Source organism: Triticum aestivum, chromosome 4B (assembly GCF_018294505.1).
Source record: "Triticum aestivum cultivar Chinese Spring chromosome 4B, IWGSC CS RefSeq v2.1, whole genome shotgun sequence".
NCBI classification, from domain to species: domain Eukaryota; kingdom Viridiplantae; phylum Streptophyta; class Magnoliopsida; order Poales; family Poaceae; genus Triticum; species Triticum aestivum.
In genome coordinates this window covers 439,912,930-439,985,018 of record NC_057804.1, presented here as the reverse complement: position 1 = coordinate 439,985,018, position 72,089 = coordinate 439,912,930, and positions in this window count along the sequence as shown.

Below are 72,089 nucleotides of genomic sequence, written 5' to 3'. Positions count from 1 at the left end.
CTTCCAAATCCACTTTCATGTTCATCACAATAAGATTCAACATCCTCCAAAATAGTGGGATCACTACTTTCTAAAGTTGACACTCTTCCAAACCCACTTTCATCAATATAATCATCATATGTAGGAGGCATGCTATCATCATAACAACTTTCCATATCAAAACTTGGGGGACAAAAAATATCATCTTCATCAAACATAGCTTCCCCAAGCTTGTGGCTTTGCATATCATTAGCATCATGGATATTCAAGGTATTCATACTAACAACATTGCAATCATGCTCAACATTCAAAGATTTAGTACCAAGCAATTTAATGCATTCTTCTTCTAGCACTTGAGCACAATTTTCATTTCCATCATACTCACAAAAGATATTGAAAAGATGAAGCGTAAGAGACAAACTTAACTCCATTTTTTGTAGTTTTCTTTTATAAACTAAACTAGTGATAAAACAAGAAACAAAAAGATTCGATTGCAAGATCTAAAGATATACCTTCAAGCACTCACTTCCGAAAAGAGCTTAGTTGATGGGGTGTGAGTGAGTGCCCTTTACCTAGCCTCCCCGGCAACGGCGCTAGAAAAGAGCTTGATGTCTACTACACAACCTTCTTCTTGTAGACGTTGTTGGGCCTGCAAGTGCACAGTTTTGTAGGACAGTAGCAAATTTCCCTCAAGTGGATGACCTAAGGTTTATCAATCCGTAGGAGGCGCGGGATGAAGATGGTCTCTCTCAAACAACCCTGCAACCAAATAATGAAGAGTCTCTTGTGTCCCCAACACACCCAATACAATGGTAGATTGTATAGGTGCACTAGTTCGGTGAAGAGAGGGTGATACAAGTGCAATATGGATGGTAGGTATGGATATTTGTAATCTGAAAATATAAAAACAGCAAGGTAACTAATGATAAAAGTGAGCGTAAACAGTATTGCAAAGATAGGAAACAAGGCCTAGGGTTCATACTTTCACTAGTGCAAGTTCTCTCAACAATAATAACATAGATAGATCATATAACAATCCCTCAACATGCAACAAAGAGTCACTCCAAAGCCACTAATAGCGGAGAACAAACATAGAGATTATGGTAGGGTACGAAACCACCTCAAAGTTATTCTTTCGGATCGATCTATTCAAGAGTTCGTACTAGAATAACACCTTAAGACACAAATCAACCAAAACTCTAATGTCACCTAGATACTCCATTGTCACCTCAAGTATCCGTGGGCATGATTATACGATATGCATTACACAATCTCAGATTCATCCAACCAACACAAAGTACTTCAAAGAGTGCCCCAAAGTTTCTACCAGAGAGTCAAGAACGTGTGCCAACCCCTATGCATAGGTTCATGGGCGAAACCCGCAAGTTGGTTACCAAAACATACATCAAGAGGCACGTGATATCCCATTGTCACCACAGATAAACACGGTAAGACATACATCAAGTGTTCTCAAATAAAGACTCAATCCAATAAAATAACTTCAAGAGGGAAAGTCAATTCATCACAAGAGAGTAGGGGGGAGAAACATCATAAGATCCAACCATAATAGCAAAGCTCGCGATACATCAAGATCGTGTGAAGTCGAGAACACGAGATAGAGAGAGATCAAACACATAGCTACTGCTACATACCCTCAGCCCCGAGGGTGAACTACTCCCTCCTCGTCATGGAGAGCGTCGGGATGATGAAGATGGCCACCAGTGATGGATTCCCCCTCTGGCAGGGTGCTGGAACGGGCTCCCGAGAGGTTTTTGGTGGCTACAGAGGCTTGCAGCGGCGGAACTCCCGATCTATCTTGATTTTTGATGGTTTTAGGGTACGTAAGTATATATAGGCAAAAGAAGTCGGTGGGAAGGTGCTCGAGGGGTCCACGAGACAGGGGGGCACCATCCTGTAAGGGGGGCACGGCCTCCTATCTCGTGGCCTCCTCGAGAATCTTCTAACGTGGACTCCAAGTCTCCAGGATCATATTCTTCCAAAAAATCACGCTGCCGAAGGTTTCATTCCGTTTGGACTCCATTTGATATTTCTTTTCTTTGAAATACTGAAACAGGCAATAAAACAACAATATGGGCTGGTCCTCCAGTTAGTAGGTTAGTCCCAAAAATGATATAAATGTGTAAAATAAAGCCCATAAACGTCCAAAAGGGGTAATATAATAGCATGGAACAATCAAAAATTATAGATACGTTGGAGACGTATCATGTGTCGTGCTGTAGAGCTCTTGAAGCGTCTGGTGTTCGGCCGGAACAAACTCCCACAGAGTAAATGCCCGTCTTTGGCACAGAAGAATTCGGCGGACGAGCATGACCTGGACCACGTTGACAAGCTTGATTTTCTTGTTCATCATATTGTTGATGCAGTTCTGAAGTCCTGTCAGCTCTGTAGGTTCACCGCAGGCCAGGCCGTTCTTTTCCTAGGAGGTGAGCCACATGGGAATTCCGGATCGGAATTCGGGGCCGCTGCCCAGTTGGCGCCGCGTGGCTCAGTGATGTAGAACCACCCCGATTGCCACCCTTTCACGGTCTCCACGAAGGATCCGTCAAGCCAGGTAACATTGGGCATCTTGCCCACCATGGCGCCTCTGCACTCTGCTTGCTGGTCGCTCACGATCTTCGGCTTCACACTGAAGATTCGTAGCCACAAGCTGAAGTGAGGCTTGATGCGGAGGAAGGCCTCGCACACGACGATAAACGCCGAGATGTTGAGGACAAAATTTGGGGCTAGGTCATGGAAGTCCAGCCCATAGTAAAACATGAGCCCGCGGACAAAGGGATGAAGTGGAAATCCCAGTACATGGATGAAGTGGGCGAGGAACACGACCCTCTCATGGGGTCCCAGAGTCAGAATGATCTGCCCTGCATCCGGCAGTCGGTGCGCGATATCTGCGGTCAAGTATCCGGCCTCTTGGAGCTTCGTAATATGCTCCTCCTTGACGGTGGAGTCCACCCACTTGCCTCCTGCTCCGGACATGTTTGGCTGTGCAGAGAAGGTGTGAACTAGGGCGCTGGAGCTCGAGGGGGCAAGAATGGATAGCGAAGAAGGAAGAAGGCGTGGGTAAAAATGGGGAATCCTTATCCCTTTATAGAGGTGACGAAAACGGTGCGCCTCCCCACTTGCCCGTTGAAAATTGCTTATTTCCCAAGCGCCACGCTTGATGTCACGGTTGGGTTACCCGTACCCATATTGATGATAATCCCGTGATAAGGGGACATGATCTCTGCTTCGACAGGACGTGCCGAGGAAACCGCCTCGATATGTGCGGTAGCTGGCTGTGGGAAGACAATTCAATAATGACTCGACCATTTTGTCGTGTCACTTCATCTGAAGTTATCAGCAGATTATATTTGTGAAATATTGTTCTCTCTACGGTGCCATGTGAAGATCGTCTTGCAGATCCGGACACGATTTAAGTGTTCAGTAATTACTTTGGAGTATTCGGAGATGGAACCCGCCTTGCAATGCCAAAGATAATCTACGCGCCGGACTCATCGTCATTGAAGCCTGGTTCTGGGGCTATTGAGGGAGTCCTGGATTAGGGGGTATCCGGACAGCCGGACTGTATGCTTTGGCCGGACTATTGGACCGTGAAGATACAAGACTCAAGACTTCGTCCCATGTCCGGATGAGACTCTCCTTTGCGTGGAAGACAAGCTTGGCGATCCGGATATTAGATTTCCTTCTTTGTAACCGACTCTATGTAAACCCTAGCCCCCTCTGGTGTCTATACGAACCGGAGGGTTTGATCCATATAGGGACAATCATAATCATCATAGGCTAGCTTCTACGGTTTAGCCTCTACGATCTCGTGGTAGATCAACTCTTCTAATACTCATATCATCAAGATCAATCAAGCAGGAAGTAGAGTTTTACCTCCATCGAGAGGGCCCGAACCTGGGTAAAACATCGTGTCCCTTGCCTCATGTTACCATTAGCCTTAGACGCACAAATCGGGACCCCCTACCCGAGATCCACTGGTATTGACACCGACAACCTCCCCGGCCATCCCTCTAGGCCCACCATGCCGAGATTTTTCTCCGGCGATCCCCATGCCACCGCCCCACTACCGCCGGCGACCACTGCCCCCACCCTGAACCCTAAGATAGATAGTGGGGTACATTTTTAGCAAGCCCCCCTCCCTGCTGCGGTTGGTTCTTCCTTCACCCAGGCGAGCCCCCCCACCCCCTGAAAATCGACTGACCCAAAAGTCAATTCAGTCGACTGAAGTAGCTAAATCGGAGCAGCATCGCAAGCAAGAGCAAGAGCGAGAGCAGCAGCATGAGCAAGAGCAATAGCAAGAGCACACCAGGCAGGGGACCGAGAGCAAGAGCAGAGCAGCAGCGCGAGCGAGAGCTAAAGCAGCAGCATCTCCTACTAATGTGGACGTCGCCGCCGAGGGAGCGACGCCGTGGAGGAAGTGGCCAGCGACACCGCCATGGATGGAGCCACGCCGTGTCGGCTCGGGACCGAGCGCCGGCAGCACCATGAGATCGAATCAAGAAGAAAATGTGGCGATTAGTGTACAACCTCTTTGGTGGCGCCGATTAGGCCGCAGCTTCATCCGAGGAAACGGTGATGATGATGCTCTTCCAGTGGTGCAGGTGAAGACGGCGGTGTGGGAATGGAGGTGGTGCGAAAGACAAGGGGAACGTCGGGGAAACTCCTTGGAGGTGGAGGACGGGGTGGCTGAACCGGCGGGACGACAAGATCGACGACGGATCCTCATCCGGTATGATGGATGAGGGACGTTGAGGTGTTGTTGTGGATGACGTCATCGAGGAAGAGGCTCCGGCTGGGTGGCAGACGGAGCAGGGTGTGGGGCTTCGTCACAGGTTTTCACGGCCTCGGTGTACGAGTGGGTGGGTGGATGGGATGGCAGTGGGAACCATGGCTTAGGGACGTGCTTGGTCAAAATGTGGGGTAAGTTACGAAAGTACCCCCACCAATTTGAGGCGGTTCTTTCGGTTCAGGGCTACCACAAGCATTTCGCATGTCGGGATTTCACAGGAGGTGGGAGTTTTCGCGCGCGTTGTAATTTCGGAATAGCAAGGCGCAGGTTGAGATGGAGGGAGTTGTCGGAGCACGACGAGACAAAGATATATCTTAAATATTTCAGGCTAACAAGGCGCGGGTTGAAATTTTCGGACAAGCCTAACATGTACTGTACCAAATCAATGCCCTCTACAAATGTCATTCAAAACTTTGAATTCATGTTATGTTCATTTAAAATATTTCACTACATGTATAATGCATGCAACCTACTACTCAAATGAACATTTTAGTGCATTCCAAACGTATATACTACCGCTTCAATATGAACTAAATTTGAATTCGTTTCTCTATTTGAATAAGATCTACAGTAATGATTGTTGTGAAGTCAAAGCATTTGAATTCGTCTCTTTGTTTTAATAAGATCTACAATCATCATTATTGTCAAGTGAAACCATCGTTTGTGTATTATCTTCATAGCACACCACATGATTAGTCTCGAGTAACATATGAACTATGTGTACTATATGAACTTGAACTCGAATTTTTGAATCCACTTTATGTTGATTTCAAATCACATTACATTTCTAGCTCTAGCTAGATCTTCATAATCTAAACCATGTCTCGGATGTATAATGTGTTTATCACATTATGTATGGTGCCCCGCCCCCTATGCTTACAAGTATTTAGATGTGAGTTGCAAACACCACACATTACGACAAATTCAAATAAAATGTGAGAATGTTCGATATATAGTATTGTTTAGATTGTTCGATATTTAGTTGTAAGCTGCAAACGCCACACATTATCACAAATTCAAATAAAATGTGTGATTGTTTGATGTATAGTATGGTTTAGATTGTTCGACATTTAGCTGTGAGTTGCAAACACCATGCGTTATCACATTATGGTATAACATGTGCACAGCACGTGTATCACCGCTATATTCATGCATGCATATGTTTAAAACACTATGATCTCCTATTCAAATATATGAATCCGCTTTCATATCAAATTATGATCTTTGTTAGTCTCTTACACCCACACAATCCCCTAACCTTTGTAGCTACCACTAACTTTCTCTCGTGCATGCACACGCCCTCCTCGCCCTCCCCCTCCCTCGGCATTCTATCCACCTGGCACATTCATTTTTTTCTTCTTTAGGTCGTTCTCCCAGAGTCTCCACAACTCCTTTCCGACACACACCGATCGATAAACCTCTCCAGTGATGCCTGCCTACAACATACACACGCACCTTCAATCTCCTCCTTTATGTGTCCTTGCCTCGTGTCTCTCATATGGTCACACACACGTGTAAACTCTCGCCCCTCTTTTCATCGATCTCACAACCGCACACTCCTCCCCTTATCTAGCTAGTAGCTGGGCCTCTCACACCACTCCTAGCTCCATTCTCTCTGTCTATCCGTCTCGCTGGGCCTTATTTGCCTCTAACAAGTGGACGTACACCGACCGATCTCTCGCTATACATATAGCTAGCTAGGTCCTTATAACTTGTTTTTACCCACGTGTTGATCGATCTAGCTCATTAGTTATGTCTCTCCCTTCCTCCGACAAACAACAATTGATCTACCGATCTAGTTAGATTTGCTTACCAAACACATGGTTCCCCTTCATCATCCATGGATGTGTCCCGATAGATCTATCACACGCAGGCACAGACAGAAACACATCCCCACTCTTATTGATAACATTGCAGTTCCACCCTCAGTTTGTCTAGTAGGCCTCTCCCACCATCTTCGAGAAGCAACTCCATCACCCATCCAGCACTGTACCCCTCTCCCTCCCTCCCTCTCTCCTCTCTCTCTCTCTCTCTCTATCTCTCTCTCTATCCCATCATATTTCCCGTCCTTCAGTTATGTATGGATGTCGACCGATCTCCCTCAAGACATAGCTGGGTCTCTCCTTCTCAACACATATATGAGTCGTTCTACCTCTATAGTTAGGCCTCTGCCTCCCCCTCCCCCCCACACACACCGATACATCGAGTGCTCTAGTCATGTCTCCCTGCCACATACAAACTTTACATGTGCCCTCTGACGTTCCAGTAGGTCCGTCGCCCTATATCTTTGACTTGCACACACACACAATTTCGATGGCTCTCTTCATCGATCTCGCACCCACCCACTTGATACTCTCTTCGACTCTATCGATATCTATGACCCCTCCCTCTCTTTCGTGGATTGCCCTACCCTCTATATATGATATGGATAGGCCCCCATTTCACACACATTGCATGCAAAATTTTGTTTGAGATGTCATCGACACATATTCCCACAAATACATTCACGAAATCAACCCCCCACCACCCCCACCCCACCCCAAAACAAAAAACACTCACGAACACGGTTTGTATCTCTCACACACACCCACGTAGGTGGGGGACATGCACGAAGAGAAGAGGTGCATGCACGGTGCACGTACTCCCGTCTCTTTCCCAACCACACCCGCGCGAGTACACGGTGGAGCTCATTTCTGTACGAAAAAGGCAGCCCACATGGTAATTTGGCACGTGTACTGGTTGTCCACTTGGTGGAGGGAGGATCGTCTACCACGGGTGAACAAACAAATTGCGACTTGACGCGTTATGTTAAAAAAAAGAGGCAAACCATGTGGGGCCTACCTTAGAGGCAAGGCTCTATGCACTTGAGTACTTTTGATGTGTCCCATCAACTTGCAGAACGAGGAGAAGCTTGCTTAGTACGCTGTCTCCCCCACCCATGGGGCGTGGTGGCTCGCAGGATGAGGTGAAGCTTGCTTAGTACTGTCCGCCTTACGCCCGCTCCCTCGCCCATGCGCGCAGTGGCTCGCAGGACGAGGAGAAAAATTTACTACTCCCGCCGTTTACTCCTTGTCCCTACAAACTTCGTTATAGAGATTATATCATATTGTTTGGAATATATATGTCCTTTAGTAGATTTCAATATGAACTACTAGTACATACTCCAAACACTGATGTATACAGACGTATTTTAGAGTGTAGATTCACTCATTTTGCTCCATATGTAGCACTCTCCCTCGCCCCTTGACCCTCGCCCACGTGGTGGACGTGCAGCAATTCATTCGGTCTCATATAGCTAGAACGATATACACTGCACTACCATTATTGATCGACTTCCCGAAGAGGCGAACAACCAATCGCAAGGTTAATATTTTGGAGATGCCAAGCGTAAGGTTATAGGAGAACGAGTAGTAGGTGCCGCGTAATTTATACATAATGTTTTTTCTTCAGTGGCACGTACGCAATATGATAGGTTCATATGGAGAGAAAAGGAAACCGCTCCACTATATAAATAGTTAGGACGGGCCAGCCTACACGGTTGCTTGCTGGGGTTGCTCTCTTCACACTCTCTCGCACAAAACGACTACGGCCACATCTCTAACATGCCGGCAGATCATGTCCGCCGGGGGAAGGGGTGGATGCTTAGAGTAGATGCGGTCGCCGTCGCCGACGGCGAAAACCCACTGTCGGCACATCCCAATCAGGGGTCCCCGCCGTTCTCTCTCACAAAGCCAGTGAGGTTGCCTTCGTCCCTTACTCACTGCCGCGACATGGGCAGTTACCGCCTCCCGCCGCCCTCCTCAAGGTTGAGCTACGTCCCTTAGGTACAACTCCCTTTACAGTCGGCTTGCACCACGGCTCCAGCTGCCCACATCACTCCATGTGGATATTTCTCTACTTCTTTGCCCCACACATACCTCTACTGGCTTCTACGTACTGTATTTGTGATGAGTTTATGTCTCATCAACTAGTCCCAGTAATCTTATTCTAATCACGCTTCTTCAATTTCTTTGCCACATGGATGCTCATCTCGATTTTGGTGAAACTACACAAAATGATCCAATGGTCAAAAGGTTGCAAACTTCATTTCTTAGGAAGATTGAATGTTGCCAGCAAATTGAAGCCTGGTTAGGGTTCACGGTTCAAGGGCTAGGGACTGCATGGATCTTTTTTTCTTTAGCTGCCTCTGTTCCAAAATAAGTGTGAACTTTAGTAGTAGTACAACTTTGTACTAAAGTTTGCATAAAGTTGAGACACTTATTTCGGAATGGAGGGAGTACATATTTGCTATGATCTGTCAATCATTGAGATGCAATAGCATGCATGTTAGTCTCCTTTGTATTTGATGAAATGTTGCAACGGGCAACCTTGGACGCAAGATACATGTAACAGAAGCTAGAAGCTTCATAGCATTGTACAAATTTATCTCGCTGATAAATTATAGTACGTACTATACTAGTACTTCCTCCATTCCTAAATATAAGTCTTTGTAGAGATTTCACCATGAACCACATGCGGATGTATATAGATGCATTTTAAGTGTAGATTCATTCATTTTGTTCTGTATGTAGTTCACCTAGTGGAATCTCTACAAAGACTTATCTACTAGTAATAGCTAGCCCCCACTACTAGGTATTCACTATCCTCTCCTTGAGCCACATCATCAAAATTAATGTAGCCGTTAGATGAACTAAATCAGTCCATAATAGCCATCTGATCTAGACGTTGAGAGGCTCCGCACTAAGCCACATGCAAGCATGCAGAAATACCGTGGCATGCATGTGAGTGGGTTTTAAATCACATAAACATGTCTGCATGCAAGCATGCACCGGTAGCATGCATGTAAGTGAGCTTTTAAGTCCCATTAACATGTCAATAAGAAAAATATAATCCCGTTATGCACTAGGAGTTGGCTGATCTTTTTTCCTTACGTGGGATGATCTACATGATGATGGGAGTTTTTTTAGTTTGGCTACCACATTTGTCATGCGGTTATAGAGTTTTTTTTAGTTCTATGAAATCGGTAATTTTACGCAGAGAGATATACGGCTGTTTCCCAGCAATGCGCGAGGACTCATCTAGTAGTATTTAGGAACTGAGGGAGTACTATGTAAAGAGTTAGGTGTCGCACGGTGTCCAGAAAATATGGTGATAGTGTGAGGTGGGCCATGTAATCACTGAGCCTGCGTGTTTTCACTAGTCTTGCACTCCTCCGCTGTAACAATGGAGAAAATTGTAATCTAGTAGTACCTCCTTTCGCCGAAAGCATGGGACATCCAGCAGTACTACCACCTTAGTAATAAAGAGCAATGAGCCCTCAAATCACATAGACCCAGTAGTAAGTTGGACGGACGAAGCAACCATCACTCTTGCGCCAGTGTGAGGTCGCATCCACTCTGCCTGGGCGGCGCGGACAATGGATACGGCACCGATTCTTTGGAGCGGCGCGGACCGTTTCGGGCAGGAAGTGCGCGCGGGCGATGGATGGGCTTTGGGTGGGCCAGGCTGGTCAGGAGCGGGCGTGGCAGCTGTTCGCCTGTCCCTACCGGACACGCCCGGAAATGATAGGATGCACCAACTCTCGCGGCTAAAATCATACACTACACACCATCTCTCTGTAGGAGTAGGTCGATCTGTCGCTCTCTCTAACACACACAAGCTGTTAAACAGACACACACACACACACACACACACACACACACACACACACACACACACGCACGCACCTTTGTCCCGCTGCACCTTCTAATGTGACTTATTACACCTAGACGGAGGGAGTAGTAAGTACGAGATACAGTGGCACACTGACTTAGGTCGAATACAAGTGCCCAAAATTGTGTGCATGTTATAATAAGGATTCACTTAAAATAGTACGTGAGTGAACAGACAGATCAATTGGATAGTGTTCCCGAGCAGTAGCGAGATGTGTGAGGTAAGATACACCATTGGCGCTTTTATTTTTTCTTATTAATTTGTTTGTTTCACCCTCTGACTGGTGGGACCCAACGTACTACATGGAGAGAGGTAAGGTGACTAAGGCTGCATTATTTCTGCACCACTGTGGATAGTCTTACCACCAAAGCCACATGACACGATTATGATTTAAATCCCAATGACTCCCACACACACACAAAAAAAACATGACATGCTTTTCACACGAATGCATGAATGTATAAAAGGTTATTTTCCTCTCGTTCAACATAACGGGAGGGTTGTGTAGCTGGTTAGCTTGTTCGCTCATCAAACTTGAGGTCTCGGGTTCCACTCAAAAAAACTTGAGGTCTTGGGTTCGATAACTACACTTGAGCATAATTTGTGCCAGGAGGATTCTTTGACTGGTCAAAATGGATGGATATGGAGCTATATGATGTCGTAGTGACCGTATAATCACCTCATCACGTACTCTATAAGCTGCAACCTCGCCGCTTCTTTTCTAGGGTTTGCACGCTTCACACTCTCTCTCAAGTATATATATATATATACACATGCTAGAGCCTTAGCGCTTGTAGTTGCTCTCTTCACACTCTCTCACCCTCTCCAGATCTAAACAAGACTTTGTTGGCCTCTCTCTCCCCTCACTGCTGCTCAAAGAGCCGGCATGATCCATCCGCCGGGAAGGGAAGGAGGCTTAACGCTGTCGCCGTCGGCGAGGGAGGGAATCCACTACTGGTGCAGCTGTTCACTTTCACCTAGCGGCGACGCGGGAGGGCCTTCGACCCCTTCTTCTTCGCCGGCGTCCCGTCTCCCACCGAACCACGCCCCAAGAACCTTAAGGTATAATTTACTTATTCCACATGCATTGCTCTAGATGCATGTATACCATGAATCTAGGATGTGGTTCAAAGACGAAAGGAGTAGGGGAAAGTAGTGGGGAAAGTTGTATCACATAAATCTAGGACTTGGTTCAAAGAGGAAAGGAAGGGGCGAAAGTACTAGTACAGACTGGCTATCCAGCACCTAGTTGGTCGAAAAGGGAAAACAATGTGAAACACAGTACGCACATCTGTAATGAATTGATCTTTTGTTTTGGGGGACAAGGCTGTAGAGTTTGAGCAGGACTAGATTTGCTGCGCTCACATAGGGAAAGGTGTCTAAAGATAACGAAACTGGGACCAACACAAATATGCTACTTGGTTTTTTGTTCTTTGTTGCAACAGACTGTGCATGACCACAGTACACCGTAGATGCACATGGTGCTGGTGCGTCCACTGTCCCGTGCAACTCTTTAGCTGTAGTTAATCTATGGCCCTGTTTGGTTAAAAACTCCCTAGTCCCTACCTGCTTGGTTCCAGGGACTAAACATGGACTAGAGGTTATTAAATGACATGCTAAAAGACGATGTTACCCCTAGTAATGAACTAATAGAGACAAGGTGCGATGCATGGCAGGGGCAACTGTTGGAAAAAGTCCCAAAAAGACTCCCTCGGGGTCTTCTTTCTTTAGTCCCAAAAATGCCCACTTTTAGTCCCTAAAAGTCCCTCCTGTTTGGTTTAGATGGGACTGACATGGAGTTTTTTTAGCCCCTACACCAAAATGTCCTTGTAAACAAACACCCTCTAATAATGCCGCTGGAAAATTGATGCAATGCCACAGTTAAAAGAAAATTACATGTTTAACGAATTTTATTGTTAATATAATCTCTACGTCAATATTAATCAATGCCACCGTTTGAAAAATGCTACTATCTTGCTTTATTTCCCATCTAGATAAGGTAGATGCTTCTTTTTGTTGGCTTTTGTGTCATCTACCGTTATTCCACTAGTTGTTTCCTTTGCACCTCCGTGTAAATAGGGTTATCTACTTAACCTTGTTGCCACTGTGACCTTTTGTTGCACTGCACAAAACACTTTTGTTTTAAGAGTGTTTTGTGCAGTTCAACCAAAATGTCACACCGACAACGTTGCTTGATTGCTTGATCTTAGTGGAACTGCACAAGAGGAGATCTTACTTCCTACCCGTGTTGGCAAATTTGGTTCAGATCTTCTTCTTGTGAGTTGTTTGAATTCCGCATCATGAGAGGTCAGTACTAGCCTTCTTTCACATGATTCTGCAGTGTGCTTTCATATGTTGTGCTACTTGTATGGTAATGTTGCTTGATTTTAGTGAACTGCACAAATGGAGACAAAACTTCCAATCTGTATGTGCACCATAATATCCCATTGAGGTAAGATAAGGATATTTCACAACAGTTGGCCTGTATGTTGCCACTTTCATCAGAAAATTAATGTCATTGTTTAGTGCTATACTTGTGCTCCCTAATTGACAAGCCAAATGTTACATTGAAGGCGAAGCTTGTCTATTATTGAACCAAGTGATGAAGGGGAAGAACAAGCGGAAAAACAAAAATCAACTCCCGGTGCTGTAATGAAGCACTAGAACTATGATGACACAAGTAATGATATAGTTTTGCATCTTAATTTATTGCTATGGCTGGAACGAGCAATTGTTTTGCCATTGATTTGATGACACTCTTAATGTAATAGGTAATTATCTCTACTTGTGCAAACAGGGATATTCTTTGAAGATACCATATATTTTAGTGGAACTGCACAAGAAGATGTTGGAAACATTAAACTAATTGAGGAGTATACAGTAAGCATGGCCACCATAATAGATAGCAACAGATGGTTCCGGAGAAGTGCTTCATCTGTATGCTCTACACAATAAGCCTCCTGACAAAGGTTGGTACACGACCACTAATTTCATCCATATGATTGAGCTTTGTCATCTCTATTGGTGTTGTGCTACTGTTTAGATATTGTCATGAAAAAGTGGTATTGTCCTTGAGAAGTGCTTCATCTGTGCTGTTTTAAATATTTCCTTTCCTTTTTTCTGAGCAAACAGGGATGCTAGCATTTAGTAGTCCTCTTGTCTTTGCACAACAGGATCATCTTCCTCTGAAGAAGAATATGGAGTACGTGAAGTGACTAGTTCCGATTATGCCAGGATGAAGAAGCCCTGTTTATCTTCTCATCAGAAGGAGCAGTTGAAGGATGGTTACATTACTCCCCACAAGACCAAACTAACTTCAGCTCAGAAGGACTGAAAAAGCTCCATTTTTTTGCTGTGATGCGCAGGTACAATGTTGTTCTAGGATTTTTTTTCTGGTGAGTTCCATTTTTCTAAAAGTGTGCTCTACATGGACCATGTAGGTGCCTGTTTAAACTGTCAATTCATAGTACAGTTTCATTTATACTAATCACCTTTTTTGTATTTGTGCAAATAGGGGTGCTCAGCTTGATTTCAATGGGAACTACACAAAATGTTCATGAATACATTGAATCATTCATTTCCACCACAAGAAAGGAGGTGTCGATAAGTTCAAGGCGTTGCAACGTATAAGGGCGAAATCATACAAGCTACGCGCGAATTTGGTTGATTTTGGTGGAACTGCACAAAAAGAACAGCTGGTTTATTTAGCACAAGGTGCCATGTCAATGTCCGAACTGATTGCAAACCCTGCCTATTCCACATTCATAGGCATTTGATATTTTGGAATGGGACAACCTTGTCAAATTTTGCTCATTGATTTTAGCAAGACATGCGTTTGATATTTTCGAATGGGACGCCCTTTGCTGTCAGCAGTGTCGATCAATTTTTTCTTTATTATTTAGTTGTGAAGCAAATACTGCCTCTGACATGTGAGTCGCTGAGATGCATAATCATCGATTGTTTTGAATGTTCTCTATGAATTGCCAGCACTATGTGTTTGATTGTAATGTACAGAAACGCTAAAAAGCTGCTCAAACTCTTTGTACTCCTTATGTTCCTTTTTACTCCGCACATTGTGAAAGTGCATACTTTTTTGTATAAGATTGGTCAAAGTAGAGATACTTTGACTACATACAAAACTTGTATGCAGACTAGAAAGGACCGGAGGGAGTACATGTGAAACTGCTGCAAACGGGGTGATCACCATGGGCGTAATGCTAGTACGTATTGCTTTGCATGTTCATCCAATGCTAGTGATACAGGAATTCAAACTAATCGAAATAAATTCATTCATACATGGTCGGATTTCATATAAACATGCTGGATTTCATTACATTTCATACATTCTTCAACTAAAAAGGGGTCCGATGGAGGTATAATTAATTAACCGAAGCTACCCACCTGTGTCCCGCTGAGCCGAACAAAAGCTTCAGTGACTTAACTGCAGGTGCAGTTCGGTAACTAACATGTGGCCTGTTGGGCCCACGTGTCAGTCAGCCAACTGCACGAGCGGTTAAGTCACTAAAGCTTCTATTCAGCTCAGCGGGACACAGGTGGGTAGCTTCGGTTAATTAATTAAACCTCCAGGGCCCACGTGTCAGTCAGCCAACTGCACCAGCAGTTAAGTAGAAGTAGCATTCTTCTCCAGCATAGCTCTCCGACTCCACATTGCTGCCAAGAAGCTAACCGGCCGTCAATGGTCAATCCGCCTAGCTTGGCTTCAACCGGAGGGTAGCAGCGATGGCCTTACTTGGACCCGAGCGGCAGCGACCTACCGTGTTCTACTCTTCCTCGTTTTCTATGTGGCGCGGCCTTGTTGGTAGCGGGGCGGGGCCTCGGCGGAGCCGGTGATGTCCTCTGTCTCGTTGCTGGCGGGCGGTGCCTCGATGGAGCGGTGGAAATCCTCCCCCTCGTTATCGGCAAGGTGGGGCCTCGGCTGAGCCGGCGATGTCCTCTGCCTCGTTGTTGGCGGGGCGGCGCCTCGGCGGAGCTGGCGCTGTCCTCTGCCTTGTTGTTGGTGCCGTGGGGCCTCGGCGGAGCAGTGCCTCGTCGACGCTAGTGGAGCGGGAACTCGTCGGAGCTGGCATTGTCCTCTGCCTCATCCTCAGTCTTGCCAAACAGCGCCTCACCCGCTTCATCGCCCTCTTTGTAGGAGGCCGCAGCCTCCGCCACCCGCATGCAGTACCGCCAACGCTCGAGGCGGCCCTCACGGGCGAAGTGGTACGAGTCGAGCAGCGCCTCCTGCTCCGCCCGCTCCGTGGCGATCAGCTCGTCCGCCTGCAGGTGCTCCTGGAGGAGATGGTGGTTGTAGGCGGTGTCGGCCCGCACCTCCCGGAACTGCTCCTCTCGCATCTGCCTCACCGTGTCCATATATTAGGCATGGGCCTAGCTGATGGTCATGGTGCAATGCACCGGCGAGGATGGCGCGGAGGAGGGGGTTGGCGCCGGATCGTCGACTACCATGTTATCCATTGGGACGTCATCATCCTCCGGCTGCGTGTCGGCCAGCCGGTCGGTAGGAATGGCTACCATCTCCTTGTGGCCCGTCGTCCGCCCGTCCCGAAGAGCGCTGGAGCGTGAGGAAGCCATGGTGGGTAGTAGTGCTGTGGACAGGAGAAAGGGAACGGATGCGGATGAATGTAGCTATGGCTGGCGTAGCAGTTTATATAGCAATGGTGGGCGGCGGAGGGATGGACGTGTGGCGCCGGAGTAGCCACCTCGGCAACCGCGTATCATTAATGTGGGCGGCAGATGGACGGACGGATGGCACTAGTGTCGTTTGAAGGCAGAGCAATCGCCTGCACCAGGAAACGGGGCGGGCAGCACTGACTATTTCGGGCGGAAAGCGCGCACGGGCGAGGAGATGACTTTACTTGGAGAGGATGACAATGGGGACCCACCAGGGCCATAGCCTCACGTACGCAACTGCCTCCTTATTATATATATATATATATAACTATAATTTATTTTTCTTCCTCTTGGTTTCCTGACATCATGGTCCCACACCATTGTCAACCTATGTACTCCCTCCTTTCCGGTTTATAGGGCTTATCTCAAAATTTTAGTTTCTCCATTTTATAAGGATCAATTTGTTTGTTTTCCATCACATGTTCAGATTCCAAGGTGCATTAAATCATTGCATGCAAGTATTAAGAGAAAATTGACCAATGCATGTACTTTATGCATGCATGCATTGCAATTAATGCATTGATAAACATAATTTTTTGAGGATAACAAGAGCATTAATTAGGTGCTTTTGCAAAACTACACAAAGTATTCCACCACTCGCCATCTACCTTGATTGGTGAGATTTTTGAATTGAGCACTATAAATCGGAAAGGAGGGAGTAGTCAATAAACGAGAGAATTGCACAAGAAGCGACCGACAGCTAGGACCAAGCAGCTTGAGCAGTATTTGTGTTTTTGAGGTGTGAGCACTGTAGAGTTTTTCTATGTTTAGCCCAGATATTAATTTTTCTCCTCTGAACAATAATGAAAACATCACTGCATGTATTAATTGGGCGGGCTGTGGCCCATCTAGCCCAGGCCAGATATCCAGCCCAGATATTATTTTTTTTCAAGCTGAAAATGGCTAGCCTAGCTATACTTTTTTAGGAATACCCAGGCAAGGTCAAGTTGTTATTCTCAGCCCCGCTGGGCTGCAAATCTTTCCTAGGAGGGATGCATTAGGCTTAACAAGAAAATGGGATTTAAGAAATAATAAATGGGATGTAATTATATAAACTAGTCAGTAACTATAAAAAATGCACCAAACACGTAATTACTTTATAAAATATTATTTTTGGATATTGAAAATTTTAATTTCATTAATTGTTGCGAGTGCAATGTTTCGTTGGATTTTTACATAATATAAATTTATATTGAAATTGTATTTAATCTGACTAGAAATTTCGGGATAAAAATATTTCGGATCCCATCAAAATGTGGAAAAATTTATTGAATTCCGTTTTGAACTGTTAGTTGAAATGGGCTGTACTTTTAACAAACTGTAAATGGGTTGTAGTAAATTCCATTAGAATTCAAGAATGGGCTGCACATTCTTACAAATCTCAAATGGTCTATAAGTTCTCTGCCACACACTTCTGGCCTTACTAAGTTGACGCATCCCCTAAAAAAAGAGTTGACACGTATGCAAGGCTTTGTCAACTTACCACACGGTTCTAGCAGCAGTGGCCGTTGGATGTCCATCCAAAGGATGACGTGTTTCTTCTTCAATCTCGGATATTCTAGCTCCACCCGCCCAAAAAATGATTCCTCCCCCTGACATCTGGGGCGCACCGTTTCAGAAGTTGACCTGTGGGCCTACTAAGTTGACATACCAAGGGCTTTGTCAACTTAGTCAATATAAATGATTCTAATTGAAGTGACCGTACGATGTCCATCCAATGGCCGTCGTGCTTCTTCAACCTCTGGTCTTCTTGCTCCAGCCGCCCAAAGCAGCGCCTGTCATGCCGCCTGCTCCTGCGTCCCATGGCCGGCTGTGCTGCCGTGGAGGCCTCACCGCCCCCTACTACTCCCACCGCTGGCCAGGCCATCCCTCCACTCACCCACACCCCCTGTTATTCTGCGGCGACGGTAGCCTCACACCGCAGCCGAACCAGTGAACCCTCGTACTCCTCTCCGCGCGGGCTTCCACTGCCGCGTCTTCCCCGGCTCCGCGTCGTCCCCTTCCTAGGCCTCACCCTCGTCCACCGCCGTGGTGCTCTCGGCGCGGCGTGGTCAACACGGTCAAGGAACGACTTCCATCGGACATGGACTGTACGTGAAGAGGCTGATAGATGGGTCCACGGCCGCAGCAAGGAAGTGCCTCCTTATTACGCGGAAAATAATGATTCCTCCACCTGATAGCTGGGACCCACCAGACAGGCCACTGTATTTCGCGAAAAAACGTTTCTCCCCTGACTGCTGGGACCCACCAGCTACATCTCCGCACGCAAGGAAGTGCATCAGGAAAAAATGATTCGCCCCCTGACTGCTGGGACCCACCAGCTACATCTTCGCATGCAAGGAAGTGCCTGACAGTCGGGACCCACCTGGTCGAAGCGTACGTAGCGTTGTCATTCTGGTCGCGAACGTGTACGTGCATACTGGTGGATGTAGATGCGTGCTTGTGTCGTTGTAGAGGTGCGCACATGTCGTAGTAGAGGCGTGTACGTGTCGTAGTAGAGGCGCGCACGTAGCATGTACACGTACATACAGCGGCCAAAGTGCAAGAAAGAAAATACGGCCATGTATGTGTACATACGGGCGGGGTCTCGAATGCCTACTCGCCCATACGTACGGCCAGGGCTCGTTTACATGGCTGGGTCGGAATGGAGAAACAGCGTCGTCGTCGTGTTCATGGGGAGCCAACCGGCTGGGTCAAAACGGAATGCATCGTCGTGTTCATCGGGAGGGCTTGGACGGAACAGGCGATGAAAACAAAGCCTGGTGTACCGGAGAACGGAGGAAACGGCCTTGTATTCGACCGGCCACATTCGAAACGGGATCCTGTTCATCGGGAGGGGTCTAGCGTACCGCAAAATGGAGGAAACGGACCTCCTACGGTCGAAATGGGGGTCCTGTTGATCGGGAGGGTGTGGCGTACCGCAAAACAGATGAAATGGACTTGTGTTGGAGCGCTACGGTCGAAACGGGGGTCCTGTTCATCGGGAGGGGTGTGGCATACCACAAAACGGGACTCCACGGGATACTGTTCATTCTCCACCGTCGACCTCCTCTAGCCTCCACGGGCTATGATACGTCTCCAATGTATCTATAATTTTTGATTGTTCCATGCTATTATATTACCCCTTTGGATGTTTATGGGCTTTATTTCACACATTTATACCATTTTTGGGACTAACCTACTAACTGGAGGCCCAACCCGTATTGCTATTTTTTTTTGCCTATTTCAGTATTTCGAAGAAAAGGAATATCAAACGGAGTCCAAATGGAATATAACCTTCGGGAGTGTGATTTTTGGAACGAACGTGATCCAAAGGACTTGGAGTGCAAGTCAAGAAGCAGCCGAGGCGGCCACGAGAGGGTAGCCCCCCCCCCTACAGGGCGTGCCCCTGTCTCGTGGGCCCCTCGGGTGGCCACCGACGTACTTCTTCCTCCTATATAAGCCTACGTACCCCGCAAACATCCAAGGAGTCAACGAAACACAATTTCCACCACCGTAACCTTCTGTATCCGCGAGATCCCATCTTGGAGCCTTCGTCGGTGCTCCGCCCGAGGGGGAATCGATCACGGAGGGCTTCTACATCAACATTTTTGCCCCTCCGATGAGTTGTGAGTAGTTTACCACAGACCTACGGGTCCATAATTCTTAGCTAGATGGCTTCTTCTCTCTTTTTGGATCTCAATACAATGTTCTTCCCCTCTCTTATGGAGATCTATTGATGTGAACTCTTTTTGCGGTGTGTTTGTCGAGATCTGATGAATTGTGGGTTTATCATCAAGTTTATCTATGACAAATATTTGAATCTCCTCTGAATTCTTTTATGTATGATTGAGTTATCTTTGCAAGTCTGTTCGAATTATCGGTTGTTGGCCTACTAGATTGATCTTTCTTGCCATGGGAGAAGTGCTTAGCTTTGGGTTCAATCTTGCGGTGTCCTTACCCAGTGACAGAAAGGGTTGCAAGGCACGTATTGTATTGTTGCCATCGAGGATAAAAAGATGGGATTTATATCATATTGGATGAGTTTATCCCTCTACATCATGTCATCTTGCTTAATGCGTTACTCTGTTCTTATGAACTTAATACTCTAGATGCAGGCAGGAGTTGGTTGTGTGGAGTAATAGTAGTAGATGCAGGCAGGAGTCGGTATAATTGTTGCGGACATGATGCCTATATACATGATCATGCCTCGATAATCTCATAATTATTCGCTTTTCTATTAATTGCTCGACAGTAATTTGTTCACCCACCGTAATACTTATGCTTTCTTGAGAGAAGCCACTAGTGAAACCTATGGCCCCCGGGTCTATTTCTTATCATATTTGCTTCCAATCTACTTTTATTTGCATCTTTACTTTTTGCATCTATATTATAAAATACCAAAAATATATTTATCTTATCATACTATCTCTATTAGATCTCACTTTCGCAAGTGGCCATGAAGGGATTGACAACCCCTTTATTGCATTGGTTGTGAGTTCTTTGTTTGTTTGTGTAGGTGCATGGGACTTTTGAGGAGCCTCCTACTGGATTGATACCTTGGTTCTCAAAAACTGAGGGAAATACTTACGCTACTATTGCTGCATCACCCTTTCCTCTTCAAGGAAAACCAACGCAAGCTCAAGACGTAGCAAGAAGGATTTCTGGCGCCGTTGCCGGGGAGGTCTTTGCTCAAGTCAAGACATACCAAGTACCCATCACAAACTCATCTCCCTCGCATTTACATTATTTGCCATTTGCCTCTCGTTTTACTCTCCCCCACTTCACCCTTGACGTTTTATTCGCCCTCTCTTTCCCAATCTCCTCCTCTCTTTCGCTTGCCTTTTTCTGTTTGCTTCTGTGTTGGATTACTTGTTGCCATGGCGCAAGATAATACCAAATTGTGTGATTTCTCGAATACCAATAATAATGATTTCCTTAGTACTCTGATTGCTCCTCTTAATGATTTTGAGTCTTGTGAAATCAATACTGCTTTGCTGAATCTTGTTATGAAAGATCAATTTGCCGGCCTTCCTAGTGAAGATGCTGCTACTCATCTAAACAACTTTGTTGATTTGTGTGATATGCAATAGAAGAAAGATACGGATAACATTATTGTTAAATTGAAGTTATTCCCGTTTTCACTTAGAGATCGTGCTAAAGTTTGGTTTTCGCCTTTGCCTAAAAATAGTATTGATTCTTGGAACAAGTGCAAAGATGCTTTTATCTCTAAGTATTTTTCTCCCGCTAAGATCATCACTCTTAGGAACAATATTATGAATTTTAAACAACTTGATCAAGAGCATGTTGACCAATCTTGGGAAAGAAAGAAATTGATGATTCGCAATTGCCCTACTCATGGTTTGAATTTATGGATGATCATACAAAAAATTTATGCCGGTTTGAACTTTGCTTCTAGAAATCTCTTAGATTCGGCCGCGGGAGGCACGTTTATTGAAATCACGTTAGGAGATGCTACAAAACTTCCTGATAATATTATGGCTAATTATTCTCAATGGCACACCGAAAGATCTTCTAGTAAAAAAGTGCATTCTATAGAAGAAATCAATGTTCTGAGTGGAACGATGGATGAACTTATGAAATTGTTTTCTACTAAGAATACTCCTCTTGATCCCAATGATATGCCTTTGTCTACTTTGATTGAGAATAATAATGAATCTATGGATGTGAATTGTGTTGGTAGGAATAGTTTTGGAAACAATGCTTATAGAGGAAACTTTAATGCTAGACCATTCCCTAGTAATTCCTCTAATAATTATGGAAATTCCTATAATAATTCTTATGGTAATTTTAATAAGATGCCCTCTGATTTTGTGAATAGTGTGAAAGAATTTATGATTTCTCAAAAGAATTTTAATGCTTTGCTTGAAGAAAAATTGCTCAAAGTTGATGATTTGGCTAGGAACGTTGATAGACTTTCGCTTGATGTTGATTCTCTTAAACATAGTTCTTCTTCTCCTAAGCATGATATCAATGAGTCTCTCAAAGCAATGAGAATTTCCATTAATGAGTGCAAGGAAAGAACAGCTAGATTGCGTGCAAAGAAAGATTGCTTTATAAAAGCGTGTTCTTCTAGTTTCCATGAAAATAATGATGAATATCTTAAAGTTATTGATGTGTCTCCTATTAGATCTTTGTTTTGCAATATGAATCTTGATAATTATGGGACTGATGATGAGTCAACTTTACCTAGAAGGCGTCCCAAGAATTCGGAGTTTTTAGATCTTGATGCCAAATTTGGTAAAAGTGGGATTGGAGAGGTCATCACTTTAAATAGCATTGAACCCACTATCTCGGATTTCAAGGAATTTGATTATGGTAATTGTTCTTTAGAAGGTTGTATTTCCTTGTTGCAATCCGTTGTTAATTCTCCTTATGCTTATAGTCAAAATAAAGCTTTTACCAAACATATGGTTGATGCCTTGATGCAATCTTATGATGAAAAAACTTAATTTGGAAGTTTCTATACCTAGAAAACTTAATTATGAGTGGGAACCTACTATAAAGATTAGAATTAAAAATCATGAGTGTTTTGCTTTGTGTGATTTGGGTGCTAGTGTTTCCATGATTCCGAAAACTTTATGTGATATTCTAGGTTCCCATGATCTTGATGATTGCTCTTTAAATTTGCACCTTGCGGATTCCACCATTAAAAATCCAATGAGAAGGATCAATGATGTTCTAATTGTTTCAAATAGAAAGTTGGTGCCCGTAGATTTTACCGTTCTTGATATAGATTGCAATCTTTCTTGCCCTATTATTCTTGGTAGACCTTTCCTTAGAATGATTGGTGCGATTATTGATATAAAGGAAGGGAATATTAGATTCCAATTTCCATTAGAGAAAGGCATGGAGAACTTTCCAAAAAAGAAAGCCAAATTACCTTATGAATCTATCATGCGAGCTACTTATGAAATTAGTGCCAAAGATGGCGCTACTTAGATCTATCTTCGCTTTCATGCCTAGCTAGGGGCGTTAAACGATAGCGCTAGTTGGGAGGCAACCCAATTTTCTTTGTGTTTTTTGTTTTTGTTCCTGTTTAGTAATAAACCTTGCATCTACCTCCTTTTTAGATGTGTTTTTATGTTTTAATTAGTGTTTGTGCCAAGTAGAACCTATAGGATAACCTATGATGATAGTCGATTTGATTCTGCTGAAAAACAGAAACTTTGCACGCACGAATTTAGTTTTGTTAAATTACAGAAACGTGATTTTGCGTTGATTATTTTTGCTGCTTATCAATATACAAATTTTCCAGGACTTCCTATTTTGGTAGGATTTTAGAGTTCCAGAAGTTTGCGTTAGTTACAGATTTCTACAGACTGTTCTGTTTTTGACAGATTCTGCTTTTCATGTGTTGTTTGCTTATTTTGATGCATCTATGGCTAGTAAAATAGTTTATAAACCATAGAGAAGTTGGAATACAGTAGGTTTAACACCAAAATAAATAAAGAATGAGTTCATTACAGTACCTGGAGCTGGACGCGATGCTCCTGGAGCTGTTCAAGCGCGATCCTCAACATCCATTCATGTTGCCGAGGGGAGTCATTCCGCTGTGCAACAACTCTTCGCTCGACCGCATCCGTGCAATGATGCCGCTGTGCGATTCGCATGGAATTTTCCAACTTGGCAAGAGCCTGCAGACGACGTCGTGCAGGAGTTCTTTGATGGCTTGGTAGAAGTGCCAGTCCGCCCCGATGAACATAGGAGCCTCACTCGCGACACCACTGATGCGGAGATGCAGCGCATCGCCACTAGGCTGGAAGAGGCGGCGGCAGCAGCTGCCGTGGGCGAGTTTGGATTCACCATGGAGGAGGCAGAGGCAGCAGAGGCGGCAAGCCTTGCCGAGCGAGAGGAGCTTGTCGGCGAGGAAGAGCTTGTCGGGCCTGAATCTGAGTCGAGTGAGCCCGCTGAGGGAGAGCTTGTCGGGCCCGAGCCTTCAGACAGCTTGCCGCAAGCGGAGTCCCCAGCTCCACCAAGAAGGCGTCTCCGCAAGGCTGTGGACGTAGCGGGGCGGCAAACGGGTCAACAGCCGCCGCACCGCGCGACGCGCTCGACCGCGGCAAGCACTGTTGCCGCGGGAGCGCCTCACGCCGCTGCGGCAACTGGAGCGGGGTCTTCCCGATCCACCGCTACTGCTCCTGCCAAGCGGACAAGGGAACCTACTCCTCCTAGCACCAAAAGATGTCGGGGAAACTGATCCACGAACACCTATGGGGCGGAGATCGCACGAAGAGCGGATCGAGGCGAAGCACACGAGAAGTTTACCCAGCTTCGGAGCTCTTCGGAGAGATAACACTCCTACTGCTGCATGTCTGAGTGTATTCAGTTCTTGCTCGGTAGCGCGGAGTGCTACAGTACACTCTAGCTGCTAACGAGACCGAGCGTGAGTGTTTTTCTGCCTTCGGACTGAACCGAACCCAACCGAACCCCCTCTACGTTGCGCATGGGCCTCCTTTTATAAGCTAAAGGGGTCACCGACAGGTGGCAACGCAGACAAGGGTAAAAATGGAAAAGGAATTGTGGTTGGTATAGCTACTTGTACAGTGTATCCTACCTAACCCTGACAGCAGGGGACAAAGGCATTATATGCCCGTCTGTGTCGCCCAAACAGTGCAGAAAAGGACCGTCAGGGACGCCACCGTTCGCCACGATGGCAATCTTGTCAGCATCGCTTGCCACCACGCACCGCTGGCTGCGCAGCCTCCTGCCACGCGCGCCTGGGAAGGCCCTAGGGCGACACGTTGGTGGATGTGCTCGAGCGCGGGTACAGGGTGGTTACTTGCCGCGGCAAGCGCCTTGCCGCGGTCGTTGTCTTGTCGCGCCCGGAAGATTGCCGCTCACCAGGCCTTCCCGGGACGCGTGGCGCATCGTGGCAAGTTCCTTGAGATGCCTTGGTTGGCCTTCCCGGCAAGCTCCTCTTTCCGGGGCCTTGTCTCCTTGGCCTGAATACTTCGTTCTTGAATGGCTCCAAAGGAACCACGGAGGACCTTGGCGGTCACCCAGCAAGCCTTGCCGCGGGGTTCTACAACTGCCCGTGCACAAGTTCGGGATACTAGGGTACCCCTACTCTAGTACACCGACAGGAGCCCCCGGGCCTGGGCCAGACACGGTGCCGGGCGCTGTTGGGCCAGGCCCAAAACAGGGCACGGGCACGCGCGGCCTGGTTACGCCGTATCTTACTCCGTATCCACCGCGCCCTCCTCCAACGGCACGCGTCGAATGCGGCGTCGTAGGAGAGATCGTGGGTGGTTTCTTTATTCAGAAAGGTGGAATGTCCGCCCCCTTCCTCTTTATAAGCAGGGGAAACAGGAGCAGTTCGCCCATCTCGCCGGTTGCTACTCCAATCTCGGAAATCTCCGCTGCTTCCCCCCTTCTTCTCAAAGCCGAAATAGAGCAGCGCTCCGCCCCCCATTGCCACCGGCACCACCAACGTCGTCGATCTCCCCCACCACCTCCGCCATGGCTCCAAAAGCCGACAAGGGGAAGGGCGTGAAGTCAGCCGAGGCGTAGCAGCTCGCGGCGCTGCGAAAGGAGCGGGCAATCTTCCCACCTCAGCTTGACGCGAAGGAGCTGAGGGAGTACTACTACCTCTTCTGGTCGACGGAGACGCGAGCGCATCCGCGCACGAAGGTACTCTCAGCTGCCGCTTCGGAACTGGCTCCGAACGGATATCCCTTCTTCGCGCTGTTCTTCTACTGCGGGCTCTGCCCGCCCTTCTCTGAATTTTTCTGTGATATCATGAACACCTACGGGTTCCGTCTCCTTGACTTCACCCCCAACGCCGTTCTGACCATGGCAGTTTTCGCACATCTCTACGAAAACTTTGTCGGAGTCCACCCAAACGTAGCTCTCTTCCGCCACTTCTTTATGCCCCGAGTTGAGAGAGGGGAGCCTCTATCCGGCGGAATCGCCTGGATCTTGAGGACCGGCAAGAAGGACGCTTATCTGGAGGGAGAGCTCCGTAGCAAGTGGGAGGAATGGAGAGCAGAGTGGTGCTGGATTGTCGAGGAGAACCCGCAACCATTTACCGCCCAGCGCCAAGCCCCAATAGTGCGCGGTAACGATTGGAGCAACGTGGCCCCGGAAGACGATAGGCTGAGGATTGCCGTCACCCGGATCTTACGCCTCAGGCTTGCCGGGCTCACTGTAGGCGCTGTTGGCGCAGATTTTCTTCGCCGCCGCATCGCCCTCCTGCAAGAGAGGAGGAGACCCGCCTGGGAGTTCCAGAACGCGGCGGATATCATGAGGCTGCGCCCGGGCCTCAACTTCAACTTCACTGTCCTGGAGCTGGACGCGATGCTCCTGGAGCTGTTCAAGCGCGATCCTCAACATCCATTCATGTTGACGAGGGGAGTCGTTCCGCTGTGCAACAACTCTTCGCTCGACCGCATCCATGCAATGATGCCGCTGTGCGATTCGCATGGAATTGTTCCAACTTGGCAAGAGCCTGCAGACGACGTCGTGCAGGAGTTCTTTGATGGCTTGGTTGAAGTGCCAGTCCGCCCCGATGAATAGAAGAGCCTCACTCGCGACACCACCGATGCGGAGATGCAGCGCATCGCCACTAGGTTGGAAGAGGCGGCGGCAGCAGCTGCCGCGGGCAAGTTTGGATTCACCGTGGAGGAGGCAGAGGCAGCAGAGGCGGCAAGCCTTGCCGAGCGAGAGGACCTTGTCGGCGAGGAAGAGCTTGTCGGGCCTGAATCTGAGTCGAGCGAGCCCGCTGAGGGAGAGCTTGTCGGGCCCGAGCCTTCAGACAGCTTGCCGCAAGCGGAGTCCCCAGCTCCACCAAGACGGCGTCTCCGCAAGGCTGTGGACGTAGCGGGGTGGTAGACGGGTCAACAGCCGCCGCACCGCGCGACGCGCTTGACCGCGGCAAGCACTGTTGCCGCGGGAGCGCCTCACGCCGCTGCGGCAACTGGAGCGGGGTCTTCCCGGTCCACCGCTACTGCTCCTGCCAAGCGGACAAGGGAACCTACTCCTCCGCCTTGTTGCACCGGAGGCGAGCCGGACTTCGATCTCTCCGCGCTCAGCTCCGACGAGGAAGAAGAAGAGTAAGATTCTTTGTTGTACTTGTAGTTCTTCAATCCTTGCTGTTTTGTCTTGTATCTGATTTGCTTTACTCCGAACCCAATCCTTTTCAGGACTCTGGCTCAGAGAGCGGCGAAGAGAGCCAAGGTCCCGGTGATTGTCATCGAGGACGAACCCACCGCGACAGCAGAGGGAGTGTCCGAGACAACCTTGCCGGACCCGGCAACTTCTCCCCAAAGCAGCCCCCAGCGCAGCCCTCAGCGTAAGTATATGGTTTACTTCTTGCTGCCAGGCGCACATGGGTGCTCTTTCTTTGCTGATATCTGACTGTTGGTTTGTGTAGAAGTAGAGCAGCCTCACCAGGAGTGCCCGGAAGCCGCTCCTGAAATGCCATCTGCTTTGACTACACCGCCAAGGGAGGATTCCCCGGCAAGGGAGTGTTCTCCGGCAAGGGAGAATTCTTCGGCAAGGGACAGCACTGGCGACCCTACGGTGGTTGAGACCATGACTGCAGAGCCTAGTACAGGTAATCCTCTTGCTTGAAAACTTCCCTTGGGTTCTTCTTCTTCTGATTTTCTTTTTGAATATTTGTTTGACTTTTCTCCCCTCTTCGGTCGTCAGATCCATCTGCCGCGGAGCCAATGGAAACCGAGGTCACCGGCGAGCAGGAAACGCGCAGCAACACCGACAACGCCGTTGCCACCAAAGGAGAAGCCGGCGCGGATGATCCCGCCAGCGAAGAGGCCGCCAAAGCTGCCGCCGCAGGAGCTGGCGAGGGATCCGGCGATCGCACTGACGGCCCCGAGGCCGCAGGAGCGCCAGGCGCTACGCCGACCGCCGATCCCTCCGCCGTTGCTGTAGAGCCAGGCTCCGAAGAGCCCCAGCCCGGCGCCTATTTGAAGGCCGGCGACGGTATCTTCATCAAGCTCCCCTAGGCGTCAAGCTCCAGGGCGCCGGTCGAAGGAGAGATCTTGGACGGAGAGGTGCTCGCCTCCGCTGGGCTGACGCTAGTCGACGCGCCAAGCAGCAGCAGCGACGAGCCTGAGGAGGAGCGGCTGCTGCGGAAGCTGTTGTCGCTTTACCGCGCCCGACAAGCCAAGCTAGAATCCCGAGAAGCGCTTGTCGCGAGGGCGGGAGTGGACATCGAGAAGCGTGCGGAGGAGCTCCGAGGTCTCAGGCAGGAAACTCTCCGATCCCTAACAGAGGAGCGGGAGCAACTCGCCGAGGAGCGGAAAGCCTTCCTCCTCGGGAAGGCTGAGGTTGAAGAGCAGCAGCGGCTTGCTGCCGAGAAGCTATCTGCGCAGGAAGGCGAGTTGGCGCAGCGCAAGGTCAACCTTGACAGCCACGAGGAGGAGCTTGCCGCGCGCGAGCAAGCAATTGGCGGGGCTCTCAAGGAAGCAAAGGATGCTGCCGCAGCTGCCGAGGCCGCCAAGAAGGAGCTGGAGACGAAGATGGCGCAGCTGGAGGCCGATCTTAAGGCGAGCGGCGAGGAGCTTGCTGCGCTCAAGCGTGAGCGCGAGAAGGACGCCGCCGCCCACGGCGAGCTGCAGGGTTGTCTCGCTGAGAGGAGCAAAGAGCTTAGCGCCGCCAAGGACTCTAATGCAGATCTTGAGTTGAAGCTGGTTACTTTAACTCAGACGCTGGACGGCACCAGGGAGCAGGAGGTGGCCTTGAAGGAGAAGATAAAGGCCGACGAGGCGCTGCTGGCGAGTGCTGTTGCCGCCCAGGACGCTTTCCGGGAGACTGTGGAGCACTGGGCCGAGGGTCTCGTGGATGCTGCCGCAGCTATCGACAGGGAGTTGGCGCAGCTGGGGATGGAGGATTTTGGCTATTCCTCCGATGAGCACCTCCAACCCAGCGCCAAGCTCAGCTTGTTCTTCAAAGGCGTGGCGACGGCCCTCCAGCGACTCCGGGAGAAGATTCCAAAGCAGCTGGCCGACGAGTCGCGCAGGATCTGCGCGGGGGCTCTTCAGAAGGTGCTGGTGAAGGTGGCCTTCCGCAACCCAAGCCTCAAGCTCACCAACGTCCTCAGGTCCTTGCCGCCGGATGCTGATCTGGAAGCGCTCAAGGCCCTTGTCGCACCCATTGTGGACAAGGTGAGCGAGATCAAGAGGGTTGAGGGCGATCGCGTAGATTAGGCCGCCCGTCTTTTCTTTTTCTTTGTCGCTGCTGGTCATGTCATGAGAACAATCTGTTAGAGTTGCGCCAAGTTATCTTGTAATATAACTCTATTTTGGGTAGAGATTGCTATGTTATTTCCTTTACTTGATCCCTTCCTTTGTAAGTTTTTGCCCTACGCTTTTAGGGAACTTGTCGGCGCAGGCACCTTGAACCGCGAGCGCTGAGTGCGGGACGTCAGTAGCCTGCTGGCGGTGCCGCTACCGACAAGAAACCTTGTCGCAACTAGTCGCAGCTCTCTTAAATTGTTGAGCGGACTCAAAACAAAGTAAGGGCGCAACTAGCTACGAGTTGGTTCCTTCGTGCACAGGTTTTCCATACAAAGCACGGTCGTTCGAGGAAGATAACTTTTAAAATTTTAAAACTGATTGCTCAAACTTTAGCAACTTAGCTTTTCTGTCGTTTGCTTCCCGGTAAGGCGAAACTTCCTCGAACGACGCTTGGTCCACATCATTATCTTCTCCTTTCCCCCCGGCAAACTTGTGGGCGAGGGAACCTTCCTTTCTTTGAGAAAAAGAAAGAAGAGAAACTAAAGATATTGAGCCTTACGGCTCGTTATTGCTTACCGGGGGTAGGTGCTGCACGAAGTGTCAGATAACGCATGCAAATATAAAGTAAAAATCATGAAATTGACAAGATGTGCGGAGCACATGTGCTTTACTTATGCACGGGGTCTGCGCCCGGCTTTGTATAAAGGATTACATGCAACATCGGACTTGTACAAAAGGTGGTTGCCGGAACGGGTTCCGGCAACCGCGCCCTACGGGTAAAACTTACGAAGATGCTCAATGTTCCAGGAGTTGCTCACCGGAATGCCATCTTCGGTCTCAAGGCGGACAGCGCCAGGCCTAGTGACTCGTTTCACCCGGTAAGGGCCTTCCCACTTCGGCGTCAACTTGTTGGAATTCTTGGCAGACTAAACGCGCCGAAGAACAAGGTCGCCTTCCTCGAAACTTCTGGCATTAACTTTGCGGCTATGGTAGCGGCGCAAAGCTTGCTGGTATCGAGCAGCTCGTATAGCAGCCTAAAGACGGTCCTCCTCAAGGAGCAGCGCGTCATCTTGTCGCAACTGCTCTTGTTCAAGCTCATCATAATCGAGCACTCGAGGTGACCCGTATACGAGTTCCGTGGGGAGAACTGCCTCTGCTCCATAGACTAGAGAGAAAGGTGTCTGACCAGTGGCTCGATTTGGCGTCGTCCTGATCGACCAAAGAACCACCGGCAGCTCCTCAATCCAGTTCTATCTGCACTTGTGCAGCCTGTCAAAAGTCCTGGTCTTGAGCCCGCGCAGCACTTCAGCATTTTCCCTCTCCACTTGACCGTTAGTTCTCGGATGAGCAACAGAAGCGAAGCAGACCTTGGCGCCAAGATCTTGGACGTACTGCATGAAGGTGCGGCTCGTGAATTGCGTGCCATTGTCGGTGATGATCCTGTTAGGGATCCCGAAACGGCAAACAATCGACCTGAAGAACTTGACTGCTGACTGTGCTGTCACCTTCCTCACCGCTTCCACTTCCGGCCACTTTGTGAACTTGTCGATCGCAACGTACAAGTACTCAAAGCCCCCGACAGCCTGGGGAAAGGGGCCGAGGATGTCGAGCCCCCAGACCGAAAATGGCCAGGATAAAGGGATCGTCTGGAGAGCTTGAGCTGGCTGGTGTATCTGTTTGGAATGGAACTGGCACGCTTCACACTTGGTTACTTGTGCAGTTGCATCCTGGAGGGCTGTTGGCCAAAAGAAACCTTGCCGGAACGCTTTGCTGGCAAGTGCTCTTGCGCCAATGTGGTGACCACATATGCCTCCATGTATCTCTGCCAATAGCTTTTGTCCGTCCTCCCGGTGAATACACTTCAATTTCATGCCGTTGAGTCTTCTTCTGTACAGTGTGTTGTCAACAAACTGATACATACTTGACTGCCGGGCTACTCTTTCCGCTTCTTCTTGCTCTTCTCCTGTTTGAAGGAAACGGACAATCTGTTGTGCCCATGCTGGAGCTTGTGGCTCGACAACAAGGACTAAAGGCACATCTGCTGCTGCGGGAACATCCGCTTCTACGGCGAGAACCAGTGGCTCAGTCGGAGCTTGACGTTCCCCGGCAAGCTTGCTGGAGCAAAACTTGTCGGGAGCGTCTTCTTCAATGGAACAAACCCTAGGGCTTGCCGGAGCAGACTGCTCCTCAGCACCCTTGGTGTTGATCTTGAGGACCTTCTTGGCGGCGGCTTCGGGAAGCTCTGCCAGAAAATAGTCACCAGAAATCAACTTCCTCTTCTTGCTCTGTCCAGTTGATGGTGTTACAGACGGTTTAGTCAGCTTGAGCACAAAGATCCCTGGTTCCATAGGTAACTTAAGTGTGGCGCACTTCGACAAGCCATCGGCAATGTCGTTCTGAGCTCTTGGAACATGTTCCATCTATAGGCCGTCAAAGTGCTCTTCTAGCTTTCTCACTTCATCAACGTAAGCTTCCATCAACGGACTCTGAGAATTCTTGTTCACTTGGCGGACGACAAGCTGTGAGTCACCCCTGACAATGAGCTTCTTGATCCCAAGGTCTGCCGCGATCCTCAGACCGGCAAGCAAACCTTCATACTCTGCGGTATTGTTCGTTGCTTGCTCCTTGGGAAAGTGCATTTGGACTACGTACTTGAGGTGTTCTCCGGTGGGTGCAACAAGTAGCACGCCCGCACCGGTGCCTTGCAGCGAGAAGGCACCATCAAAGTACATCAGCCATTCTTTGCTGCTTCCTTGACGGGGATGCTCATTTCTGGAATTTCTTCGTCTTGAGTTGGCGTCCACTCTGCTATGAACTCTGCCAATGCTCTGCTTTGGATAGTTGAAGTGCTCTCAAACTTGAGGCCAAAGCTTGACAGTTCCAGTGCTCACTCGACAATCCTGCCTGTTGCTTCTGGATTTTGCAGTATCCTCTTCAGCGGAAAACGAGTGACGACTGTGATCTCATGTGCTTGAAAGTAATGACGCAGCTTTCTCGAGGCCATGAGAAGGCCGAAAAGCAATTTCTGCACACCAGAGTACCTTGACCTAGCCCCCTGCAGAAGGGAACTGACAAAGTAAACTGGGCGTTGCACCATTCTTTTCTGCATCTTCTCACGCGGTTGCGCAGACCCATCTTTGTCGGGACCAGAGCTTGCCGGTGAAGTCCCTCTCCGCTACTAACGCAGCACTAACCACTTGATTGGTTGCCGCTATATATAGCAGCAACTTCTCTTGTGGCTTAGGTGCGACAAGTGTTGGAGTGGAGGACAGGTATCTCTTTAAGTCCTGCAGCGCAGCCTCCGCCTCCGGAGTCCATTTCATTGGACCTGCCTTTTTCAATATTTTGAAAAATGGCAGGGCGTGCTCTGCAGACCTAGAGATAAACCTGCTAAGAGCAGCCACGCAACGGGCAAGTCTTCGTACATCCTTGACGCGCTTTGGTGCTTCAATCTGCTCAATGGCCCTGATCTTGTCGGGATTGGCTTCAATTCCCCGCCGAGACACGAAGAACCCGAGAAGCTTGCCGGAGGGGACTCCAAACACACACTTCTCGGGGTTAAGCTCGAGGTTGATCTTGCGCAGATTTGCAAAGGTTTCGTCTAAATCTTGAATCAGAGTTGCCTTGTCCTTGCTCTTGACCACTATGTCATCCATGTAGGCTTCCACATTTCTGTGTATTTGCGGCTCAAAAGCATCATGGACTACCCTTGCAAATGTTGAACCAGCATTCTTTAAACCGAAAGGCATCCGTATGAAACAGTATGTGCCACATGGGGTGATGAATGCGGTCTTCTCCTCATCCTCTTCTGCCATGAAGATCTGATGGTATCCTGAGTATGCATCAAGAAATGAAAGCAAGTCACATCCGGCCGTGGAGTCAACAATCTGGTCGATGCCCGGCAAGGGAAATGGGTCTTTGGGACAAGCTTTATTGACATCGGTAAAGTCGATACAAAGCCTCCATTTCCCGTTTGCCTTGCGCACGACTACAGGATTGGCCAACGACGTAGGATGGAGCACTCCTCTGACAAGGCCTGCTGCTTCCAACTTCTTGATTTCTTCAGTGATGAATTCTTGGCGCTCCACTGCTTATTTCCTGACTTTCTGCTTGACGGGCCGCGCATGAGGACAGATGGCAAGGTGGTGCTCGATTACTTTCCTGGGAACACCGGGGATGTCAGACGGTTGCCATGCAAACACGTCGACGTTCGCCCGCAGGAAAGCAACGAGCGCGCTTTCCTATTTAGGGTCGAGAGGGCACTGATGGTGAAGGTACCACCAGTGCCGTCCTCCTTGGCGGACACCTTCTTGGTCTCTGGTGGAGCTACCATTGTCTTCTTACACTTGCCGGTGGAGCTCGATGGTGCGTCCTCGACGGTAGCGCAGCACTCCGAAGAGGTGCGCTTGCCGGAGTGAGCATCAGAACTCTTGCCGGACTTGGTCTTCTTCTTCCCCCCGGGAGCTTCAACGGCAAGTGACCTGCGATCTGTTGCGGCTGCTGCTTGCCGGTAGATCTTGTCGGCGCAGATAAGAGCATCCTTCTTGTCGCCAGGGACAGAGATGACACTTATCGGGCCTGGCATCTTCAGCATGTTGTATGCATAGTGAGAGGCTGCCATGAATTTGGCGAGTGCTGGACGGCCGAGTATCCCATTGTAAGGCAATGGAAAGTCAGCAACATCAAAAGTGACCCTCTCAGTCCTGAAGTTTAACTCGCTGCCAAATGTCACCGCAACGTGATCTTTCCCTTCGGCTTGCTCCTTTCCAGATTGATTCCTTGGAATGTGCCGGTCTCTTCAAGCTCATCATCTGGGATCTGGAGTTTCTGGAGTACCGCGGAGGAGATCAGGTTCAAGCCGGCCCCGCTGTCAACTAGCATCTTAGTGACCTTGAGGTTGCGGATAGTTGGTGAAACCAACATCGGCAAACACCCGACCACAGTTATGCGATCAGGGTGGTCCTCAATATCAAAGATGATAGGCGTGCTGGACCATTTCAGAGGCTTGCATGACTCGATGGGTGGTTCTGCCGCATTGACTTCCCACATCCACTGCTTGAGCTGGCGGTGTGAAGTATGCAGAGAAGCACCGCCGTCAACGCACAGGACCTCTGTGGCTTTCTGGAACTCCTGCTCATCGGTCTCGTCATCATCCATATCTTCATCGCCGTCGTCATCTTCATCCTTGTCGCGGCCGCGGGGAGGTCTGTCGCCTTGCCGCTGCTTGGCCTTGCCGCGGCGTCCTCCTCGGCCGGGGCGTTTCTTGTCGGCTCCTCCAGCACCCTCCTGGGCCTTCTCCTTGTCGCGTCGCTCGTATTCAGCCTTTTGCTGCTCGACAAGCTGCTCGACTTTCTTGCAGCTCTGGAGGTCATGGCCCTTGGTGCGGTGGATCTTGCAGTACTGCCTGTTGGTACCGTCCTGCTTGTCGGCGACCGCCACAGCCTGGTGGTTGGTGCCTGCGGCAATCTCCTTGCCGGAGCTACAAGCTTTGGCTTTCTTGCTGGGCTGTTCAACGACTAGCACCTCTTTGCCTTTCTTCTTCCTGTTGTTCCGCCGCTGGTTTTTCTTTGCCGGGGCAGCATCCTCACTATCAGATCCTCCTGCTCCTGTATTCTCTCTGGGAGTTTCCTCCCTTCCTCAGCACGCGCACACTTGTCGGCCAGGGCATACAGCTCACTCACGTCTCTGATCTTGCACATCGCCATATCCTCCCGCATCCTGCGGTTTCGCACGTTCTGATGGAACGCGCTGATTACCGCGACAGGGTGGACATCTGGGATGTTGTGCTGTACGCGGCTGAATCTCTGAATGTACTTGCGCAGGGGCTCTCCTTCCTTCTGGGCGAGCAGATGAAGGTCGCTTTCTTGGCCATGAGGCTTGTGGCCGCCTGTAAAGGCGCCGACAAACTGATGGCACAGGTCAGGCCAGGAGGATATGGAGTTGTCCGGCAAGTGCATGAGCCAGGATCTGACATTGGGCTTGAGCACCAGCGGGAAGTAGTTGGCAAGGATCTTGTCGTCCCGCCCCCCAGCAGCTTGCACCGTGATGGTGTAGATGCTGAGGAACTCCGACGGATGCGACTTGCCGTCGTACTTCTCTGGTACGTCTGGCTTGAAATTCTTCGTGCTGGGCCACTGGACTTGCCGCAGCTCACGAGTGAACGCAGGGCAACCTACCGCGTACGGCAAGTCGCCTGGTTCCCCTGGCGCATGCATGTCGATAGAGGGCCCAGCGCGCTGGTCTGATTGACGCCGCGCTTCTCTTCGGCGCTCGATGCGAGTACGAGCGTCTTCTTGCTGTCGTTCGTGAAGAACTTGGCGCTGATCGCGACGAGCTCGTGGATCCGACGATGCGGTGGAGTCGCTGTCGAGGTGGATCCGGCGAGTCGGTGATCTTGGCCTTCGGGGTGGAGAGTGCATGGTGGTTGCACCCCCACCGGTTTTGTCGCCATCCGCTCGTGCCTGGCGGTCCTGCCGCGGCAGCGATGTACTCGGTTGCCGCGGAGTGTCACCGTTGGTGAAGCCGATGAGACTCTGAATGGTGGCCCTCCATCCGTCGATCTTGTCTGCCGTTGGAGGGTAATCCAGGAGCAGTTGAGCTCGCGCTAAAGCTTCTGCTCGAGTGGTGGGCGGCAGTGGCGAACGGTGCAAGGAGCGGGATATGCTCGGACTTCTAACTAAGTTAGAAGGAGCAGTATCTCGTCCGGGTGACCGTGTCCCGCTCGTGCCAGCAAGTTGGCGTGCATGCTGGTCTTGAGCACTCCGAGATCCACCAGCTCGATCTTGGTCCACAAACGTATGGTACTGCGAATACCATGACGTTGTCGGTCCTGCACCTCCTGAGATGGGCGCGGTGCATGTACGGACGCCGAGGTCTGTGCAGCCTTGTCCTTGGACCTGGCAGCACCGTGAGCTCCCTCATCGATGTCCGTTCTTCCGCCGGCGTCTACCCCACCACCCGTTTGCTCCAGTGGTGGTGGGATCGACGTGGACGGAGCAGCTGTCGCCGAAGTCTTCTTCTTCAGTGGCATGTCGATGAAGAAGATGAAGATCTAGCTCGTGTGAACGCCGGATCAGGTTCACACAACCTCGACGCCCCCTACCTGGTGCGCCAAAGATGTCGGGGAAACTGATCCACGAACACCTATGGGACCAGCGGACCGAGCCCCTTTCGGTTCGGTGGGGGGCGGAGATCGCACGAAGAGCGGATCGAGGCGAAGCACACGAGCAGTTTACCCAGCTTCGGAGCTCTCCGGAGAGATAACACTCCTACTGCTGCATGTCTGAGTGTATTCAGTTCTTGCTCGGGAGCGCGGAGTGCTACAGTACACTCTAGCTGCTAACGAGACCGAGCGTGAGTGTTTTTCTGCCTTCGGACTGAACCGAACCCAACCGAACCCCCTCTACGTTGCGCATGGGCCTCCTTTTATAAGCTAAAGGGGTCACCGACAGGTGGCAACGCAGACAAGGGTAAAAATGGAAAAGGAATTGTGGTTGGTACAGCTACTTTTACAGTGTATCCTACCTAACCCTGACGGCAGGGGACAAAGGCATTAAATGCCCGTTTCTGTCGCCCAAACAGTGCAGAAAAGGACCGTCAGGGACGCCACCGTTCGCCACGATGGCAATCTTGTCAGCGTCGCTTGCCACCATGCACCGCTGGCTGCACAGCCTCCTGCCACGCGCGCCTGGGAAGGCCCCAGGGCGACACGTTGGTGGATGTGCTGGAGCGCAGGTACAGGGTGGTTACTTGCCGCGGCAAGCACCTTGCCGCGGTCGTTGTCTTGTCACGCCCGGAAGCTTGCCGCTCACCAGGCCTTGCCGGGACGCGTGGCGCGTCGTGGCAAGTTCCTTGAGATGCCTTGGTTGGCCTTCCCGGCAAGCTCCTCTTGCCGGGGCCTTGTCTCCTTGGCCTGAATACTTCATTCTTGAATGGCTCCAAAGGAACCACTGAGGACCTTGGCGGTCGCCCGGCAAGCCTTGCTTCGGGGTGCTGCAACTGCCCGTGCACAAGTTCGGGATACTAGGGTACCCCTACTCTAGTACACCGACACCCCGGGAAGGCATCCCCTCTTTCGTCTTCGTTCATTGGTAACTTTACTTGGAGCTATATTTTTATTTGCCACATGATATGTGTTTTGCTTGGAGCATTGTGTATTATATTATTCTTTGCTTATTAGTTTACCACAATCATCCTTGCTGTACACACCTTCTGGGAGAAGCCTACTTGATTAGAATTTGCTAGAATACTCTATGTGCTTCACTTATATCTTTTGAGCTTGATAGTTTTTGCTCTAGTGCTTCACTTATATTTTTTAGAGCACGGTGGTGACTTAATTTTGAAGAAATTGATAGTCTCACTTCACTTATATATTTTTGAGAGTCTTTTAGAACAGCATGGTATTTGCCATGGTTACAAAGTTGGTCCTAGAATGATGAGCATCCAAGTTGGGTATAATAAAAACTATCATAGAAAAGAATTGGATGCTATGATCAACTTGATGCTTGATAATTGTTTTGAGATATGGAGGTAGTGATATTAAAGTCATGCTAGTTGAGGTGATTATGAAAAATACTTGTGTTGAGGTTTGTGATTCCTGTAGCATGCACGTATGGTGAACCGCTTTGTGATGAAGTTGGAGCACAATTTTATTTATTGAGTGTCTTCCTTATGAGTGGTGGTCGGGGACGAGCGATGGTCTTTTTCTACCAATCTATCCCCCTAGGAGCATGCGCGTAGTGCTTTTGTTTTTGATGACTTCTAGATTTTTGCAACAAGTACATGAGTTCTTTTGACTAATGTTGAGTCCATGGATTATAAGCACCCTCACCCTTCCACCATTGCTAGCCTCTCTTGTGCCGCGCAACTTTTGCTGGTACCATACACCCACCATATACCTTCCTCAAAACAGCCACCTACCGATTATGGCATTTCCATAGCCATTCCGAGATATATTGCCATGCAACTTTCCACCGTTCCTTTCATATGACACGCATTACTTTTGTCATATTGCTCTTTGCATGATCATGTAGTTGACATTGTATTTGTGGCAAGGCCACCTTCATAATTTTCATACATGTCGCTCTTGATTCATTGCATATCTCGGTACACCACCGGAGGCATTCATATAGAGTCATATCTTGTTCTAGCTTTGAGTTGTAATTCTTGAGTTGTAAATCCATAAAAGTGTGATGATCTTCATTATTAGAGCATTGTCCTAGTGAGGAAAGGATGATGAAGACTATGATTCCCCCACAAGTCGGGATGAGACTTCGGACTTTACAAAAAAATAAAAAAAAGAGAAAGGCCAAAAAGAAAAAAAAGGCCAAAGGAAAAAAAGAAAAAAAAGAAAATGAGAGAAAAAGAGAGAAGGGACAATGCTACTATCTCTTTTTCCACACTTGTGCTTCAGAATAGCACCATGATCTTCATGATAGAGAGTCTCATATGTTGTCACTTTCATATACTAGTGGGAATTTTTCATTATAGAACTTGGCTTGTATATTCCAATGATGGGCTTCCTCAAAATGCCCTAGGTCTTCGTGAGCAAGCAAGTTGGATGCACACCCACTTAGTTTCTTTTGTTAAGCTTTCATATATTTATAGCTCTAGTGCATCTGTTGCATGGCAATCCCTACTCACTCACATTGATATCTATTAATGGGCATCTCCATAGCCCGTTGATACGCCTAGTTGATGTGAGACTATATTCTTCTTTTTGTCTTCTCCACAACCACCATTCTATTCTACATATAGTGCTATGTCCATGGCTCATGCTCATGTATTGCGTGAAAGTTGAAAGAGTTTGAGATTCTTAAAGTATGAAACAATTGCTTGGCTTGTCATTGGGGTTGTTCATGATTAAATACTTTGTGTGATGAAGATAGAGCAACAACCAGACTATATGATTTTGTAGGGATAACTTTCTTTGGCCATGTTATTTTGAGAAGACATGATTACTTTGATTAGTATGCTTAAAGTATCACCATTTTCATGTTAATATGAACTTTTATTTTGTATCATTTGGATCTGAACATTCATGCCACAATAAAGAAAATTATATTGAGAATTATGCTAGGTAGCATTCCACATCAAAAATTCCTTTTTTATCATTTACCTACTCGAGGACGAGCAGGAATTAAGCTTGGGGATGCTTGATACGTCTCCAACGTTTCTATAATTTTTGATCGTTCCATGCTATTATATTACCCCTTTTGGATGTTTATGGGCTTTATTTCACGCATTTATATCATTTTTGTGACTAACCTACTAACCGGTGGCCCAGCCCGTATTGCTGTTTTTTTGCCTATTTCAGTATTTTGAAGAAAAGGAATATCAAACGGAGTCCAAACGGAATTAAACCTTTGGGAGCGTGATTTTTGGAACGAATGTGATCTAGAGGACTTGGGGTGCAAGTCAAGAAGCAGCCGAGGCGGCCACGAGAGGGTAGGGCGTTCCCCCCTACAGGGCGCGCCCCCTGTCTCATGGGCCCCTCGGGCGGCCACCGACATACTTCTTCCTCCTATATAAGCCTACGTACCCCGAAAACATCCAGGGAGTCAACGAAACACAATTTCCACCACTGTAACCTTCTGTATCCACGAGATCCCATCTTGGAGCCTTCGCCGGCGCTCCGTCGGAGGGGGAATCGATCACGGAGGGCTTCTACATCAACATCCTTGCCCCTCTGATGAGTTGGCGCACCCGTAGCATGGTGCGCCATTAGTAGTTTAAACTCTAATGGTGCATCAGATTGTGGTGCGCCATTAGTATATACTAATGGCGCACCATCTTTCTGGTGCGCCATTAGTGTCAATCCCATCTATAGCCCTTTTCCTAGTAGTGGTGAGTAGTTTACCATAGACCTATGGGTCCATAGTTATTAGCTAGATGGCTTCTTCTATGTTTTTGGATATCAATACAATGTTCTCCCCCTCTCTTGTGGAGATCTATTCGATGTAAACTCTTTTTGTGGTGTGTTTGTCGAGATCCGATGAATTGTGGGTTTATGATCAAGTTTATCTATGAGAAATATTTGAATCTCCTCTGAATTCTTTTATGTATGATTGAGTTATCTTTGCAAGTCTCTTCGAATTATCAGTTTGGTTTGGCCTACTAGATTGATCTTTCTTGCCATGGGAGAAGTGCTTAGCTTTGGGTTCAATCTTGCGGTGTTCTTACCCAGTGACAGAAAGGGTTGCAAGGCACGTATTGTATTGTTGCCATCGAGGATAAAAAAGATGGGGTTTATATCATATTGCATGAGTATATCCCTCTACATCATGTCATCTTGGTTAATGCGTTACTCTGTTCTTATGAACTTAATACTCTAGATGCAGGAAGGAGTCGGTCGATGTGTGGAGTAGTAGTAGATGCAGGCAGGAGTCGGTCTACTTGTTGCGGACATGAAGCCTATATACATGATCATGCCTAGATAATCTCATAATTATTCGCTTTTCTATTGCTCGACAGTAATTTGTTCACCCACCGTAATACTTATGCTATCTTGAGAGAAGCCACTAGTGAAACCAATGGCCCCCGGGTCTATATCTTATCATATTTGCTTCCAATCTACTTTTATTTGCATCTTTACTTTTGCATCTATATTATAAAATACCAAAAATATATTTATCTTATCATACTATCTCTATTAGATCTCACTTTCGCAAGTGGCCGTGAAGGGATTGACAACCCCTTTATTGCGTTGGTTGCGAGTTCTTTGTTTTTTGTGTAGGTGCGTGGGACTTTTGATGAGCCTCCTACTGGATTGATACCTTGGTTCTCAAAAACTGAGGGAAATACTTACGCTACTATTGCTGCATCACCCTTTCCTCTTCAAGGAAAACTAACGCAAGCTCAAGACATAGCAGGCTACCGTCGACCTCCTCCAGCCTCCACGGGCTCCTGTTCATCCAGCCTCCACCGTGCGCTACTCCACTGGCTACTGTTCAACCACCCCTCCACGGGCACCCCTTCACCATCTACTGTTCATCCAGCCCTCCACGGGGACGTCCTGTTCATCCAGAGGCAACGCCACGGGGTCCTGTTCATCCACCCCCACCGCTCACTGTTCAAACCCCCCTGCAACACTCACTGTTCATCCAATCGATCGGCTTCAGTTAGCAGCAGTAGCGAAGGAATCGCTCGATCGAGTTCAGTTAACTGCCATCGATCGATCGATCGGGTTCAGTAACGCATAGCCTGCAGTGCAATCGCTCGGGTTCTGTTAGAGCCCAACGCCTCGCTTGGGTTCAGTTAGAGCCAACGCCTCGCACACACGCGCGCACATGTACGAGAGAAATGCGCATCGCTCGGCCCCCGACCACCCACCGTAACCGGGAACTCCCCAAAATTTTCCTCACCCTCGCTTCTACCACGTTTTTTTCCGTCATGGACGGCCCAAAGAATGTCATGCAGCTGCGTCTCCGGCCCGCCCAGGACGAAAAGCCCATTTCTGTCATGATTTTTTGGAATAGAAGTAAGAGCCCACCACATCTATGATGATACCGGGTTTTGTCACAACTATCATCATAGAAGTGTTAGAAGTATGACAATTTTTTTTCGCTCGGCCGAAAATGTCACGGATGTGTCTTTTTTTGTAGTGAGTGATAGCTCACGGAGGCTCTCGGTGCAACCACCTCAACCCGTCGGGCAGCTACGACCTCCGCGTTGTGCGTACGAGGCTCGCTCTCAGAAACACAATATCTTCTTTTGCTGTGAAAATCAAAGAGAGCTGGTGCAGGAAAAAAGGTATGCACAATGGGATCTTTATTGAACCGCAAGTTATAAGTGTAGTTATTGATTTTTCCCTTAAGGAACTTATGGTGCTTCATGACCTCAAAGTCTAAGTACTGAGTAGGTAAGATAGGGTCATTAGGCTAAAGTGAAACACGCAGCTTTGTTGCCAAATGTGAGGCACAAATCCCACCATAAAAATAACCTCTACCAGCGTTGTGTTGCAATCTGCATGCAATAATCGCTCCAAGGTTATAACATTGGATACCAGTGAGGGCAGTGTGTATGAGGCTCAAGTCAGGAGCACACAATGTGCTACAATCCTGTTTCCTTATGATACATTTTCCATTAAACAGTGCAAAGTATTGAATTGATGGAAACTGAATACTTTTTATTCTACCTTTCTCACTCCTCTATGCTCTCCATAACAAAGACTAGTCAGGAACGTCTCATACTCATACCTTGGTGGTTTATCTAGCAAACCCCAAAATGGAAGTTTGCAAATAATAGAAAACGACTCTAGAGGCAGGGTAAATGGACGCTCATACAGTTTAAATGAAACTCTAGACTCACGAGGATGAAATTTAAATACTTTAGTAAATGTTTCTGTGAGGCTGAGATGCTGGTTGCACTTATCTTCGATGTAGGGGCCGAGCTTAGCATTGTGAATATATAGCTCAAATTCTTTTTTAATACATGCACTCACCATGAACTCGTTGCACGACATAGGCAGGATTTGATAGCAGCCTCTCGTATTGAGCTTGCGCTTGGTTCAACATAAGACCGATGTATCGAGCCACTACTGGATGATGCTTCTAAGGGCCTCCTCCTTGAAGAACTCCTCACAAATAGGTACAGTTTATTTGCATACAATTTCAAGTAGCAATCCCCCAAAACAGTTTTGGAAATGGAGCTTCAAGCAAAGAGATCGAAATCCACAGGTTTGAGAGCAAGAACACGAGAGAGAAAGCAATGGTGATTTTTTTCTGGAGGTAGGAGATGACAAGGGCTAAAGAGATAAGTGAGGGGCCCCACGTGGGGGCCACAACCCACCAGGGCGCGCCTGGGGCTGCTGGCGTGCCGAGGTGGGTTGTGCCCACCTAGTGCACCCCCTCTGATGTTATTTTCTCTAAAAATTCAGAAATATTCTGAAAAATTGTATTGAATTTCCAGGGCATTCTGAGCACTTTTATTTTTGAGTCATTTTTTTATTGCACGGGAAAACAGAAAACAGGATAAACATGACATTTTATTTTATTTAACTAAGCAAAACAGAGAATAAAAAGTTAGGGCAGAGAGATGTGCCTACTAAATTCATCAACTACATACCTCTCAAAAATGATCCATTAATAAGGTTGGTTAGATCTTATTAACAACCAATTTCAATTAGCATAAAACCGAAGAACTTTCGTAAAACACTAAGTTACCTCAATAGGGATATGCACATCCCCAACAATGAGTGTTTCATATTTCTCTTTGGCAGTAGATAGAGGGATTTGAAAACTCCCAATAGTGAATGTCGGGGATTTTTCAATAATATTAATACCATTCACTTGGAATTGCTTCTTCAGAAAGTGCACCATATGATCATTACCATTGATATGAAAAGTGACCTTGCTTTTATTGCAATCAATAACGGCCCCTGCAGTATGCAAAAAGGGTCTACCAAGGATAATCGACATGTTGACATCCTCGGGCATCTCAAGTATAACAAAGTCAATTAAGATAGTAACGTTTGCAAAAACAGCGGGTACATCCTCACAAATACCAATAGGTATGGCAGTTGATTTCTCAGCCATTTGCAAAGATATTTCAGTAGGTGTAAGTTCATTCAAATCAGGTCTTTTATATAAAGACAAAGGCATAACAGTAACACCAGTTCCTAAATCACATAAAGCAGTTTTAACATAGTTTCTTTTGATGGAGCAAGGTATAGTTGGTATTCCCGGATCTCCATGTTTTTAGGTACTCCATCTTTAAAAGAATAGTTAGCAAGCATGGTGGATTTTCAGCTTCTAGTATCTTTCTTTTATTAGTGATGATATCTTTCGTGTATTTTGCATAAGGGGCCATGTTTAAAATATCAGTCAAGCGAGTGCACAAAAAGACTAGCCTAAGCATTTCAAAGCATTCAAATTCTTCACAATCTTTTTCCTTGGTCAACTTAGGTGGAAAGGGCATGGGTTTTTGTACCCATGGTTCTCTTTATTTACCATGTTTCCAGCAACAATGTCTTTTTTATCATACATTTTATTTTTAGGTTGTGGGTTATCAGGATCAACATGTGGCTCTATCTCAACATCATTATCTGGTTGTTTATCATTATCTGGTTGAGTGTCTTTATGAACATCATCATTATCATTTCCATCATCGCTGGATAAATGGCCATTACCAGATTGTTCAGCATCAGAGATAGAGACATCATTACTATTTTCAGGAGGTTTTTCTATCTCAGGTTCAAGGTATGCAAAGTCCTATAATTTTTCTTCTTCTTTTTCTTTCTAGAAGGACTAGGTGCATTAATGTTAAGTCTTTGTGAATCTTCTCAATTCTCTTGGGGTGTCCCTCAGGATAAAGTGGTTCCTAAGTTATTTTACCTCCTCTAGTTGCTACTCTAACATCAAAATCATGTATATCATTATTCATTTCATTTAGCAATTCTTTCTAAGATTGGGCAACTTGTTCTAACCGAGTTTGAACAATAGAGGCATGTTTCCCTACACCTATAAAATCACTGGAGATTCTAAATAACAAGTCACTCAAGCGAGCTATCATATCAGAGTTGTATTTCAATTATTTAATTACATTTGCATTGAAGTGGTCTTGTTTTCTAATGTAGTTATCAAACTCATAAAGGCATTGACTAGGATGTTTATTGTAAGGGATATCACCTTCATCAAATTTCATCAAAGAATTTACCTCTGCCACTTTTGGTGGTGGTGTATCAAGTCCATGGTTTTCTTCAATAGGAGGTAAGTTTTTGACATCCTTTGCTTTAATGCCTTTTTCCTTCATAGTTTTCTTTGCCTGTTGCATATCTTCAAGACTGAGAAATAAGATACCCCTGTTCTTCGGAGTGGGTTTAGGCGGTGGTCTGAAAAGAGTCCAATCATCATAATTTTTGAATACATTATTCAATAATTCCTCATCTTGCTCAATAGTTCTTTCCCTGAAAACACAACCAACACAACTATCTAGAAAATCCCTAGAAGCATCGGTTACTCCATTATAGAAGATATCAAGTATTTCATTTTTCTTAGGTGGATGATCAGGCAAAGAATTAAGCAATTTGAGAAGCCTTCCCCAAGCTTGCAGGAGACTCTCTTCTTCAATGTGCACAAAGTTAAATATCTCATTCAAGGCAGCTTGTTTCTTATGCGCATGAAAATATTTTTCAGAGAAGTAATAAATCATATCCTGGGGACTATGCACACAACAGGAGCAAGCATATTGTACTAATATTTAGCATCACCCTTTAACGAGAACGAAAACAATTAGAGGATGTAATAGTAGAGAATTTTCTCATCATGAGCAAATAGGGTGGCTATATCATTCAATTTAGTAAGATGTGCCACTACAGTTTTAGTTTCAAAGCCATGGAAAGGATCAGATTCTACAAAGTAATTGTCTCTCGATCAACAGAGAATTCATATTTTTTATCAGTACCACAGATAAGTGAAGTAGCAAACTTAGGATCACATTTCATTCTAGCATTCAAAGATTTTTCCTTCAGTTTGCATAATAATTTCTTAAGATCATCTCTATCATTGCAAGCAATAAAGTCTCTAGTTGTCTACTCATCCATAGCATAACCTTCAGGTACTTTAGGCAATTCATATCTAGGATGGCTAGATCTAATAGGTGTTTCAAGATTTTTAGTTTCAAGTATTTCATCAGTTTCAACATTCTCAATATCTTTAGCTCTAGCAAGTTGTTTATCAAGAAATTTACCCAATGGCACAGTCTTATCAAGCAAGCTACTAGCATCATTCATAGCATCATTCATAGAAGAAGTAGCATCATCAATAACTAGTGACATATCAGGATTAATAGTATATTGTAGTATTGCAAGCTTACTTATAATTGAAGGAGAATCAAGTGCAGAGTGTGATGGAAATTCCTTACCTCCCCTCGTCTTTGAGGGAAAGATCTTGGTTCTATCATCCTTCAGATTCTTCATAGTGATAAATAGATAAGTGACTCAACAAATATAGCTATGCTCCCTGGCGTCGGTGCCAGAAAAAGGTCTTGATAACCCACAAGTATAGGGGATTGCAACAATTTTCCAGGGTAGAGTATTCAATCCAAATTTATAGATTCGACACAAGGGGAGGCAAAGAATATTTGCAAGTATTAGCAACTGAGTTGTCCATTCAGCCACACCTGGAGATTAATTATCTGCAGCAAAGTGATTAGCAGCACAGTAATATGATAGTTTTGATAGTAGTGGTAACATCATTAGTAACAGTAACAATGATAGCAATGAGTTTGTAGCAGTTATAATAGTAACAGCAGTAGTAGTAACTTAGCAAAAGCAATATGTAGGAAATTCATAGGCATTGGATCGGATGATACGTTGGATGATATTCACCATATAACAATCATAACCTAGGGCTATACAAAACTAGGTCCAGTTCATAAATATAATGTAGGCATGTATTCCGTAAATAGTCATACGTGCTTATGGAAAGAACTTGTATGACATCTTTTGTCCTACCCTCCCATGGCAGCGGGGTCCATAAGGAAACTAAGAGATATTAATGCCTCCTTTTAATAGAGTACCGGAACAAAGCATTACCACATAGTGAATACATGAAATCCTCAAACTACGTCATCACCGGAAAGTATCCCGAATACCGTCACTCCAGGGTTTACGGATAACAACACATAGTAGGTGAATATGACTTGCAAGATCAGATCTAGAAAATAGATATAATGGTGAAAACATAAACAGTTTAGATCTGAGTTCATGGCACCCGGGCCCAAAGTGTCAAGCATTAAGCATGGCAAAGTCATAACAACATCAATCTCAGAACATAATGCATACTAGGGATCAAGCCCTAACAAAACTAACTCGATTACATGATGAATCTCACCAACTCCTCACCGACCAGCGAGCCTACGAAGGAATTACTCACTCCTGGTGGGAAACATCATGGAATTGGTGATGAAGGAGCATTGGTGATGACGAAGATCGAAGATCCCCCTCTCTCGAGCCCCAAACGGACGCCAGATCTGGCCTCCTGTTGAAGAACATGAGGTGGCAGCGGCTCCGTATCACGAAATGAGATAATTCTTCCTCCTTGATTTTTTTGGAAAAATAGGTATTTATGGAGTTAGACTCAAGGTCTGCGGGGCCACCAGGTGGGCACAACCCACCTGTGCACGCATGGAGGGGGCGCGCCCTGGTGAGTTGTGCTCACCCAGGGGCCCCTCCGGTGGTTCTTGGCTCCAATAATTCTCTCTTATTTTGAAATAAATCTCCAAAAAGTTTCGTTCATTCCGAGAACTTTTATTTCTGCACAAAAATAACACCATGGTAGTTCTGTTGAAAACAACGTCAGTTCGGGTTAGTTTCATTCAACTCATGCAAATTAGAGTCCAAAACAAGAGGAAAAGCATTAGGAAAAGTAGATACGACAGAGACATATCACTAGAGTTACACATGTGCAGTTACAAGGAAGGGATAAACATGTCGTTTCTTCATATCTTGACTTGGAGGACACAACAAGGCATCAAAGACTTCCTGTCCATATATGGAGTCGCCTTGTAGTTCGTCCTTCTAGCAGTTGTAGTGCAGCCCCCCTGTCCTGCCCATGAGAGATAGGCCGGCAGCTCGAGGACCCTCCTAGTCCTGGACTCCCTTAGTAGCCCCCGGACTAGCCTCCAACACCGGTGTCTTATAGCTTCCTAAGTTTTTGGTGTATCTAAAGTCTCCACCATCTTGTGGGGTGAGTTCCTATCCCCATCTAAGTTTGGAGTATTTCCCCTCGGCTAAGCCTCCAAGGGTCGCTTCAGCCAAGTTCGGCCACGTGTTTAACCAGGTTGTATTCGGAAATCCTACTTAGCCTCGAAGGCCAACCGCTCAAGTGTAAATAGTGCCTTTGCCTAACAACTTTTGGCGAAGGGTCACACCCGGTCACAAATGTTGACCCATAGGCAGTGCCCTGACGTGGCTTGAGACTGCGTCGGTATTTCCCCAAAGAGGAAGGGACGATGCAGCACAACGACGGTAAGTATTTCCCTAAGTTATGAAACCATGGTTACCGAACCAGTAGGAGAACCATGCAACACTATGTAAACGGTACCTACACACAAAGAACAAATACGTGCAACCCGACGCATAAAAGGGGTTGTTAATCCTTTTCGCGTAACAGTGCCAGAATTTGTCAAGTTGACGAGATAAATTTGTGATAGATTGATCGATGCAAATAACGGCAAATAAAATTCAGAGAGGTATTTTTGGGTTTTTGATAATATAGATCTGAAAATAAAAGCAAATAAAAATACATCTCAAAGGCAAATAATAGATCAAAAAGCAAATATGATGAAGAATATGCCAGGGGGCCATAGATTTCACTAGTGGCTTCTCTCAAGAAATAGCACATGGTGGGTAAACAAATTACTATTGGACAATCGATAGAAAATATAATAGTTATGATGATATCCAGGAAATGATCAATATATAGGCATCACGTCCCAGCCTATATCCACTACTATTACTCCACACATCGACCACTATGCAGCATGCATCTAGTGTATTAAGTTCGTGGAGAAACGGAATAATGCAACAAGAACGATGACATGATGTAGACGAGATCTATTCATGTAGGAATAGCCCCCATCTTGTTATCCTTAATAGCAACGATACATGTGTGTCTTGCTGCCCCTTCTGTCACTGGGAAAGAACAACGCACAATCGAACCCATCACAAAGCACCTCTTCCCATGCTAAGAAAAATCGATCTAGTGGGCTAACTAAACCAAAGATTCCAAGAAGAAATACGAGGCTATAAAAAAGCATGCATATAAGAGATCAAAAACTCAAATAACTTTTATGGATATAGATCTAATCATAAACTCAAAGTTCATCGGATCCCAACAAACACACCATAAAAAGAGTTACATCAAATAGATCTCTGAGAGACCATTGTATTGAGAATCAAGAGAGAGAGAGAGAGAGAGAGGAAGCCATCTAGTTACTTACTACGGACCCATAGGTGTATGATGAACTACTCACACATCATTGGAGAGGCACCAATGAGGATGATGAACCCCTCCGTGATGGTGTCTAGATTGGATCTCGTGGTTCTGGAACTTGTGGTGGTGAAAATTGTGTTTCGTTGACTCCCCTAGGTTTTCTGGAATATTTGGGGATTTATAGGGCGAAGAGGCGGTGTAGGAGGCCACCGAGGTGGGCACAACCCACCAAGGCGCGCCCTGGGGGGTTGTTCTCCCCTCAAGCCTCCCCTCTGGTACTTCTTTGGCCCATCTTGTGTCTTCTCGTCCAGAAAAATTCCCCAAAAAGTTTGTTGCGTTTGGACTCCATTTGGTATTGATTTTCTGCGAAGTAAAAAAAAGCAAAAAAAACAACTACTGGCACTGGGCACTATGTTAATATGTTATTCCCAAAAAATGATATAAGTTGCTGTAAAGTGATTGTGAAACATCCAAGAATGATAATATAACAGCATGGAAAAATAAAAATTATAGATACATTGGAGACGTATCATGCCCCCATTAGCATGTCCCATCAATGTGGAGATTGTGCATGTTTATTAAGGATATGATCAATGATTCTGGGTTATCCCACTCGTGCATAACGCCACGATTATATCGGGAAGCGGCGAGGCCTGTGGCACAATAAGAGGACCCTTGGTATTATGGCAGTTTATAAGAGGGAAACATCCACCTCCATCTGTGTACGCCTTCTCCTTCCCCTCGCCATTGCTTTCCCAATCTATAGAGCTCTAGCGCTCCATCCCATCCTTCCCCAAGAACTCCCTTCTAGCCATTCCCTCAATTCGGTCATGGACAGATCTGGCGTGGGAGGGAAGTGGGAAACCTCCACCGTCACCAACAAGGACATCGAAGATCTGAAGCATGCTGGCTACCTTCTGGCTGACGTCATTTACTGAGCTCCAGAGGAGGGCCATGCTATCCCCACGCCCCAACCAGGTGAGAGGGTGGTGTCATTCCCCACTTCATCCGGGGACTGGGCTTCCCGCTCCACCCCTTCGTCAGGGGGCTGATGTTCTTCTACGGGTTAGATTTCCATGATCTGGCTCTCAACTCTTTCCTGCACATCTCGGCCTTCATTGTTATTTGTGAGGCCTTTTTGCGGGTCCATCCACACTTCGGCCTGTGGCTGAAGGTTTTTAACGTCAAGCCGAAGATAGTCGACGGCCAGCAGGTGGACTGCAGGGGAGCAATGATTAGCAAGCTCGCCCAAGTCGAATGGCCGGAGGGCACATTTATAGACACCGTTAAAGTCTGCCAGAAAGAGTGGTTCTATATCATTGAACCACATGGAGCAGGCTGGGCGGCGGCTCCCGAATACAGGTCTGGACCCCCTGCGAGGCTGACCTTGTGGACCAAGAAGAGCCCTGACTGGGGGTCACAAGGCGGAGGTGGAGTTGCTGCAAAAGCACATCTCCACCATGATAAAGGTAGACACCAAGCTGGTCAATGTGGTTCAGGTGATGCTCCGCCGCCACCTCGTGCCCTGCCAACAACGGGCTGCCCAATGTGCTTCCACAAGCCCGAGGATCTGGCCACCGTGCTCCATTTCTACGGCACCACCCATGACATGTTGTGGAAGGTGTTGTTCAAGCCCCAAAAGGAGTGACCGTACATGGAAGAAGATGTTGGTCTTGACGCCGCACACCCCTCTTGAGAGGTAATCAAATTTTATTCTTTACGTTCACACATTTGGCGTTCGACAAGGAACTTGACCCCTTTCTTCCCCACATATACAGGGCTGGCTTGAGAAGGCAGCATGAATTGACGGTCCGGCCCCGCTACCCGAAGACCCCCTACTAGAGGAAATGCTGACCGTGGTGTCGTACAAGGCGCCGCAGAAAAAGAAGAAGAAGAAGATCGAGATGAGGGAGGCCAAAGAAGGCCTCCGCCCAAGAGTACACTGGGACACCAAGTCCGGGGAGACTCAAGCTCCCCCCGCTCATGAGGGGGAGCAAGAGGAGGATGTGGAGGAGAGAGACTCCTCCCACACAAGAAAGAGAGTCACATTCGATGACACGAAGGAGGGTCTGGCCCCTCCTGCCCTAAAGAAGTAGCGAAGGCCCAAGTTGGTCCTGCCTCGTGATAGCTCGGACTCCACTAAGGAGTCTGAAGCTTCCGAAGAGGTTGCTCGGAGGAACCCCAAGGCGACATCCCTGACCAAAGGTATGAATTCGATGACTCTTCGGGCGATCGTTTTGTTAGTTTATCACTGATTGTACGCATATTTTTCATATCGCAGCCCGCCACGCGACCTCCCCACTGTTAAAGTATCAGAGGGAAACTCTCCACCAACCAAGCTAGCGGAGAGTGGGACTGCGTCCCTCTGTAGGATCGAAAGTATGTCTAGAGGGGGGATGATTAGACTACTTGACCAAATAAAAACTTATCCTTTTCCCAATTTTAGTCTTTGGCAGATTTTAGCTAACTTAGCACAAGTCAAGCAATCTTAACACAATTCAAGCAAGCATGCAAAGAGTATATGAGCAGCGGAAAGTAAAGCATGCAACTTGCAAGAATGTAAAGGGAAGGGTTTGGAGAATTCAAACGCAATTGGAGACATGGATGTTTTGTCGTGGTTCCGATAGGTGGTGCTATCGTACATCCACGTTGATGGAGACTTCAACCCATGAAGGGTAATGGTTGCGCGAGTCCACGGAAGGCTCCACCCACGAAGGGTCCACGAAGAAGCAACCTTGTCTATCCCACCATGGCCGTCTCCCACGAAGGACTTGCCTCACTAGCGCTACATCTTCATGAAGTAGGTGATCTCCTTGCCCTTACAAACTCCTTGGTTCAACTCCACAATCTTGTCGGAGGCTCCCAAGTGACACCTAGCCAATCTAGGAGACACCACTCTCCAAGAAGTAACAAATGGTGTGTTGATGATGAACTCCTTGCTCTTGTGCTTCAAATGATAGTCTCCCCAACACTCAACTCTCTCTCATAGGATTTGGATTTGGTCGAAAGAAGATTTGATTGGAAAGCAACTTGGGGAAGGCTAGAGAGCAAGATTCATATGGTAGGAATGGAATATCTTGGCCTCAACACAAGTGTAGGTGGTTCTCTCTCAGAAAATGCAAGTTGGAAGTGTAGGTTCGTTCTGATGGCTCTCTCCATGAATGAAGAGTGGGTGGAGGGGTATATATAGCCTCCACACAAATCTAACCATTACACACAACTTGCCAAACTCGATGGGACCGAACTGAAGAACTCGGTCGGACCGATTTAGCAAATCTAGTGACCGTTAGGATTTTCGGTGGGACCGACATGCAACTTGGTTGGGCCGATATGGTTAGGTTTAGGGCATAACGTAATCTCAGTGAGACTGATTACACAAACTTGGTGGGTCCGATTTTGGTAATAAGCTAACCGGAGAGTTGGTCAGGTAAACTCGGTGAGACCGATTACACAAACTCGGTGGGACCGATTTTGGTAATAAGCTAACCAGAGAGTTTGCATTGTAATCTCGGTAGTACCGATTACTCAAACTCGGTGAGACCGATTTTGGTAATGGACATACACAGAGAGATTACAATCTCATCTCGATGAGACCGAGATCCCTATCGGTGAGACCAATTTTCCTAGGGTTTGTGGCAGTGGCTATGACATCTGAACTCGGTGGCGTCGAATAGAAAGAATCGGTGAGGCCGAGTTTGACTTTTGGTTTAGGTCATATGTGGATGTGAGAAAGTAGTTGAGGGCTTTGGAGCATATCACTAAGCATTTTGAGCAAGTAAGCCATTAAGCAACACCTCATCCCTCCTTGATAGTATTGGCTTTTCATATAGACTCAATGTGATCTTGGATCACTAAAATATAAAATGTAGTCTTGAGCTTTGAGCTTGAGCCAATCCATTTGTCCTTAGTATTTTGAGAGGTCCACATTTCTCATCCATGCCATGCCAATCATTGAGCTTTCCTAAAATATTTAACTTGAAGTAGCATTAGCTCAATGAGCTATATGTTGTTAGGAATTACCAAAACCACCTAGGGATAGTTGCACTTTCAATCTCCCCCTTTTTGGTAATTGATGACAACTTATAGATCAAAGCTTCGACAAGTGATAATAAGAGTGAAAAACATTGTCGCTTTGAGAAGTATGTGATAAGCAAGAGCTCCCCGAAATTTGTGCATAGTTTAAGATTTGCTTTGGACTGCAAATGCACAAGGAGTTAGGCTCATAAGAGTGAAAAATGATAATAATTAAATACATGCACTCATCACCAAGAAAAGTGAATGATCATATAGGGATAAAAGGATAATGTCATCCAACAAGCATTAAGGTAGCATATGATCAAACACATGATCATCCAAGTATCTCACAAAAGCAAATAAAGTTCAACCACCAAAACAAGAGAGAACAAAAGCAACACTCTCTCTCGAAGCCTATGATCTATACATTTTTCTCCCCCTTTGGCAACAAGTTACCAAAAAGTTCATAGAAAATGCATAGCACTAAATCGACTCTCAGGATTGGTCTTCAGGTGGTGGTGTAGAGATGACTCCTTGGACGAAGACTTCAGTAGATGTGGATGGAGCTGGTGGAGTAGGTGCTGGAGCTGGTTGCACAGAAGTTGTAGCTGGTGCAGATGAAGTGGCTCTGGTGTCTGTAACAGGCACTGCAGCTGATCTCTGGCTCCTGGGCACTCTGGCAAAAGCATTAGTGGTAATCTTGTTGTTCCTCTCCTGCATATCATCCTGAAGTTTCTCAACAACTGACTGAATCTAAGTGACCTTCACATCCAAGTCATAGAACTTCTGCTCCATGATCCTCTCCAGGCTCTCCTGGTTTTGAGTCAGGGTGGCCAGTCCCTTCTCAATTCTCACAGTGGAGGCAATCAAGTAGCCAAGCTGCTCCTGCTTGTTCTTCAAGAAGTACTGAGATGCCTCATCAATGGTTGGCATCTTGGCAGCCTTTTCAGTCCTTGCCTTCTCCCTCTTTGCTTGTGCTTGCACAGAAGATGGTTCATCTTCATCCATGACCACTGTGTTGTCCTCAAAATCTGGATATATGGGCATGTGTTCCTTGTCCAAGAGGTATGTGCATGTGCCCATCTTGGAGTTGATGAGCTCCTGGATCTGTGGGGCATACCCACAACTTCTCTTCTGATCTGCAGCAGTCCTCTTGATAGTTTCCACTATGAGGCTCATGACCTTGAACTTTAGAGGTAAATCAAATATGTGAAGTAGGTTGATGGCATGGCCTCTGATCATCTTGTGATCTCCAGACTTAGGCAAAAGAGTGTGCATGAGGATCCAGTTGATTGTTGGCAATCTTGACAGAAGGTAATGTACTGAGCCAAACTTGTGTGTCTCAATAGCAGCATCTGGTATCTCTCTGTACATGTGTGCCATGGAGTTGTGATCCTTCTTCTTCTTGGCATAGACATCGAAGTCATCCTCATTTTCCTTAGGTGCATTGATCAACTTTGCCCATTCTTCAACTCATGACTGGTACCTAGTACCTTCAGACATCCAGACAATCCTTCCATCGGGTAGAAGTGAGCTGTGGAGTAGAACTGCATAATAAGCTCATCATTCCACTTTGTGAGCTTCTTCCCAACAAAGCCATCCACTCCACAAGCATTGAAACTGTCATACACCCCTAGATAATGCTCTGCATTCTTCCTGATGTACTCCCAGTTTACCCATCTCATGTCACAGACAATTGGCTTCTTGTCAAGCACACTGTCTCATAGAAGTCCTGCTGTTCCTTTGTGTGGAACCTGTAGTCCACAACAGTTCTCCTCCTTACTACATAGGGATCAGTCAATCTCCACTGCCTGAGTCCTGCATCCTTCCTCAGCTTCATATCCTCAGCTACAGGATGAACATCATTGTGATCTGGAATTTTGGGCTTCAACTTCCTCAAGACATGTTCCTCATCATCTTCTTCTTCAACAGCAGCTTCAGGCACTAGGGCCTTGTTCTTCTCTGCAGCAGGAATGCTCCAGGTGTTCCTCTTGGGTGCAGATTTGGGCTTTGGAGTAGCTGCTTTGGGAGCTTCTTTGGGCTTTGATGAAGCAACCCCTGACCTGATGGCATCACCCATAAGCTTCTGAGATTTGGGTGCTGGTGCAGCAATCTCTTCCTCTTCTTCCTCTTCAGAGTCTCTCCTCATAGAGGGCTTGCCAAGGACCTTGGTAGTAGTGGTTCTGACTCTCTTTTTCTTCTTGTCTTGGCCAACAGCTTAATCTTCTGACTCAAGGGTGAATTTCATGGTTTCTCCAGTGGCAACCTTCCTAGGTTTGGAAGTTGGAATCCTTCTTGCAGGTGCCTTCCTCTGCATTCCTGGCTTAGTGGCAGCAGCTGTGCCATACTCCTTCTTGAGCACCTTCTTCTTGGAAGTGGCCTCATCCTCAACAGCCACATAGTCTTCATCCTCAGAATTTGAGGTTCTCTTCTTTCTGGCCCTGGTGGCTGCCTTGGGTAAGTTGCTGGGTGTGCTCCTGCTACCCTCATCATAGCTGCTAGAGGGACTAGTGCCCTCACTTATCTGAACATGCTCCTCTGACTTGTTTTGACTGTCACTCTGATCAAACATATTGCAAGCACTGACAGCAGACCCTGTGAATATATATAGATGAGGTAGAATAGATGAGCATCACAAAATACAAAGGTTTTTGCAAAAGAAAATGTGTCAAAAACTTAGTTTTAGTTTTCCACAGAAAGCATTTTAGATCTACTGATTTGTAAACTCGGTGATACCGAAGCAGCTTTTGGAACCTAAACTAGTGAACTTGGTCAGACCGAGTCACAGTTTGGTAGCACCGAGACTGCTAGGGTTTCACAAAGTCCTGAACTCGGTCACACCGATTTGCAATTCTCGGTCAGACCGAGAATTACATGTGCAATGGCCTTAGCCGAATCGGTGGTACCGAGTTCTACAACTCGGTTGGTCCGAGATGGTTTCAGCGAAAACCTAACCCTAATTCTCAATTCATCTCTAATCTACGGAGTGTTTTCGATGGATAAGATGATCTCAATCATGCAAAGTTTAATGGCAACACAATGTGCTAGAGATTTGGAGTTAGGAATAACACCAAGACCAAGTCCATACCCTAGTTCGGCGATGGACTTGCTACGGCGGCAACGACGGAGTCGATCCCCGTTGACGGCGGCGGAGACCAGCGGTGGGAGGCAGCTGGTGACGAGGAGGATGGTCTGGAGACCCAGGGAGGCAGAGCAGGCTGAGCGTGGGCGAAAGAGTTCAGAGAAATTTCCAAAATTTGACCCGTGGATATATATAGCCTGACCCTGTCGGTGTGACCGAGTGGAACAACTCGGTGGCACTAAGATGCATAACTGCAAGCAGTTACTGCAACTCGGTGTGCCAAAAAGTTCAAATCGGTTGCACCGAGATTGAAAACCTAGATCGACTTAGTGATCTCGGTATGACCGAAATGGTGGAATCAGTCAGACCGAGAAGCACAAAGAAGTTTTGGAGGTTCAAGTCTATGACAAATCAGGGACTCCGAGTGCTCCTCACACAGAGTGGTTCGAATTTGACTTGATCAAGTTTTGTGATGTAGCATGAATAGAGTTTGAGACAAGAAAAGCATAGATAGCTACAGAAGATTCTTAGGCATTCTTGTCCGTCCACTTGGCAAAAGAAAAGAAACCAATCCATCAAAACAACAAGTGGATGTCCTCGAATGAGTAAAATATGCAACCAACATGCTCACACAATAAAATGGCAAATGAAATATGTGGAATGTTGGAAATATGACCCAGAGGCAATAATAAAATGGTTATTATTATATTTCCATGTTCATGATAATTGTCTATTGTTCATGCTATAATTGTGTTATCTGGAAATCGTAATACATGTGTGAATACATAGACCACAATATGTCCCTAGTGAGCCTCTAGTTAACTAGCTCATTGATCAATGGATGGTTACGGTTTCCTGACAATGACATTGGATGTCATTGATAATGGGATCACATCATTGGGAGGATGATGTCATGGACAAGACCCAATCCTAAGCATAGCACAAGATCGTGTAGTTCGTCTGCTAGAGCTTTTCTAGTGTCAAGTATCATTTCCTTAGACCATGAGATCGTGCAACTCCCGGATACCGTAGGAGTGCTTTGGGTGTACCAAACGTCACAACATAACTGGGTGGCCATAAAGGTACACTACAGGTATCTCCGAAAGTTTCTATTGGGTTGGCACAGATCGAGACTGGGATTTGTCACTCCGTATGACGAAGAGGTATCTCCGGGCCCACTCGGTAATGCATCATCATAATGAGCTCAATGTGACCAAGTGGTTGGTCACGGGATCATGCATTACGGTACGAGTAAAGTGACTTGCCGGTAACGAGATTGAACGAGGTATTGGGATACCGGCGATCGCATCTCGGGCAAGTAACGTACCAATTGACAAAGGGAATTGTATACGGGATTACTTGAATCCTTGACATCGTGGTTCATCCAATGAGATCATCGAGGAGCAACTGGGAGCCAACATGGGTATCCAGATCCCGCTGTTGGTTATTGATCGGAGAGTCATCTCGGTCATGTCTGCGTGTCTCCCGAACCCGTAGGGTCTACACACTTAAGGTTCGGTGACGCTAGGGTTGTAGAGATATTAGTATGCGGTAACCCGAAAGTTGTTCGGAGTCCTGGATGAGATCCCGGACTTCACGAGAAGTTCCGGAATGGTCCGGAGGTAAAGATTTGTATATAGGAAGTCCAGTTTCGGCCACCGGGAAAGTTTCGGGGGTCACCGGTATTGTACCGGGACCATCGGAAGGGTCCCGGGGGTCCACCGGGTGGGGCCACCTATCCCGTAGGGCCCCATGGGCTGAAGTGGGAAGGGAACCAGCCCCTGGTGGGCTGGTGCGCCCCCCATGGGCCTTCCCCTGCGCCTAGGGTTGGAAACCCTGGGGGTGGGGGTGCCCCACCTGACTTGGGGGGCAAGTTACCCCTTGGCCGCCCCCCCCCCTTGAGATTGGATCTCTAGGGGCTGGCGCCCCCCCAGGATCCCTATATAAAGAGGGGGAAGGGAGGGTTACGCACCCAAGCCCCTGGCGCCTCCCTCTCCCTGCGTAACACCTCTCCCTCTAGCTGAGCTTGGCGAAGCCCTGCCGAGATCCGCGCTGCTTCCACCACCACGCCGTTGTGCTGCTGGATCTCCATCAACCTCTCCTCCCCTTTTGCTGGATCAAGAAGGAGGATACGTCTCTCCCAACCATATGTGTGTTGAACGCGGAGGTGTCGTCCGTTCGGCGCTAGGATCATCGGTGATTTGGATCACGACAAGTACGACTCCATCAACCCCGTTCTCTTGAACGCTTCCACTTGCGATCTACAAGGGTATGTAGATGCACTCCTCTCTCTCTCTCTCTCGTTGCTAGATGACTCCATAGATTGATCTTGTTGATGCGTAGAAAAAATTTATTTTCTGCAACGATCCCCAACAGTGGCATCATGAGCTAGGTCTATGCGTAGTTTCTATGCACGAGTAGAACACAAGATTGTTGTGGGCGTCGAATTTGTCAATTTACTTGCCACTACTAGTCTTATCTTGTTTCAGCGGCATCGTGGAATGAAGCGGCCCGGACCGACCTTACACGTACGCTTACGTGAGACAGGTTCCACCGACTAACATGCACTAGTTGCATAAGGTGGCTAGCGGGTGTCTGTCTCTCCCACTTTAGTTGGATCGGATTCGATGAAAAGGGTCCTTATGAAGGGTAAATAGAAATTGGCATATCATGTTGTGGTTTTGGTGTAGGTAAGAAACATTCTTGCTAGAAACGTATAGCAGCCACGTAAAAACATGCAACAACAATTAGAGGACGTCTAACTTGTTTTTGCAGCATATGCCTTGTGATGTGATATGGCAAAAAGGATGTGATGAATGAAATATATGTGATGTATGAGATTGATCATGTTATTGTAATGGGAATCACGACTTGCATGTCGATGAGTATGACAACCGGCAGGAGCCATAGGAGTTGTCTTTATTTTTTGTATGACCCGCGTGTCATTGAATAACGCCATGTAATTACTTTACTTTATTGCTAAATCATTAGCCATAGAAGTAGAAGTAATCATTGGCGTGACAACTTCACGAAGACACGATGATGGAGATCATGGTGTCATGCCGGTGACGATGATGATGATGGCGCCCCGAAGATGGAGATCAAAAGGAGCAAAATGATATTGGCCATATCATGTCACTATTTGATTGCATGTGATGTTTATCATGTTTTTGCATCTTATTTGCTTAGAACGACGGTAGTAAATAAGATGATCCCTCATAATAATTTCAAGAAAGTGTTCCCCCTAACTGTGCGCCGTTGCGAAAGTTCGTTGTTTTGAAGCACCACGTGATGATCGGGTGTGATAGATTCTAACGTTCACATACAACGGGTGTAAGATAGATTTACACATGCAAAAACACTTAGGTTGACTTGACGAGCCTAGCATGTACAGACATGGCCTCGGGACACAAGAGACCGATACGATCAACATGAAGATGTTCACCAATGATGACTAGTCCGTCTCACGTGATAATCGGACACGGCCTAGTTGACTCGGATCATGGATCACTTAGATGACTAGAGGGATGTCTATCTGAGTGGGAGTTCATTATATAATTTCATTAGATGAACTTAATTATCATGAACTTAGTCTAAAATCTTTGCAATATGTCTTGTAGATCAAATGGCCCATGCTAATGTTGCCCTCAACTTCAACGCGTTTCTAGAGAAAACCAAGCTGAAAGACGATGGCAGCAACTACACGGACTGGGTCCGAAACTTGAGGATCATCCTCATAGCTGCCAAGAAAGCATATGTCCTAGATGCACCGCTAGGTGAAGCACCCGTTTTCCCAGCAACTCAAGACGTTATGAACGCCTGGCAGTCGCGTAGTGATGATTAGTCCCTGGTTTAGTGCGGCATACTTTACAGCTTAGAACCGGGGCTCCAAAAGCGTTTTGAGCAGCACGGAGCATATGAGATGTTCCAAGAGCTGAAAATGGTTTTCCAAGATCATGCTCGGGTCGAGAGATATGAAGTCTCCGACAAGTTCTACAGTTGTAAGATGGAGGAGAATGGTTCTGTCAGCGAGCACATACTCAAAATGTCTGGGTTGCACAACCGCTTATCTCAACTGGGAGTTAATCTCCCGGATGACGCGGTGGTCGACAGAATTCTCCAGTCGCTCCCACTAGCTACAAGAGCTTTGTGATGAATTTCAGTATGCAGGTTATGGTGAAAACCATTCCTGAGGTATATTCAATGCTGAAATCAGCAGAGGTGGAGATCAGAAAGGAACATCAAGTGTTGATGGTCAATAAAACCACTAGTTTCAAGAAAGGCAAGGGTAATAAGAACTTCAAGAAGGACGGCAAGGGAGTTGTCGCGCCCGGTAAGCCAGTTGCCGGGAAGAAGCCAAAGCATGGACCCAAACCTGAGACTGAGTGCTTTTATTGCAAGGGAAGCGGACACTGGAAGCGGAACTGCCCCAAGTACTTAGCGGACAAGAAGGCCGGCAACACCAAATGTATATGTGATATACATATAATTGATGTGTACCTTACCAGTACTCGTAGTAGCTCCTGGGTATTTGATATCGGTGCGGTTGCTCATATTTGTAACTCAAAACAGGAGTTGCGGAATAAGCAGAGACTGGCAAAGGACGAGGTGACGATGCGTGTCGGGAATGGTTCCAAGGTCGATGTGATCGCCGTCGGCACACTACCTCTACATTTACCTACAAGATTAGTTTTAAACCTCAATAATTGTTATTTAGTGCCAGCTTTGAGCATGAACATTGTATCTGGATCTCGTTTAATATGAGATGGCTACTCATTTAAATCCGAGAATAATGGTTGTTCTATTTATATGAGAGATATGTTTTATGGTCATGCCCCGCTGGTCAATGGTTTATTCTTAATGAATCTCGAACGTGATGTTACACATATTCATAGTGTGAATACCAAAAGATGTAAGGTTGATAACGATAGTCCCACATACTTGTGGCACTGCCGCCTTGGTAACATTGGTGTCAAACGCATGAAGAAGCTCCATGCTGATGGACTTTTGGAGTCTCTTGATTACGAATCATTTGACACATGCGAACCATGCCTCATGGGTAAAATGACCAAGACTCCGTTCTCCGGAACAATGGAGCGAGCAACCAACTTATTGGAAATCATACCTACTGATGTGTGCGGTCCAATGAGCGTTGAGGCTCGCGGAGGATATCGTTATGTTCTCACTCTCACTAAAGACTTAAGTAGATATGGGTATGTCTACTTGATGAAACACAAGTCTGGGACCTTTGAAAAGTTCAAGGAATTTCAGAGTGAGGTAGAGAATCAACGTGACCGAAAGATAAAGTTCTTACGATCAGATCATGGGGGAGAATATTTAAGTCACGAATTTGGTATGCACTTAAGGAAATGTGGAATTGTTTCACAACTCACATGGCCTGGAACACCTCAGCGTAATGGTGTGTCCGAACATCGTAATTGCACTCTATTGGATATGGTGCGCTCTATGATGTCACTCATCGATTTACCGCTATCATTTTGGGGATACGCTCTAGAGACAGCTACCTTCACTTTAAATAGGGCACCATCTAAATCCGTTGAGACGACACCGTATGAATTATGGTTTGGGAAGAAACCTAAGTTGTCGTATCTAAAAGTTTGGGGATGCGATGCTTATGTCAAGAAACTTCAACCTGAAAAGCGCAAACCTAAGTCAGAAAAATGCATCCTCATAGGATACCCTAAGGAAACCATTGGGTAACCTTCTACCTCAGATTCGAAGGCAAGATCTTTGTTGCCAAGAACGGGTGCTTTCTGGAGAAAGAGTTTCTCTCGAGAGAAGTAAGTGGGAGGAAAGTAGAACTTGATGAAGTATTGCCTCTTGAACCAGAAAGTAGCGCAGCTTAAGAAAATGTTTCTGTGGTGCCTACACCGGATAGAGAGGAAGTTAATGATGATGATCAAGGTACTTCAGATCAAGTTGCTACTGAACTTCGTAGGTCCACAAGGAAACGTTCCACACCAGAATGGTATGGCAAACCCTGTCCTAGAAATCATGTTGTTAGACAACGGTGAACCTTCGAACTATGAAGAAGTGATGGCGGGCCCAGATTCTAACAAATGGCTTGAAGCCATGCAATCCGAGATAGGATCCATGTATGAAAACAAAGTATGGACTTTGACAAACTTTCCCGATGATCAGCGAGCGATAGAAAATAAATGGATCTTTAAGAAGAAGACGGACGCGGATGGTAATGTTTTTTTGACACTTAAGACAGTAGGAGAGGCTCCTACTATATGTATTAAAGTATTATCAAAAAGGTCTTAGAAAGTTATAACCTTACATCCATTGCCATGGGGTAAAAATAAGTAGGGGGTGTGAGGGTTTAGAGTAAAGAAATACTAATGGGGAAGCTACAGGGTTTGTATGACAGAGATGAGCAAGGGTTTGTGTTTTTCTCCCACCCTATAACTGTCGGCGTTCTGGGAACGGGGGTCCCCAGACTTGCCTGCCTGCGGCCTGCGGCGTGGCTCAAGGGGCGGCCCAGCATGGCCCATCTTCATCAGCACGAGCTCAAGACCCTCGCGAGGGGCCAAGCCTCACAGGACGGACGACAGGAGGCTTCCTCAGGCACGGCCTCATCAGGCTGGCTCGCGAGGAGGTGGAGAGATCAAGGCGGGGTACCTCGCGAGGTGCCCATGACGCAAGCCATGACGACCAAGGGCGCCAGGCAGGCGCCAGCCCGCGCAGTGTCCTTCTTTCCTCTTCCGTGCAAAGGGAGCAAGCGCAGGTGGGAGCATCAAGCAAAGGCATCCATTTCGGTGCAACAAGACCAAGACCAGCAGAACGGCATGATGGAGGTCATCGTGGAGCCCAAACCGGCGTCACCACCAGAGCCTTTGGCAGGCGAGGACCAACTTTAGTCAGGATAAATGTACTAGATGTTCCCCTTCAAAATGGCCAGTTGTTGGCGCCCTTCCCGCTCAATATTTGGGAGGAGACCCAGGGCCTTTGCATATAAATAGGACTAGCCACCACAAGATAGGGACAAGGGAATCCTCACCAGGAAACCAGTAGAGAGAGCAACTGAACTCCCCCCAGCAGTTCATCGCACCAGCCAAGGACAGACCCTCACGAGGCTGTTCTCCCTTGAATTGTTCATCATCAGCCCAAGAGGCAATCCACCACACCACACACTGGAGTTGGGTATTACACCACAACGGTGGCCTGAACCAGTATAAACTCTGTGTCTCTTGTGTTGTTCCTTTGATTGCTTAGATCCTAGCGAGGCAGCGAGGCACAAGAAGTAGAACGCTAGATCTCCGCGCGCACCCCAGAGTTCGAACCTAGAGGGTCCGCCGGAACCCGAAATCCGACATTTGGCGCACCAGGTAGGGGTGCGCCGGAATCCACCTTCTGCTGCTTCGCGTCACGTCGCATCGTCATCATCATGTCCGGCGACCAGGCAGGCAACCCCGATCCCTGGGCGGCCTGGCCCGCCCATGCAGAACCGCTCGCTCCGGGCAACCCCACACCCCAGGCAGCTCGCGGTCCGTAGGGCGCTGCGGGCCGCGGGCGGCGTGGACAGGCAGTGACAGCTCTCACGACGCGGCAGGCGCGGTCAGCGGCGAGGGCCTCCCACCATGCCGCGGCCACGGCACCGTACACCCGACGGGAGCAGGCGAACGCGAGGGTCGCACTCACCTTGGCCCGGGAGCTGCTGTAGTGCAGGCTGCTGGAAGGCGGTGGCGACGTGCTGCTAGAGCAGGTGGCAGATCTCCTGGGCTTTTCCGCCTCGGGGGCTCCCCCCTTCTGCACCCAACACCCACCTCAGGTCCAGGGTGGACCGCACGGGGGCTCCGTGCACTCCCGTGCGGCCCCGAGCGGACTCCAAGACCACCCCAACGCCGGCCAGGCCGTCAGCCTTGGGCCAGCAGCGGCGCTGCCTCTACCCCCAACCATCGAAGAAGGACTCGCCACAACCCGCGGCCCCGGCGGGCCGCCGCGCTATCACCCCCAGGCGGGCACATCAAGCAGGACTGTGTGGCACGCAGAGCGCTACGGCGCGGCCTTCGGGGTGGCGACCCTAGAAGAGTACGTGCCCCACATAATGGACCAAGAGCGCACACATGAGGACGAACAAGGCTCGCTCCTCGGCCCAAGCTGGGGGGATGAGATGCCAGAAGCTGAACTCTTCCAGGAGCCCCGAGGAGGCCCCGTCGGCTACGCTGGAAACAATGAGTATCAGGTACCACTAATTCCTCAGGAGCAGGCATACGCCAACCATGGATCGCAGGAGGTGCAGGTCACGACAACGGGTGGCTGCCCACTCCCGCAGCTTCCTACCCCTCAGGAGGAGGGCGCCGGGGGCTGCAGGAGAGGGGCCAAGATCCAGCATCACCACCGCGGCGTTCGGAGCAAGGCGTCCTCAGGAGGTAGGCCCTCTGCTGGGGAGGTGCCCTAGAGCCTGCCCCTGGAAGAGGACCTGTGGTCGTCGGGGGAACCGCTGGCGACCGCTCTACCCCATCGGCGGTGTCCTAGTTTCCGGTCATCGTCGGTGGCACTAGAGTGCGGCGCAAGGCAGGGCCCTCATCTGGCAATATGAACCAAGGCCGGTACCTGTGAAGAAGGCCCAGTGCCTGTGAAGCTCGCCGCCCCGTGACACTCTCACGTAATAATGAGTGGGGCTGTACACACCACGGAGTCTCAGGGGTGCCGGCCTCAGGCCCTGGGGCTCCCTCCCACGCCCAGTGGCAGCACTTAGCTCCGTGCTGGTGAGAAGACGTCCAAGACTAGACTAGGTGCCGGACGCGGCCTTTTTTCTGTTTTCATTGTTTTCCCCCTTGGTTGCCGTTTTCCCCCGTTGTATTTAAGTTGAATTTGAGCTCAAGTATTTGCGTGTGTTCGGGGAAGGGGTGTTTAGTCTCGTTCGAGCAATCTCTCGCGTTTTGGTTACCGCTTTGCCTCAGCTGCCTTCCCTTGCGAGCCCATCACGAGCCGGGCCAGGCCTAGCTTGTGTGCAGCCCAGACTGCCATCGCCGCGCCCTCTCCGGAGGTTTTCATTACCGATTTTACGGGCTCGTTCAGAAGACGCTCGAGGCACCACGGCCCTCCGCAGGCTGACTCGAGGCCCATGCGGGTCAAAGGTAAACCAGCCAACCAACTCGTCACGAAATCAGCCGCTTGGCGTAGGCGTACGAGTGAAATTGCATCTACTGTTACGCTGAATACGAGTTTTTACATGAGGGGCTCCCCCTCCCAAAATGCTCTTACAACCTTCAGAGCAAGGCCCGAACTCTGTGTGCTCAGGGTAAGGAAGCAGGGACAACACGCGGTCAGTCGGATAAATCCCCCAATGCATCCTCAGGGGCGCCTCCTGAATCATCGCTGGCGTCGCTAGCCTTGCCATCGCCCTCCGCATTGCTGGCAGCAGCGCCAGGGCCGTTCACCACGTCACCTTCATCAGCAGCCACAACCGCATTGTCGTTATCAGAAGCTAAGGCCCTGACAAGGGCATCCACGTTGTCTTCCACCCAGCGCGCCATGTCGCCCCGAATGGCCTGGGGTACTGGAGCGATGGCGGCGTCAAAGTCAAAGTTGGGGAACATGTTCTGAAGGTGGCTGAAGACACGAGAGAAGGCGCGCCCGAGCAGGGCGTGGCTCCTCTCCTCCACCAGCCTATTGGCTCCGACAGAGCGCGCCTCCAGCTCCGTCACCACATTGGTGAAGAACTAAAGATTGCCAGCATAGTTGACTGCGTGGGGCTGGGCAACAGCCACCTCGCAGATGTTACCCAAGGCCGTGTTGGCTCTCTCCCAGAGCCCGGCGAGCACGGGGCCATGCTCGTGCTCCAGAATCCGCCGCTGGAGTATCTCGTCCTCGTTCTGCCATGCAACGGCCTCAGCCTCTTCCACCCGCTGGCGGAGAAGAAGCACCTCGGCACGGGAGGTAGTTAGCTCCTCATGCTCTGCGTCAAGGGCGGCTCGGGAAGCGTCGGCCCACCGCGTCGCTTCCTCCAGCTTGGCCCTCAGGGCGGTGGTCCTGCCTTCAGCCTCGACCCGGATCAACCCCAGCCTCTCCTCAAACTCGCGCTCAAGGTCCAAGCGGGCCGTCGCCACCCCGCGATCAACCTCCGCTATGGCTCGGGCCTCGCGCGCAGCGACGTCATCCTCCGCCTGCGTCACCAAGCGCTCCCTTGTCTCCAGATGTTCAAGATCACGTGCACTCTCAGAAGCTTCCAGCGTTAGTGCCTCCTCACGCCTCAGGAGCTCTGCCTGGTCGACCGAAGCCACCTTCATCGACGCAAGGGCCATCTCCCGCAGCTCCACTTGCTGCTCCAGGGAGTAGCACCGGGCCAAGAGTTCCTGCGCTCGCTCCTTCGATGCCTCGCACCGTCGGTCAGCCTCTCGAACCTCCTCAATGGCCCGGGAACGGGCCTCCTGAGAGGCCGCCAGCAACGCCTCGGCCTCCTCGTTGTCGAGGTCACGCTGGTGGCGCGCAAGGGCAACGGCCGCCTCCAGCTAGCGCCTCTCTTCAGCTAGGCGTAGGCCCTCAGCCTCAAGGTGCGCATCTTCATCATCAAGCTCTTCACCAAGATGGCTCACCACGCCAGTCGCCCTCCGGAGAAACCCTTGGCGAAGAACTCGACGCCTCCGGGAGCGCTCGAGCGCGTCTTCTGCGTCATCATCCGCCCCAAGTAAGCGTCGGGGGCCACGAATCAGCACTCCCCCTCTGGGCAGGGGGCTGGGGGCTGGCGCCCTCGTGATGGCCGGGCATGCCTCGCCAGAAGCCCGGCCAGGGGCCGGTCCCTCCCCAAGTGAAGAGCGCAGGGCCGACCTCAGCCAATCGCCATCCATGACCAGACTCGAGGCCTAGGGCAAGATGGCTAGCTATGCCCCGAGGAGGCTCGCGAAGGAGGGTCGCGAGGCGCGCAGGGCCGTGATGCACCACAGGATGGCTCACCTCTCTGGCCGGACTCATCGAGAGGGCTCTGCTGGAACTCGGAGCACTCGAAGGCGGTGGAGAGGGCGGAGCCTGGGGTGATGGCTCCTCGACCATCTCCGCGAGCTCGGCAGGAAGGGGCCTGCAGAGCAAGAATCAGCCAAAGCAACGGGAGGACCAAGAGCTGGGAAAGGGGAAGGCTTACTCATCAATGGCAAAGTACTTCTAGCGCTTCAGCAGGCGGTAAGGGTAATCGTCGCCCAAGGCCTCCCTTTTCCTCCGGAGAGCCTCGAAGTCCATGCAGAAGCGACCCAGGAGTTGAGCGCAGGGGTCAACCTGCAACAAGGAAGAAGCGTTAAGATGCCCAGCGTCTGGTGCATCATCCTGATGCACGCCGCTGGTCGCCTCACCAAGAAGGATAGTTGGGGCCCCAGGGGCCTCAACCGCAGGCACCGTGGGCAGCGGCTCAGCACCTCCAGCCGCAGCAGTACGGGCCTCAGGAGCTGCCCCCTTAGGAGTGCCGCCTAGCATCGTCACTCCGGCGGGGGCCCCCTCAGCCCCCGATGGCCCATACCTCCCTGCTCTGCCACTCGAGGAAGGACCACCGTGGGCGACTGAGAGGGCAGTCACCATCACTGGGTTCTCGCGAGGACCCCTGAGGCCGGTGGGGCGCAGCCCCCATTCATCAAAGATGGGCATCTGCTTCATGAAGTCGCCCCTGTTCGAGCAAAGGTACAGCAAAGCCCCCCCATGCCGGACGCTGCAGGGGGAAGGGTCCCTAGTCAAGACCAAGAGCACCTTCCTCAGTGCTTCGGGCGTCAGGTCCTCCTCCTGGAGCCTCATGCGATCTTCACGCCCGCTGAAGGACCACATCCGGCAGGAGTGGCGCTGGAGAGGAGCAATGCGGCATAGCTGGAACTCCTTCACCATCTTAGGTGCCGTCACACCAAGCGCCCTCAATAACGCGAAGCGATGCCAGACAAAGATGAGTCGGGGGCTCGTGAGCGTCTCCTGGCCCCAGCCTGAATTGGGGACAGCGGGCGACTTTGGCTCCGAAAGCAGGGGCTGGGCACCCCTACATCCACGTACAGCCACCGCTCGCAGAACTCAGGCGCGGACGGAGGAAAGCTGAAATCAATCCCTGAAGCCACTGTTTCTGGTGCGGCAATGAAGCTCACGCACCCTGAGCATTGGGTGGGATCGACGAGGCGCAGAGAGAAGAAGTGGCGCAGCAAGGCAACCGAAGGAGGGATGCCTATCATCGCCTCACAGACAAAGGCGAAGATGGCAAGAAGAGTAACGGATTCAGGACCCAAATGCATCATATGGATCTGATAATGAGAAAGCACAGCATTGAAGAAATCGGAGAAGGGGGGAACCAATCCTGCCCACAGGGCGTCGGCAAAGTACCGGACCTCGGTGACCACCCTGTCGATGGAGAAGCGGGATGCGGGCCAGGCTGTCGTCCTCCCGCACTCGTTGAAGATGGTGGCCAGAGCAGAGCTGACCTTGCCCAAACCTTCTCGGTTGAGTATGATCGACCGATCGACGGCGGAGGCCGCCGGCGACGGCGAGCGAGGCGGAGGCACAGGTTTCTTCCCTTTTCCCTTCTTCGTCGGAGCCATGGCGACGGGAAGAGTGAGGATTCGAGATTGGATTGGAAGCAGAAACTGGAGCTCGAGCAGAGGAAGAGCAGGGGACGGTCGAGCGGTGAAAAGAGGAAAGACTGTGTGCAACCACGGGTCCGCCTAGCTGGGCGCAAAATAAGGAGGCGTGGGGAAGCAGGGCCACCCATGTCCAATCAACCGCCACGCGGCGCCTGAGGCCGTAGGCTGTTAGGGCCCGTGGCGCTTCGCACTTGCCCCTTCGCCTCTCTGCTCAGCCAAGTCCGGGCGCGCCTTGGGCCCGGGGGCTACTGTCGGCGTTCTAGGAACAGGGGTCCCCATACTTGCCTGCCTGCGGCCTGGGGCGTGGCTCAAGGGGCGGCCCAGCATGGCCCATCTTCATCAGCACGAGCTCAAGACCCTTGCGAGGGGCCAAGCCTTGCGGGGCGGACGACAGGAGGCTTCCTCAGGTGCGGCCTCGTCAGGATGGCTCGCGAGGAGGCGGAGAGATCAAGGCGGGGTACCTCGCGAGGTGACCATGACGCAAGCCATGACGACCAAGGGCGCCAGGCGGGCGCCAGCCCGCGCAGTGTCCTTCTTTCCTCTTTGGTGTAAAGGGAGCAAGCACAGGTGGGAGCATCAAGCAAAGGCATCCATTTTGGTGCAACAAGACCAAGACCAGTAGAACGGCAGGATGGAGGTCATCGTGGAGCCCAAACCGGCGTCACCACTAGAGCCTTTGGCAGGCGAGGACCAACTTTAGTCAGGATAAGTGTACTAGATGTTCCCCTTCAAAATGGCCAGTTGTTGGCGCCCTTCCCGCTCAATATTTGGGAGGAGGCCCAGGGCCTTTGCCTATAAATAGGACTAGCCACCACAAGATAGGGACAGGGGAATCCTCACCAGGAAACCAATAGAGAGAGCGACTCTCTCACCCCAGCAGTTCATCGCACCAGCCAAGGACAGACCCTCGCGAGGCTATTCTCCCTTGAATTGTTCATCATCAGCCCAAGAGGCAATCCACCACACCACACACTGGAGTAGGGTATTACACCACAACGGTGGCCTGAACTAGTATAAACTCTGTGTCTCTTGTGTTGTTCCTTTGATTGCTTAGATCCTAGCGAGGCGGCGAGGCACAGGCAGTAGAAGGCTAGATCTCCGCGCGCACCCCAGAGTCCGAACCTAGAGGGTCTGCCGGAACCCGAAATCCGACAATAACAAAGCAGGGAGAGGTCTTCTTTCATCCTATTCATCCAGGATTGTTTTGAAGGGGTGATCCCTCTGAAGTGTTTATTATGTCTTTCCTTCCAAATGCTCCAAGCAGCTTGCAAAATGATATCCGTGAACATGGGTTTGTTCCACATAGTTTTGGCCTCCTCTATCCAATGGATCCTTGATCCTTGCGTTAGCCAGCTTATGTTGAGTTGTGTCCACCAATCTCGGCTAAAAGGCCAAGTAAAGAATAGATGTTCCGAGGTTTCCTCTGTGGGGGAGGCACATAGTAGGCAAGTGTAATTGTCTCCAATGTTATAGTTTCTTCTTTTGAGCATGTTCCTTGTGTTGAGTCTATCAGAAAGGAGAAGCCATCCAAAAACCTTGATTTTCATAGTAACTTTGGATTTCCAAATCCATTTGTAGGACTGGTGAGCATGAAGATCTTTGAAGTAGTATGAGTAGTATTGCTTGGTTGTATAATCTCCCTTACCCCATGTACATCTCCACTTATCCTCACCTTGAGTTAGAGTAGTGGGGGCTAACATCTGTTGCATTGTCAACAATTCCTCATGTGCCTGTTTGGATAAAGGGAGGTGGAACATCTCACCCAGCATTTCTGCCATTAGAAATTCTTGGACGGACAAGTCCTCATTTCTGGTGAAGGAAAAGGCTCTTGGGAATCTATCAGCCAGGATGTCATCTGTCCATAAGTCCTTCCATAGTAGAGTGTTGTTTCCATCCTGGATTGTGGTCCTGGTTATACCTTTGTAGATAGGCATGAGTTTGGTTATATCTTTCCACTAGAATGAGCCACATGCGTGTGTTGCATGTGGAATTTTTTTAGTGTAATAGGTGTTCCAGATAAGTTCCACCCAAGGCAAGTCCCAATGATTGTAGAATTTATGTAGGTATTTCAGAAGCAGGGCTTCACTTTGTGTTCTAAGGTCCAGGATACCCATCCCTCCACAATTCTTGGGTTTACAAATCATGTCCCAGGCTGCTAGAGAGTTGCATGATTCTCCTTGTTCTGTTTTTTTTTTGGTCCATAGGCATTTCCTTATGATTTTGTCAAGTATCTCAAGTATGCTTGCAGGCAGTTTAAGTGTGCAAAGAGCAAAGATAACCAACGATGTGATCACCGAGTTAACAAGAGAAAGTTTTGCTCCATAAGAAATCATGTTGAGGGTAGTTGTAAGATGTCTTTGCACTTTACATACCATTGGCATTAAATCATGTACGGAGGGTCATGTTGATCCCAAAGGTAGACCCAGGCATGTGAATGGCATTTTACCAATGATGCAACCGAAGATCTGAGCTATGTTTTCGCTTATGGTGTCGTCACAGTTGATTGGGATCAAAGTAGATTTGTGAAAGTTGATCTTCAGACCAATTGAGGTTGCATAATCCGACAAGGTTTGCTTGATCGTTGAAGCCTGTGTTTCATAGGCCGGGAGCAGAATTATTGTATCGTCGGCATACTGTATAATAGGGTAGTCTTTTTGAGTGGCGCAGGGGAAGGGAAGCTGAATCACCCATTGGATGAAAGCATCATTAATGACAGCTTGAAGTAAGTCAGCTGCGAGCACAAAGATTAGTGGTGATAATGGATCTCCTTGGCGCACACCACTTTTGCAATGAAACTGACGACCTGGCACTCCATTAAGCAGAACCGAAGATTTCCCAGAAGACAAAATGGCCTTGATACAATCTAGCCACTTAGCGTTGAATCCCATGTGTTGCATTATATCTAACATTGCATCATGTTCAATTGTGTCAAATGCTTTGGCGAAGTCAAGCTTAAGAAGGACAATTGGTTTTTTTGAGGATTGGCATTGGTATATATATATACTCAAACGCCCAAGCTAAGCATTCTTGGATTAATCATCCTTTTAGAAACCCGTATTGATTTAGATGCACAATCTTTAGGATTAGTCTTTGTAAGCGGTT